Here is a 72,089-nt window from a genome sequence, read left to right as displayed (position 1 = left end):
TTATTTAAATAATAAAATATACACATTAGAGTAAAAAATACACATAGGAGTCTCGATGGTATTTTTAACAAACTAACGGGTATGCCTGATACCCGCGCGTATACCTAATACCCGATGGGTAATTACCTGACAGGTAACGAATCGAGTATGGGACAAAGAATTACAACCGATACAGTCTTGGGATTACCAATACCTAGCCCGAACCCTGCCCTTTACCATTCCTACATGTCATGCTCATAAATAAGATTAACAACAACCTATAATATACAAGTAGTTTTTTCCACCCACGCTTCACGGCGGGAGTATGATCGTTTCTTCCCCACGCAACACGACAGGACTTTAGTCATTACCGATTTGGTTTGTCGAAAACATAAAAGCAAACACTGATACGGTTTCCATTATGCTAAAATATCGACAACGGTGTTATTCACTCATAAGAAGTTGGCTTCGTCACGATACCACAATAATGACATCACTCAAAAATATTTGATTATGAATACAACCTTGATATAAAAAAATCTACACTAGAATGTTCAAAACAAACCTACAACAGCTAGCCATTCTCTTTTTTTAATTAACAAATGTAATTATTTGAAAATCAAACGGGTTAAAAAGTTGAAAATCTTTCTATACTAATAAACAAAAATCTTTTTTGAACACGTGTCACTTCCTCATGCTTTCTCAACTTATTTTTCTATTTATCTCTTATATTAAATAATAATAATAATAATAATAATTTTAAACAAAAATATTAGATAAGAATAAATATTTATATAAGGATAAACATTTGTTTTTATTATTATCATATTAAATAATAATAATAATAATAATAATAATAATAATAATTTTAAACAAAAAATTAGATAAGAATATAAACGATTATTTTTATTATCATATTAAATAATAATAATAATAATTTTAAGCAAAAAATTAGTTAAGAATACGAGTAAACTGCCATTTTGGTCCCTGAGGTTTGGGCAGTTTTGCCACTTTAGTCCAAATCTCAAAGTTTTTGCATTTGGGTCCCTGTGGTTTTATTTTTGTTGCCATTTTGGTCCAAAAAAGAAATCAGGCCAGATTTCTCAAAAAAAAACCCTGGTTTTTTTTTTCCTTTTCCTCAGGGGCAAAATGGTCATTTTAAATACCCCTCTATCTCTCTCTATAAATACCCCTCTGTCTCTCTCTCTTCTCTCTCTCTCTCTCTCTCTCTCTTGAGCAACACCACCGCCACCTTCTCTCTCTTCAATCAACACCACCACCACCTTCGTATCCCAGCCAACCTCCACCACCACCACATCCTCCCGTAGCGGCGATGGGTGGTGGTTTCTATCCGGATGGTGATGATGACGACAGAACCAGATCCACCGCCGGCCATGGGTGGTGGTTTCTAAAAAATTGGAGGTCGTAGATCCAGAACCCGACCAGATCCCCGCCGGCCACTGTTGGAACTACGACGAACGCTCCCTCCCTCTCTCTTCAATCAACGCCAGAATGATGTTAATGTTTGCTGATTTGGAGGACGATGTTTGAAGAAACACTGAACTAATTATGAGACTAATCAGTTTGGTTTATGTTTCTATCATAGTGGTTAATCTTCTTATGATTTATCTGAGCTCCGGCCTTGATGTTTAATCCTGCAAAACAGAACACCGTTACTCGTTAAGAGGGGAATGTGGGGGTTTCCCTCTTAACCAGGCTCCGACGTGAGAATAAGCGACTGCTTTGGGAGGATAATCAAGTATTAAGAGTGAGAGTAGAGGGAGTGGAATGTTTAACCTGTGGAGTGAGGTCTCTATTTATAGCCGGAGAGGTGTAAGAGGATATGGTCTGATGGGCCTTGGGCCGGTAATTGACAACATAATGGATATGCTCTTTGTCTCACTGGTGTCGACCGTTAGTGGCTTCTAGAAGCTCTCCGGCGCTGGCGCGCCTTGATTGGAGCCACGTGTCATTGTTGTCGGCCCTGTCGTCCTTCTGCCATCAGCAGACAAGTGGAGATCGTGGGACAGATGTCTCCGTCCTCTGATTGGTGCCACGTAGGCGTCCTTAAGTACTTCTCGTCAGACGATCGTGGCGCACGATTGAACAGAGCCTGCTGGATGTTCATTGGCTCCTTTTCTCTGCCACTTGTACCCTTTGTACCTTCATACTCTGGGCCCGCGCTGCAACCTTTGTGTGAGTTGCGCGAGTTTGCGGGTAGTGAAGGTTCTTATCAGATTGCTAAGTGTCGTAATTGCAGCTTTATTCTGCCTGGACCTCGCGCCTCTTCGTGGGATGTGCCAATACGCGCGCGAGGTTGCCTTAGCAAGAATATTGTTGAATAAGGAGTATGGCCTTTGCGCACCCTTAACGCAGGATTGCACAGCTTTTTGGGGCCATACCCCTTCAAGTCCCCCCAGTCCAGTGCTGCACCATGCGCAAGGCAAGTGGTTGGAGCTCTGGACTTAGAAAAAGTAAATTATAGAGGTTGCTTGTTTTGTGTTTATAGGAGCGCGCGTAAAGGAGCTGGCGATTATGACGGCGCGACTATGTATCTGTTAGCTGAGTGTTACTCATCAAATAAGCTATCGCGCGGGTATCTTGTGTACAAGGTAAATTGCGCGCTCTAGGTAACTTCTTTGTTAAGTGTTGGGAGATTTGGGCGGGAAATTCATCGAAATTTGAATTCTGACAGTTTGGTGAGATAAGTCTCTGGTTGTGACGTTTGAGTTGACTCCTGGCACGGATGTCATCATACCGTCTGTGACGGTTCCACTTTTCGTCAGGAGCGTGAGGCCCACGCGCGCGTGGTAACCGTCACCCATGCTTTTACGCGTGACGTGGCATCCTCTGGTTGGCCAGGAGAGCGGCGAGTGCGGCACGTTTACCCATCGCATTAAATGCGATGGGTATATATATTCGATAGAGGTGAGAGGAAACGGCTCATCTTGTGCTCTTTTCTACTCGTTTCTCTCTAATCTTCATATCTTCTTCAAATCTTCAAGCCTGTGTAGCAGTTCTTCAAGCTCTTCATACTTGAATTTCTTGAATACTCAACGGTTCTTCAACAACTCCAATGGCAGAAGAGCATGCTGAAGATAATCCCGGAGAAGAGGGGCCGGTCCCAGTTCTCCGGTGGGACTTAGGCTTGTTTGAGCAGATCGTTAGGAGTTTCCAGTTTCCACCGGAATGGGATGCACGATATCCGGTTTCCAGAATCAGACGGCCGCCGACGCACCGCCGGGTTATATTACATTATTCGAAGATTTCTTCCTTCAAGGCAACTTCCGGCTGCCAGCGACGAATTTCATGGGGAATATTCTGCACTTCTACAACTTTCATATTTCACAGATGAGCCCTCCCGGGATGGTTAGGGTTCGTCATTTCGAGTTCTTATGCCGAGCCCATGGCATTGAGCCTTCTGTTGAGAAGTTCCGGGCCTTTTATCAACTTCAACGGACTATGGGCTGTTTTTTCTTTCGCCAGCCGTGGTGCAGCAAGGAAGATTCTGTTAAACCCACCGAAGAGTTTCCACGATTGGAAACCTAAGTTTTTCTTTATTCGAGAGGAGGTGCCCCCGATCGCCATGCCTTTCCGGGATTGGAGTGACCCGGTGTTGAAAGAAGATCTTCCAATCCCCAAACATGAGAGGTGGTATCAGCAACTAACTCCAACCCCTAACCGTGTATTTGGGGAGAATGTATTAGTTGCGGCGCGCATGAGTGACCGATGGTCACCTGATAGCGAGGAAGTTCCAGTCTTAAAGATTGGTGATCAAGGTTAGTGATTTCCTTAATTTCCCTGATTCTATGCTTCATGCTTTATTTTACTTATACGTTTTGATGTGTAGAGGCGCACTTGTATCAAGCTGCTTTCGCTACTTTTGCAGGGTCTATGGGCGTGCGCCCACTCCGGGATGAGGAAGAGCGCTGGTATGAGCAGATCAGGGGCAATTTCATGTATCCCGTTGTCGATGCCTTTGCCGAGCCACCGACTGCAACTGAAGGTGCGCATATACCTAACCCTCGACCCTTGCGCTCTGTGACTTCTGCTGGAAAGAAGTTGTTTATCTTTCCAGCGAGGAGTCCGTTGGATCATCAAATGGAGAAATAAGTCCATGGTCTCAAATCTTTGCAGGTGTGCTGCGCGATTTGGGGATAGACCCGAAAGAGAAGAAGAAACCTCCGAAGAAGAAGAAGGTTATCAACCTAGACCCTGAGGTGACCAGCAACGGAGCTGGGAGTAGCCGCGCAACTGTTGCTACTACTGACAAAGGTATTTTCCGCCTTCGTCAAAGTAACCTTGAAGACTATGTTACTATCAGTGATTCACTCGAGGGTTTATCGCATATAGGAGAGAAGAGAACCGGAGCCGGAGGCTCTAAGAGTTCAGGGAGCGCGGGCTCCTGTAATCCAGATGCAGGGGCTACCCCATCGTCTGCCGCGTAGGAAGGGGGTGATGAAGAAGAGACGCCAGAAGAGCCTGCGGCGCAATTGATAAGAAAGAGGAGCCAGGAAGCTGTGCTTGGGGCCACTGCATTGCCGAAAATGGGCGAGGCTCCTTTGATTGGGAAGAAGAGCAACTTGCGCTCACTCTACAGATTCTCCCCTGGTTAGTATCTTGTTTACTTGTACTTGTAATATTTTCTTCTCTAATACTCTTATCTTTGCAGAGGCTGAAAAGAAGAAGCCTGAAAAGGGCGTTACCATCACAGATCCTTTGGAGCCGGCACAGAAAAAGTCTCGGCCTACCAAAGTCACCATCAAGCCGTATATTTCTTCTTAGTCTGATAAGGGGAAACAGAAGGGGGCTGAGAAGCCTGTTTGTGAAAAAGAGGTTGCGAGAGAGAGAGTTGTTGAGAAGATTGCTGAGAAGCCGCCTACTAGGCCGGGGGGGGGGGGGGGGTCTGAAGTTGCTGCCCCCATCACCACTGATGCGGCGCAGGGATCGGGGCCTACTCCTGTCAGCGAGCATGAGCAGCCCATTACTGAGAAACCTGTTGAGCCTTCGCCGACTGCTGCCCATATCCAAACTGGTCCAGAGGTTAGGGAACAGGCTACTGCTGCTGCTGGTGGGAGCGCTGGCTTTGTTGCTGGCCAGGCTGGCGCGGGGAGTCGTGGTGAATTGCTTCACTCTCCCATATGCCCGATGGACACTTTGGGAGATGTGTATTACAAGTCTTATACCGAAGAAAGTCGGGGTGAAGCGCTTCATCAACCTCCATGGAGCCTTAAGCAGAAGGATACTTTCCTTGAATTTGCCCCCTGCCGCGACTGGCTTCCGAATTCTATCCCTCCCGGTGAGGTAAATCGTCAAAGGGAGCGGACCCACAGCGCGCTTTATCATGCCTATGTTGTTGGTGAAGCCAACACTCGCGCTGCTAACCATCAGATTGTTCGCGAATGGCAAACTATGGTTAGGGAGAGGGAAGAATGGGAGAAGTACCGGGAGCGGTTGTTGAAGCAGGTGAAGGCTTTTGAGAGGTCGAAGGCCGCTTTTGATGAGGAGAGGGCGAAGTTTGAAGCGGATAGGAAAGGTGAAGAGTGGGGCCGTGAAGGCCTTAGAAACAAACTCCGTGCTGGTGAAGAGCCCCTCTCAAAGGAGCGTGCTGAGTGGAAGGCTATATGCGCCAAGGATAACGAGCGCATGTATGCGGCTCGGTCCAAGATCACCGAGCTTGAAGGCCAAGTTGCAGATCTGAAAAAGAAGGTTGAAAGTGCGCAAGCTGATCGAGAACAAGCCGAGGTATGTTAACTGTCTTGCGTTGCTTAACTTTTAGTTTGTTTAAAAGTCTTCTAAGTCTTGTTTTCTATAGACTGAGCTGAAGGCGCAGGTAGCTGGAAAGGATAGAGATTTACTTTCCAAGGACGTTGAGATCGTTGAGCTGAAACGTCGTCTGCGCGAACAGATCGAAAGGAGCGTGTCCTTGGAGATTGATCTCGAAGCTGAAAAATCCAAAGTTGCCACTGCCAAAGAGGCGAAACAGAAGGCTGAGGAAGCGCGAGCCATTAGCACCACTGCTCTTAATGTGGCACAGAATAACTATTCTGAGGCCCAAAATATTGTGGATGCTTTGGTTGCAGATGCTGAGTGGCTGCGCAGCCGAGGAATTGCACTGGTAAGATTTTTCTTGAGTTTGGCTTACTTTGTTAGGGCTTGTTGTCTTATGTGTTTTGATTATTGCAGATGGCCAACTTTGTCCTCAATGCCGGGGAGCTGGATACAGCCGTTGCTGCGCTGATAGATGCTTCCCATGCTGTTGGTCATCGAGGTGGTTACTTGGAGTGTGCGCAACATGTTGCCGAGGTGATTGGCCAAGAATTTGACACCAGTCACTGCTCGGTGACTGATCAAGCTGAGGCCGAACTGGCTCGCGCTGAAAATGGTTATGATAACTTATCGCTGCCAGTGATGGACTTGGTTACTGAAGCGCTGAAGCATGACGACTGGTGTCGTCGATTGAAGACCATCCTAGATCCACCACAAACAGTTGAACTATCAGATGAAGAGTTGACCGATGACGATAAAGGTGATGATGATGATGGCGGGCATGCTGATCAACCTGAATAGTGATTGAAGGCTTTGTGCCTTGTTTTGTTTAGCTCTTTGAACTAGAGTAGGTTTTAAAGGCTGATTGCCTTGTTTTAATGCTTTGAATGTATAGGGTTGCGCGGTCGCGCTTTTGTAGATCGAATGGGTGTTGAGTTTTATGTAACTCTTGCGCATCGCGCTTACTTGAATATGATATTTACGTTTACTTTTATTCTCTCGTTACAATTATTGCACTGTTATTTGAAACTTTTGTTAAGTTAGCGCGAATAAATGTAGGTGTACTTCAAGGGCTGGTGATTCACCGAAGTGTTTTCGTGTTAACCAAAAGTTTAACATGCATTTGTAACTTTTGAAGTACATGGAAGTAGGAAAACATAATTGTATGATTTCATTAACTTGGAAACAGGCGCTTAGGCCAACCATACATTGTAAGTAAATAACATGGCGTTTAGTCAATCATAGGAAAGTAAATAGATGCGTGACCCTCATCAGAGGGGTCATTCTTGAATCTAAAGTGATTACATATAGCACTTGCGCAATTGCTGCGCGTTCCATGTTCGTGGAATGATATGGCCATCCAACGTTCGTAACTTGTACACCCCTTTCCCTAGCACCTCGTGGACCAAGTATGGGCCCTCCCATTTGGGTGCGAGCTTTCCAGGACGTTCGGCGTTTGAAGCTTCGTTGTCACGGAAAACATATTCTCCTGGATTGAAGGTACAAATGCGGACTCGCGCATTGTAGTACCTTTCCAAGAGATCCAGGTCAAGGCGGCGCTCTGCTTCATTGTCGATTGTATTGACCGTTGCCAATCGTGGTGAGGGGAGACCAACTTCTGCCGGGATAACTGCCTCTGAGCCGTATACTAGGCTAAAAGGAGTTTCGTTGGTGCTCGTCTTCGGCATGGTTGGATGAGCCCACAGGATGCTTGGGAGCTCATCTACCCATCCTCTGCGCTTTTTGCCCAGTCGGGCTTTTATCCCCTCCACGATGCTTTTGTTCACGCTTTCCACTTGACCGTTGCCCTGGGGATGCGCAACGGATGAGAAGGTATGTTCAATCTTCATCTCCTTCATCCATTTTTTAAGGTCTTCCGAGGCAAAATTGGTACCATTATCTGTGACGATCTTTAGTGGAAGGTCGAATCTACAGATGATATGCTCCCAGATAAACTTGCGCACCATCATGGCAGTGGTTGATGCGAGGGCTTTTGCTTCCACCCACTTAGTGAAATAATCGACAGCCACGATGATAAACTTTACGGCTCCCGGAGCATCTAGGAAGGGTCCCACCATATCAATCCCCCACTGTTGGAAGGGCCAAGCAGTGGACACTGGGATAAGATCGTTTTTGGGGCGCAAGGTCTTTGGAGAGTGTCGCTAACAGGAATCGCACTTGCGCGGCTCCTTCAGGGCGTCGACATGCATCCCTGGCCAATAATACCCAGCGCTCATGATTTTCGCAACAACCATGCGTGGCCCCGCATGTATACCGCATATCCCTTCATGGATCTCTCGAATTAGGTAATTTGTGTCCTCGGGGTTCACGCAGCGCAACAAGGGACTTATGAAGGATCTCCGATACAGGATACCGTCATTCATTTCATAGTGTAAGGCCTTGTGTTGGATTTTCCTTGCCTCTGCTTTGCTCTCTGGGAGTATCCCTTCTTGCAGATAACGAATTATAGGGGTCATCCAAGATGGTTGCCCCATTTCGATCACGTTTACCTGGCGCAGCAGGACTGATGGATTCTTGAGCACTTCGATTCTTACTTCCTTTGCAAGGTGCTGAAAGGAAGTTGAAGCGAGCTTGCTTAAAGCGTCTGCTTGTTTGTTTTCAGAGAGATTTATGTGTACCACCCTGAATGTCTTGAATTTCTGAAGCAGTTCTTTCGCTTGGTCTAAATACAGGGCCATGACATCGCCCTTTGCATCGTAGAATCCGTTCACTTGACTGGCTATCAAGAGTGAATCAACGTGCGCCTGTAAATTCTTGGCTCCCATTTTAATAGCGAGGCGCAAGCCTGCTAGAAATGCCTCGTATTCTGCTTCGTTGTTGGTGTTTTTAAAATCCAACCTGATGGCGTATGTAAATTCGTGCTTTTCAGGGCTGACCAGGCGCAACCCGGCTCCTGAGCCATCCTCGTTTGAGGCACCATCTGTGTATAGGAACCACAACCCTTCTGATGTATCTTTTTTGGGAGCTTCAACGACTTCACATTCTTTGACTTTTTCCGCCGGGACTTCTGTGATAAAGTCTACAAGTACTTGACCTTTGATTGCTGGGCGTGGCCTATACAAGATGTTGTGGCCTCCCAGCTCGATCGCCCACTTCGCTAATCGTCCGGATGTCTCTGGTTTTTGAAATATTGTCCCAATGTGGAAATTGGTCAGTACGGTGATGACGTGGCCTATGAAGTATCGGCGCAGTCTTCTTGAGGCGTGTAGTAGTGCCAGTACTAGTTTCTCCATCGTGGAGTATCTTGTTTCTGGATCTGTTAGCATTCTACTGACATAATAGATTGGATTCTGAACCCCGTTTCTTTCTACAAGCAGCATCGAGCCCACTGCCTTGTCTGATGATGACAAGTATAAGATTAGTGGCTCTTTTTCGAACGCTGCAGTCAGCGTTGGGAGTTCGATCAAACACTCCTTCATTTGTTGAAATGCGCTTTCTGCTTTAGGCGTCCACCTAAATTCTTGCTTCTTTACACAGTTGCGCAACGTACTTATGAAAGGGTACGATTTTGCGGCGTGATTTGACAGAAAACAGTTTAGCGCGGCCAGGCGGCCGGCTAACCTTTGCATCTCTTTGATTGTTTTGGGGGAAGGCATGTGCTCTATTGCTTGGACCTTCTCTGGGTTCACCTTAAATCCGCCATTGGTGACTATGAAGCCCAAGAATTTTCCTTCTTCCATACCAAAGGAACATTTGGCTGGATTCAATTTCATATTCACGCTTCTCAACGAGTTAAAGGTCTTCTCTATGTCCTTCAACATTTGGTCCTCTTCAGTCGATGTAGACTTCGATGTGCTTCCCGATATCCCCCGCAAAGGTCTTGTCCATCAGGCGTTGATACGTCGTGCCAGCATTTTTCAGACCGAAAGGCATCTTTGTGTAACAAAAAATACCGAGATCAATTCTGAAAGCTGTCTTGTCTTCGTCTTCGAGCTTCATCTGAACCTGATGGTACCCCTTGTAACAATCCAAGAAGCATTTCCATCTATATGGCGCAAGGGAGTCTATTTTTTGTCGATCTCAGGCAAGGAATAGCAATCCTTGGGGCATGCCTTGTTGAGATCAGTATAATCCACGCACATTCACCATCCTCCATTCGACTTTTCCACCATTACCGGGTTCACAACCCAACTTTGGTAACGTACTTCTCGCAAGATTCCAGCTTTTAGCAGCTCGCATACTTGTTCATTCATTGCTTTTGTTTTGTCTACCCCTAAGCTGCGCCTTCTTTGGACCTTTGGCTCGACAGAGGGGTAGGTGTTTAAGCAATGTTCGGTTATGTTGCGCGGGACACCGCATGTCTGCCGGGGTCCAGGCAAAGATATCCATATTTCTGAACAGTAGTTGTTTTAAATGCGTTCTGATATCTGACGAAATGGCGTGGCCAGTTGTCACTGTTTGCTCTGGGAATTTACGGTTTAATACCCACTTTTCTGGCTCAGTTGTTGAGACTTTCGCCGCTTTTGTTGGGCGGAATTCTTCGGTTGACATCACTTCCTTCTTAGCATAGATGATTGCCACTCCCGTCTTGGTTGGGAACCCTATCGCTGAGTGGGGAGTGGAAGTCACCATGTTCAGCTCGCCTTGGGTTTCTCTCCCAATCAACACATTATGCCTCGATTTGACGGGCATCACCATGAAGTTTACGTTTGTTGTTCTTGAATGCTTCCCGTCAGAGAGCGTGACAGGGAAGCTGATCTGGCCAAGTGGGAAAACCATCTCGTTGCAAAATCCGGACAACGGATAATCAACTGGCTCGAGTCTCGCTTTGTCCTCTTCATCAAACTGGTTAAAACACTGCTCATAGATGATGTCAGCTGTACTTCCTGGGTCGATGAAGACATATTCCGTTTCATAATGGCCGATAATACCGGTAATGACGACGGGTCGAGTGGCGCGAGGGCCGCCGCGCACTACCGGGAAAATGACCTGTTGCTCCTGCCATGAAGGCTCATAGGGGCGCTTGCCTTTTTCTTTTGCACTGTATCTTAGTCCGTTGACCATATGGGTCTCTAGGCGCCGGACTTTCTTGTGATTTCCTTCATCTTGGCGTTGAAGCTGTCGAGTTTCTTTTCGCACGTTTTTCACCAAGTGACTTAGCTTTCCGCTTTTTAACGCTTTTTCGATCTCTTGACGCAGACTATAGCAGTCGTCGTCAAGTGTCCTGTGTCTTTATGAAAATCACAGCACAAGTTGGGGTCTTACCCCTTCTTGTTTGTCATAGGCCTAGGAGCCTTGAAATCGTGGTTCTCCGTCATCAACACCTCTTTTGGTGTTTTTATGAGTGGAGTCCAGTGCTTGTCTCAATTATCATCCTTGACTGCTTTTCAGTAACTGATTCTATCAATTGTTTCACGCGCGTCTTCTCTGTAGGGCGGCCTTTCATTATGACCACTTGATCTTCCGGACTTCCAATCATTATCTTTGTATTTGTTGCGCTTGTTGTGATCGCGTGTGTTCCCTCTGGCAAATCGATCTTCAGAGTAATAATTCTTGTTTCCAGCGAGCGATTCTTCCGTTTGCGCGACTATCTTCGCGGCTTCTATGAGTTTATCCCATTCTTTGGGCATTCCGTCTTTCCCAGTGATAGTCCTGATCAGAATATCACATCGAATGGCTTTCTTAAAATGACAGCGCATGAGCTGTTTGCTTACGCCGCCGATCTCCAAACATTCTTTGTTAAAGCGCGTGATGAAATCTTCCAAACCCTCGCCGTCTCTTCGCAAGATGTCTTCAACTTCAGCTGTGTCGCGCTGGTATCGTCGTTGTTGGCTGAAGTAACTCAAGAACTGAGTTTTGAAATCTACCCATGACTTAATCTTTCCCGGAGGAAGGCTGTCGAACCAGGCGCGCGCAGCCCCGGTAAGAGTTTGAATAAACAGGTGACACCACATAGGCATGTTCCAACCTCCCATGCAACCTACGCTTGTGAAAGTTCTGACGTGATCGTCAGGATCAGTCAATCCGTTGAACTTCCCAACTGTTGAAGGTAACTTCTCTCTTGAAAGCGGTGCAAGCGCGATTTTTGGGATAAACTTTGAATGTTCCGCGGCTTCCGCTGGCCGGTAGGCCAGGCGGAAGTCCCTTTCCGCTTCTTCAGTGTACCCGACATGCTGTCGTGGTTTGAAGTATTCATGGTTCCTCTGCAAGCGGTTGAAGACCGACGAGCCCTCGTCATCTTCCCAAGTTGGATCATTCGGGTCTGTCTCCTCCCATTCGTTGTTCATGTTGCACGGCGTAAGCCGGCTATGAACAGGACCTCTTTGAAGGTTTGACGGATAGTCGTAGTAACTTTCCGTTTCTCCCGTTGTGTCGCGCGTGTCATGTACGCTTAGACGCCTGGTAGGGGGAGGCTTGTTGATTCTGCCTTGGAGATTTGACGGTGGGGGCATCTGGCGTGCCCCCTGACTTCGAGGAGTGACCAAGGACGGTTCTGCCGTCAAGACTGCTTGCTGCTGATGTGTGTAAAATGCAACATATAAATTACATCAAATAAGGCATAAAACTAACCCCTTTTTAAGTACTAATGTTGGAAAAAGAGTGTTTTTGTCTTACTTTTGTATTTTCAGGATGAAATGAGCTCAAATTCACAAAAGAAGCAAAAAGACAGCTAAATCTAACATAAATACAAGAAAAGGAACAAAAGTGGATTGCCCGACCCCTCAACGGCATCCTCCCAAGCAAAATAGAGAAGTCAGAAGACTGAACACGCCCCGTGCTCAGCCAGCACGGGGTCGTGCCCAAGAAACAGCAGAAAAGACAAACCTATAGAAGCTTCTATTGCCCACCACGGGGCTGTGTCCAGTGAGCACGGGGGCGTGGCGAAAGTACAGCAGGCGCATTAATTGTAATTGCGAATTACAATTAATGAAGAGAGAGAGTGTCAGACGGGCACGGGGGCGTGTCCAGCGGACACGGGGCCGTGCCCAGCCTTCTGTTCAGCCTATAAATAGGAGTGCTTGGTTTCATTTCAACTCATCCCTTGGCACACCACCTCTCTCACACTTCATCCACCACCCACCACCATCACAACACCATCATCCACCACCATCATCCATTGTCCATCATAGAGTGTGTGAGTCGTCTCGGGATCCAAGATTGATCGTAAGAGTTCTTGACAATCAAGGCCATGTTTGCCTAAGTCTCTTACATCACTTGGTGAAGACAAGTGTTTAGTATAATACTTTTTATTTTTAATCTTTTGCACTTTTTATTTGGTTTTGTATTAATGACTTTAATAACTAGTTACTTATGTTGAAGGTGATCTTTCCTTATCATTTGTCCGTAGTGTCTTGGCATTATTTTACCGTCTATATAAAATAAAAGATTTTCACCATTCATATCTCCACTGTCTATATGGAGGTATGTTGGCTACCTGGTTGGGGGTTAAGGGAACGGTTTGGTAAGGGTCTTGCCCTTGTTCAGCGTTTAGAGGTCCTGCAAGGGACCTGGGTCAAATTTAGTAGGATCTCCTTCAATGCCCATAGGTATTGGATGGCGGGGATCCAAACTCTTTGACCCCCTCATAAGTTAACTACTATTAATACTATAACCCGACTATTTAGGACTGTATCCCTGCTGACTCAGACTACTTAGTCGAGGGTAACGTTACCACCAAAAGCGGGGCCTACCATAATTTGCATTAATAACTTAATTCATTATCTTCCAATAATCCAACCCTTTAGGATTGTATCCTTGCTGACTCAAACTACTGGGTTGAGGGTAACGTCGCCTTCAAAAGAGGGGCCTACTACAATAACTAAGATAATCTCTTAAACAAGTGCAAAAGTGCGAAAATAATCAAAGGTTGTACTAATACACGAGTTGGATCCAAGTGATTCATCTTGTCTATCTGTTTTTATTTTATTTTTATTTTTCAGCATTTAGTTAGTTTTTATTTTCTTAGTTTAAAAATCTTTTCTAACTTTTTGATTTGATTAGACGTTGAGGATAAACCGGTACTAAATGCTCTTGTGTCCTTGAACGACCTCGGTATCTTACCAACACTATACTACGTCCACGATGGGTGCACTTGCCCATATGTGTGTTTAGTGTTAGTAAATATCGTGTTTTATAAATTTAAAACTTGTCTAAAAGTGTAAAAAAGGGGCTTAAAATATACATCAAAAATATATTACACCTAACGCACATCACTGCGCAATCAGAGATTGGTATGCTGCGTTAATTGTGGCAATATTCTTGGCGTACCATGAGGCTGGAGTTTCGCCTTCTGGTAGCCCTAACAGTGCCGAAACGTTTTGAGGCGGTGTTGGGTTTGAAGGTCCTTCGCCGTTGTTTCCTGGGGTGACCGTTTGAGTGATGCGGGTGATGCTCCCGCGCGGGCCCCCAGTGTTGGTTACTTCGATTTCACCAATTTCTTCGATATGTTGGGCTTGAATGTTTTGGATTCCCTCGCGCAACGCCCCATTAGAGTTTGCTCCGAAACCAAACTCGGGAATGATTCCTTGACCAGCCATGATCGAAGGAAGAAAGATGTTGAAAACTCAGAAAAAGAAGATGAAAATGGTTGTAGAAAAACCGGTGGGCGACAATGAAGAAACACTGAACTAATTATGAGACTAATCAGTTTGGTTTATGTTTCTATCATAGTGGTTAATCTTCTTATGATTTATCTGAGCTTCGGCCTTGATGTTTAATCCTGCAAAACAGAACACCGTTACCCGTTAAGAGGAGAATGTGGGGGTTTCCCTCTTAACCGGGCTCCGGCGTGAGAATAAGCGACTGCTTTGGGAGGATAATCAAGTATTAAGAGTGAGAGTAGAGGGAGTGGAATATTTAACCTGTGGAGTGAGGTCTCTATTTATAGCCGGAGAGGTGTAAGAGGATATGGGCTGATGGGCCTTGGGCCGGTAATTGACAACATAATGGATATGCTCTTTGTCTCACTGGTGTCGACCGTTAGTGGCTTCTAGAAGCTCTCCGGCGCTGGCGCGCCTTGATTGGAGCCACGTGTCATTGTTGTCGGCCCTGTCGTCCTTCTGCCATCAGCAGACAAGTGGAGATCGTGGGACAGATGTATCCGTCCTCTGATTGGTGCCACGTAGGCGTCCTTAAGTACGTCTCGTCAGACGATCGTGGCGCACGATTGAACAGAGCCTGCTGGATGTTCATTGGCTCCTTTTCTCTGCCACTTGTACCCTTTGTACCTTCATACTCTGGGCCCGCACTGCAACCTTTGTTTGAGTTGCGCGGGTTTGCGGGTAGTGAAGGTTCTTATCAGATTGCTAAGTCTCGTAATTGCAGCTTTATTCTGCCTGGACCTCGCGCCTCTTCGTGAGATGTGCCAATACGCGCGCGAGGTTGCCTTTGCAAGAATATTGTTGAATAAGGAGTATGGCCTTTGCGCACCCTTAATGCAGGATTGCGCAGCTTTTTGGGGCCATACCCCTTCAATGTCCATCATCGTCGCCGCACATCATTCGTTGGAATGCTAGCCGTATACGTCACGTCATCAACGCCGCCGCACATTGATGTTGTTGCAGGTTCGATTCACGGTGATGTTTGCTGATTTGGGGTTCGATTCTACGTCACTCTTTTAAAGAGGTTGTTGCAGGTTAGATTCTCACACACACACATAAGGATGTTAATGTTTGCTGATTTTGGGGATAATGTTATATACCAATCTGTTACAGAAAGCTAGGGTTTAAAATGCAGGTGGAACTGAATGTGATCTGCGACGATTTCATGTCAATCTGTGATTTAGGAATTGAATGTGGTTTTGAGGGTTCGGATCAGGATGGTGGTTCGGAGATGTATGTGCAGAAGTGGTGGTTATGAGGCAGAGTACGGTGGTCGGAGTTGAATCTATGGTGACAGAAGCCTATTAACATCGCATGTGGTTGCTCAGCTTCTTCTGTTTCTTGAATCGGAGAATCCTTCGAAAGGGATTATTTGGAGAAGATGATGTTTTAGGGAAATGATAAGGGATTATTTATTTTAATTAATAATTTGTTATAATAACTCATAAAATGACCAATTTGCCCCCTGAGGAAAAGGACAAAAAACCAGTTTTTTTGAGAGATTTGAGCTGATTTTATTTTTGGACTAAAATGGCAACAAAACTGAAACAACAGGGACCCAATTGCAAAAATTTTGAGATTTGAAAATAAAACAAACAAAATAAAATGTTATAATAAGTAAATAGTACATCAATGTTCTTTTTTAAAAGATAAATCTTGATAACTGTTTGTATTAACATATGACATTATGTTTTATTCAATACATGCAATATACGAGTTTTTTTTAATGTATCTTTTTATTATATATTATATAAAATTATATTTATGCAACCCGTGTAATACACGGGGTTTTAACCTAGTAAATATTAAATAAAAAAAACTTAAAGCTCCACGTCACCTAGACCCATTGCATACAACTAATGGCATAGTGTTACTAATCCCTAGTTTTCCTTTAGTGGTTTCAAGATATATGGCTACACCTATGATACGGGTCGGGCCCAAAACAAGTTTTTTGAAACCAGTGTCAAAATTTGGTTTGCTTCCCAACCAGGTTTCTCGTTCACCTCTACGTTAGATATAATGTTGATCAAAACCGGATATCTGAAAATTCGGATATCCAAAATTTTCGGACACCAAATTTCACTATCCGAATCAGTATCCGAAATTTCGGATATCCGAAATTTTGGATACGGATTCGGATAGTGAATCGGATATCCGAAAATCTAACTTTTTTATTTAATTTTTAATTTTTTATATTTTTTTCATATTCGGAACCGGATATTTCGGATAGTTTCGGTATCCGAATATAAGTTTTCGGATATTCGGATATCCGAAAAAAATAAAAATTAAATTTTCGGATATTTTGGAAAATATCCGAAATATCCGAAATATCCGAAAAATTTAAAATCACTATCCGAATCCGAATTCAAAAAATTCGGATATCCGAATTTTCGGATTCAGATATCGGATAATTCAGATTGGATTTTCGGATAGGAATAGTTTTTAACACCCCTAATGTTACAAAAAACCCAACTGGGTAAACCTCATTTATTAATGTGCAACACTAACATAAATATAACTTCATATTTTTTATCTAACACCCATTAGCCATCGTTCTTCACACCAAGAAAACATATTTAAATGTTATTTTGTGAGAATGATGTCTTCATAGTGACTGCTTTGCAGTTTCTTTCATCATCATTGTCAACAATATTCCTTTGAATGATTTTAAAAAATCAGTTTGGGAATTTTGTTGTACTTTTATAAATAGAGTTAATTGCTCGGATGGTCCCTGTGGTTTCAAGTTTTTTCACGTTTAGTCCCCACCTTTTGAAAATAGCAGGTATGCTCCCTATGGTTTATCATTTTGTTACTCGGATAGTCCCTGAGTAAATGTCAGTTAGTTTGGAAATAGCATGTATGCTCCCTATGGTTTGTCATTTTGTTACTCGGATAGTCCCCAAAGTAAATGTTGGGGGACTATCCGAGTAACAAAATGACAAACCATAGGGAGCATACATGCTATTTTCAAAAGGTGGGGACTAAACATGAAAAAACGTGAAACCACAGGGACCATCCGAGCAATTAACTCTTTATAAATATTTGCATTTACTTTGATCAAATTTTGCATTTACTTCTCATATTCGAAAACCATCGCCCCATTCTTCACCCTCTGATTCGTCGCTAGGTACCACCCTCCCCTTCCCCTTCCCCGTCTCGTCTTCTCCACTCAATTCCAGCAATAAGTGGATTTTCATAAATATTCCAAAGGAATGGTTTTCATAAATATTCCAAGGGAACGAATTTCATAGATAATACAAGGAATGCCTTACAATGATTCTAAGGGAATGGGTTTCACAAATGTTCTAGGGGATACCTTACGAGAACTCCGAAATGATCAAACAATATACAATAGGTTTCTCAAACGATTTACAAGATTTTCATACAATGTTTTGCATGAAAATGGGTTACAATGACACAAAACAAACAAGTGAACTCACCAACATTATGTTGATGTGTTGATTATATCATAAAAAACATGGGTAAAACATAAACCCTAATGATGTAAATTCAATCATGAACAATAAAACAAGAGGTGTGTACCTGATTAGCCAGTAACCACACCAGAGAGGGAAGTAGACGTCATGTTCGTCAGATAGGTCTGATTCCCCTTTAGGATGTATTTTCTTCATGGTAGTACCGAGTTCTTTAGGGTTGAAGAACTCGTAGGAATTGAGAGAGAGGAGGGGCGATTTTAGATTGATGTTATGAATGTCTAACCCTAATCCCTCTCTAGTAATCTCCATATATACACCCAAGGGGAAACCCAATTAGTTAATTAGGGTAATCTGACCCATCAACAATTACCAACTAATTTATTATAGGTTTTAATATATTTTGATCCGTATTATATAAATGACAATGATGGCTACTAGATTAAATATAAATAAATAAATATTTAATCTTACATTCTCCCACTTAGCCGAATAATCATTTATCATGAGTATTAGATAAGTCTGATCAGAAGTTAATACTCATTTTAGCTTTAAATCAAGAACCGTAGTAGAGAAACACAACTTTTGAATCACTATTCGACTCAGGACCCACATTAATCATACTACAGCCTCAATTTAAAACCTAACAGTTATGATCAAAATAAGTAAGCCCTTTAACGTTTGATTTGTATTTACAGTTGTCTATATGTCATTTGATGTGTGTAAAATGCAACATATAAATTACATCAAATGAGGCATAAAACTAACCCTTTTTAAGTACTAATGTTGGAAAAAGTGTGTTTTTTGTCTTCCTTTTGTATTTTCAGGATTAAATGAGCTCAAATTAACAAAAGAAGGAAAAAGGCAGCTAAATCTAACATAAATACAAGAAAAGGAACAAAAGTGGATTGCCCGACCCCTCGACAACATCCTCCCAAGCAAAACGGAGAAGGCAGAAGACTGAATACGCCCCGTGCTCAGCGAGCACCGGGCAGTGCCGAAGAAGCAGCAGAAAAGACAAACCTGTAGAAGCTTCTATTGCTCACCACGGGGGCGTGCCCAGTGAACACGGGGGCGTGCCCAAAGTACTGCAGGCGCATTAATTGTAATTGCGGATTACAATTAATGAGGAGAGATAGTGTCAGACAGGCACGGGGCCGTGCCCAGCGGACACGGGGCCGTGCCCAGGCCTCTGTTCAGCCTATAAATAGGAGTGCTTGGCTTCATTGCAACTCATCCCTTGGCACACCACCTCTCTCACACTTCATCCACCACCCACCACCATCACAACACCATCATCCACCACCATCATCCATTGTCCATCATAGAGTGTGTGAGTCGTCTCGGGATCCAAGATTGATCGTAAGAGTTCTTGACAATCAAGGCCATGTTTGCCTAAGTCTCTTACATCACTTGGTGAAGACAAGTGTTTAGTATAATACTTTTTATTTCCAATCTTTTGCACTTTTTATTTGGTTTTGTTATAATGACTTTAATAACTAGTTGCTTATGTTGAAGGTGACTTTTCCTTATCGTTTATCCGTGGTGTCTTGACATTATTTTACTGTTTATATAAAATAAAAGATTTTCACCATTCATATCTCCACGGTCTATATGGAGGTATGTTGGCTACCTGGTCGGGGGTTAAGGGAACGGTTTGGTAAGGGTCTTGCCCTTGTTCAGCGTTTAGAGGTCCTGCAAGGGACCTGGGTCAAATTTAGTAGGATCTCCTTCAATACCCAAAGGTATTGGATGGCGGGGATCCAAACTCTTTGATCCCCCTCATAAGTTAACTACTATTAATACTATAACCCGGCTATTTAGGACTGTATCCCTGCTGACTCAGACTACTTAGTCGAGGGTAACGTCACCTCCAAAAGAGGGGCCTACCATAATTTGCATTAATAACTCAATTCATTATCTTTCAATAATCCGATCCTTTAGGATTGTATCCTTGCTGACTCAAACTACTGGGTTGAGGGTAACGCCGCCTTCAAAAGAGGGGCCTACTACAATAACTAAGATAATTTCTTAAACAAGTGCAAAAGTGCGAAAATAATCAAAGGTTATACTAATACACGAGTCGGATCCAAGTGATTCATCTTGTCTATCTGTTTTTTTATTATTTTATTTTTCAGCATTTAGTTAGTTTTATTTTCTTAGTTTAAAAATCTTTTCTAACATTTTGATTTGATTAGACGTTGAGGATAAACCGGTACTAAAAGCTCTTGTGTCCTTGGACGACCTCGGTATCTTACCAACACTATAGTACGTCCACGATGGGTGCACTTGCCCATATGTGTGTTTAGTGTTAGTAAATATCGTGTTTTATAAATTTAAAACTTGGCTAAAAAGTGTAAAAAGGGCTTAAAATATATACCAAAAATATATTACATTACACGCACATCAAGTTTTTGGCGCCGTTGCCGGGGACACAAGGATTTTAAGAAAGCTTAAAATCGACGGCCTAATCAGTTTTTCAAAACTTTTTTTTTAAAAATGCGCGCACATTTTTCTGCATTTTAGTTTAGTTTGCATTTACAGTAGCCTGAACACGGGGCCGTGTCCACTGAACACGCCCCCGTGCTGCATATTTTTAGTTAGATATCCAGATACAGAGTCTGAACACGGGGCCGTGCTCATTGAACACGCCCCCGTGCTCAACGAGACCAGTGACTTTAATTAAAACGTCCAGATACAGACCCTGAACACGGGGCCGTGTCCACTGAACACGGGGTCGTGTCCAGCCTTCTGTTTCCATCTTTGTTTTTTTTTTCTGGTCCCGAGACTTAGTTGTGGTCTGTTGAGTGATTCTTATGGATCAATACTTAGGAGGCTATAACTACACCTATGAGGAGGATGATTATATGAGAGACTATTGCACTAATTGTGGTAACCCGCACTCGGTACAATATTGTAACTTGTTTCAACCATCCACTTCTTACAACCATTATGAGGAGCCCAAGTACGAGCCATCAACTTCATACACATCCTATGAAGACCAAAGGTATGAACCTTCTCCCTCATACTCGTATTTTGTTGAACCAAGATATGAGCTTTCATACTCATACTTGAAGAGTCAAGATATGAGCCTCCACCTTCATACGCTTATTATGAGGAACCATGGCGTGAACAACCCACCTCATATGAGTACTATGAAGAACAAAATTACGACCCTTATCCATCATATACTTACAATGAAGAACAATGGTGTGAACCATCTACTTCATATGGGTACTATGAGGAGCCAAGGATCGAACAACCGGATTCGAGCTTTGAGGATCCCAATTCTTTCTCTATCACCGAAGTGACCGATAGGATATTAGAACACATTAAAACTATCGAACGTTGCATAAAAGAATCTCGCGCAAGGGAAGAGGAGTCCCGCGCAAGAGAAGAATTAAATTGTAATAATAATGTAGAGATAGTTGAAAATGTAAAAATGGAAGAACAAGAAAGTGAAAAACCAACACATGAGTTAGACAACGAAAAAGGTAAGGCTGATAACGTTAAAATTCAAAAAGAGTCTAATTTTGAAGAAATTAATCTCTTGTCGCCTTCTTTCGAAAATCATTGTTTAGTATCAATTCATGCTAAGTTTTTAAAAGAGTTGAACACTAACACAAAAGTCGAAGAAATGGTAAGTGTTAAGTTAGCTAACGATCAAACGTCACTAATAAAAGAAGACCCATTTGAAATTAACATTACACCGGTTCCATGTTTCTTTCAAAATTCCTTTATTAGTAATATCACAATCGATAAAGATCTTTGTGTTAACATAATGCCTAACTACATTTTCGAAAAGCTAAGTATTAGTGATTTTTCTCCACTTCAAATACCCATTTTTCTATCCAATCGGAAAGTAATAAAATCAATCGGTGTAGTTGAGGATGTCTTGGTCCAAACAAATCAAATGGTAATCCCAACAGACTTTGTCATTCTTGATGACGCTCCTCTAGTGTTGGGACGACCTTTTGTAAAAACACACGAAGCTTTGAAAAACCGGAAGTATAATAATCTATCTATTCAATTAGGGGCATTTAAAAAAAGTGTCGATCTTGAGCGATCAATGAAATATCCAATCGGCAATGACGACCCCCTAATTGAAGATGAGCCAGAACCACCCGATAAGGAGGGTCTAGCCAAGGACCCTTATAAACGTGGCGCACCACGGAGGCATTCCCTCTGTTGTCAAGGCTCACTCACGCGCACGCCTAGGCCCACTTTTCAGGCCCATCCCAGCGTTCTCGCTTCGCTTCAAAAGCCCCACTTTCAGACCCTCAGGCGCGTTTTCAGGCCAAATTCCAATGAAATTCCGATCAAAAATCATTTGAACATGTTTAAACATTATAATAATCCTAAACAAACCTGGAAAATAACTAAAACAACTTAAATTAGCCCCAAAGAAGCCTAAAACATGTTTAAAATCCTTAAAAAACTGTATTTTTATACTAAATGACTCGCCTAAAAAAGCCCTGGCTTTTTAAGCGCCTTGCGTTGAGGCCCTAGGCTCATCCTTTGCGCCTTGAGTACGCCTTGCGCCTTTGACAACTATGGGCATTCCGCGGAACTATCCGTAGTCTAGTTTAGATTAACCTTTATGTTTTCTAGTTTAGTTTTTAATTTTCAGGAATAAAACACACTCGGGATGGTGAAGGATGCTAAGGGAAGCTTGAACCAACACCCCATACATAAAAACAGAGCCTTCCGACGATTTTTTCTTCATTACAGCAAGTTCAACATGGGGTCGTGCTCAACCCAACACGCCCCCGTGCCCAAAAATCTGCAGAAATGCCCAGTTCAGGTACCTGGACACGGGGCCGTGCTCATTGAACACGCCCCCGTGCCCAGCCTTCTGTTTACTTTTGGTACTGGCAGTCTGGACATGGGGCCGTGCTCAGCCAACACCACTCCGTGTTCAGCTACCCAGTACCATAAAATCTTGTTTTTAACCCACTTTTACACATTTTAATCAACCGAAAAAACTTATTTTTGGGACACATTGAGGACAATGTGTAATTTAACTGTGGGGGGATGCTAAAACCTTGAATTTTGCAAGTCCTAATAACAAGCCTTACACAAAACTCTATTGGAACCGCTAATCACCCCAAATTTTTTCAAAAAAAAAAAAAATTTACTTGTCTAAAGTTTAAGTTGGGAATTCTAAGACTAACAAGGTTATATTTTTACAAGTTTACAACCGATAGCATCGTGATAAAAAGAACCAACATAAGAAAATTATGAAACGACATGACAAGCCTAGTTAAAATTCGATTATATATACTTGATCACATAAAAACCCATTCTCACAAAAGTGAGTTTTGAGCCTTTATTGAGCATACAAATATACATCTTTACGCTAAATGCTCATTTTTCGTTTCTTGTGTGAATAGCCGCTTGGTTCTTACGACTCTAGAACTTGCCACGACAATTCATTCCCGGATCTTACCAACTTAAACCCAAGTAAGTAAATGATGGAGGCATTAGGACTAACCCTTTTTCTTTCAAAACCATTATTTTTATTTTTCTTTTCACCTACCCAAAAAACTCCCCCTAGTTAGCCCCTTTGAGCCTAAACCTTTTCATTTCTTAACCCAAAACCCTTTTTACCCACCAAAAAACCCTTTTTATTTTTACCCTTTATTTTAGTAACAAGCTCGGTTTTCATGTGACTAAAAAAAAATATTTACAATGAAGTTAGAAATAAACAAACAAAGCTTCTCAAACAAAAGCTTGTTTGAAGAAATACTTCATTAAAAATAAAAAAATCACAAAAACAAAATGTTTTACGAAAACCGACGCTTTTTACGACTTTCACCTTTTTCTACTAACCACTAACCCAAATACCCACCTTTAGCCCAAGCCTAACCCTTCACCCGAAAAGTCCTCTTGATATTTACAAAGGTATAAAGTTAAAAATGAGGAGGATTGATTGCTTGGCAAGCTTATGGTAGGAATAAGTTCCACGCCGCTCTCGAGTGATTCACTAAAAATACACCTTCGGCCGAGTGTGAGTGATTTCTCCCATGAGGTATGTGTGTGACACCCCAGGAAAACCAGTAAATGATACAACTTAACTAGCTTCCTCAGTAACCGCATGCTAAATTTCGGGACGAAATTTCTTTCAAGTTGGGGATAATGTGACAACTCGAGTTTCCGAGATTCCACTTTCGCATTTATTGCACGTTCACTGTTTGTTTAGTTGCTTACTTACACAATTTGCTTGCGTTGTAATTTTATACGTTGTGACTTGATAAAGTGCATTGTGATTGTTGCAAGGTTATGTGTTAAGTTTATGAATGATTGACAAATACATGAACTTGGTGATGAAACTGTAAATTATATGTGGAGTGGGTATTTTGTGTAAAGGATGATACTTAGGGGTGTTTAGTGGTAGTAGTGAAAACAAAACAAAAACCCTTAACCCTAATCATTCTCACTAATTTTCATCATACGGCATTTCAATTCATCCTCTCTACAATCATTCCTCTCATCATTCTTGGCTATCAATCTTGGCTACACAAGTCCTCTTGCATCAATCTTGATCTTCCAATTCATCTAGAATAAATCTGAGGTAAACGTTTACTGATTGTTTGATGTTAATCTTTGATTATGTGATTCATGCAAAACCCTAGTTCTACATATAATAGTTCTGTGTTTATTGATTGATGCTGATTATTATGGAATGGTTATGATTAGTTGTGTAATCATTTGCCTGATGTTAAGATGCATGATATGTTAGAACTGTTGATTGTTAATTGGATTACAGCATTGCCAAAGTATGAAGATTAGGGTTTTGATCGTAGTCTAACGTAACTGTTCCATTGATTATGTGAAATGATTTTTGAAATTCACGCATGTTGAGAACTCTGATTTTACCCTAGTCCGACTTTTGAATGATATGTTTCATATGTCCGAATTTTATGCATGTTTGATGGTCCGAATTTTAAGACTCCATGCCTAGTCAGAATTTTATAAGTATTGCATGAAGTCCGAACTTTGTATGCTGAATTAAAGGTCCGACTTTTGTGTGTATTGTGAAGTCCGAACTTCATGAGGCCATGGGGTCCGAATTTCTTAAGTGTAATGGGTTGTCCGAATTTTGTAGTGATACCTTGTCCGACCTTTGTTATGTTACTTTGTCCGAACTTTGTAAAGATACCTTGTCCGAATTTGTTTATAAAAGGCATTGGTCCGAGTTTGTTGTTATTATTATGAGGTCCGAAAATTTACATGTGAAGTATATGGTCCGAGTTTCAATGGGTGATGTGTCCGAATTTCTATACTTGATGATGTTGTCTGAATTTTAGAAGTGGAATGAATTGGTCCGACTTTTGATGTGTAGTGTAGTCCGAATTTTTAGAATGAATATAAAGGGACCGAGTTTCATAAGGAAAACCCATGGTCCGACTTTGTGATATATTATAAAGGTCCGACTTTTCTAATGTTTGCCTAGTCCGAATTTTTGGGGGATGATCTCTTGTCCGGGTTTGGTTATAAGGATACAAGGTCCGACTCTTGTGAAGCTTACTTGGTCCGAGTCTTATGCATGAATATATGATCTGAGTTTTTGTTGTCTGTTAAGTGATTAACCCTGTTAAGTGTTAACTGTGTTGTATACGTCAGATATGTAAAGTATGTAACTGGGTTATACTAAACTTGTTAAGTATGTGGATCTTGTTTAGTCTGATAACCCTTAAAGTGTGTTTATTGAATAACTATGTTAGAATTGACCAAGAACTCTATCATATGATGCATGATTGGATGAACGTGAAATAACTGTTATGAGTTACATGACGATGATTGCTTAGACACACTTCGTGACATATATTGCATGCGAATCCATGCGAGCTTAACTGATTGTGTATACATGCATAACTATAGGACTTGACTAATTTCCTATGAGCACATAGTTTAGCATACCGAGCAAACCAAGGTGAGTTCACACTCTTTACCAAGGCATGGAATTCCCGGGGATTGGGAATGGGTTGAATGATGGAATTGAACGATTACTCGTACTTACACGGTTACTAGACTATCTACCATGGTCCTCAGGTTAAGCAGGACACTTACGTAAAACCTACGTAAACAAGTACATACCACTGTCTTCCGGAGTCAGGAAGGACACTTACGTAAAACCTACGTAAACTCACACATGCTACTGTCTTCCGGAGTCAGGAAGGACACTTACGTAAAACCTACGTAAACCCCACGCGTACCACTGTCCTCGGGTAAAGAAGGACACTTACGTAAAACCTACGTAAAGCTTGTACGTACTACTGTTCTCGGGTTAAGAAGAACACTTATGGTTACGAATAGTCTAGTGTATATGCAAACATGGGAAGCCCCCACCAGTAGAACATACTATCGGCCTAGTAGAGCCACACGTTACGAACAAACTTACTATTACGAACTTACTTATTGTGAACTCGCTCAACTAGTTGTTGACTCTCTGTTACATGCCTTGCAGGTCGTTAGGTATACTTGGAGCTTGCACTGGGAGGCGCGGTCGTTGTGGACAAGGATCGTGATTGCTTTGATTAAACATTATGATAATACGTACTTTATCTATGTTGGGCTTTTACTCATATGCTTCCGCTAAACGTTGAATTTATACTTATGTTTTGAACACCTTTCATATGGATTGGTTTGGTTAAATTACATTTACGTTTACTATTTACATTGTTCTATATGATTGGTGGCTTGATCCTGGTCAGTCACGCTCCCAAGCGGTAGTACTCCGCGTGTGGATTTTGGGGGTGTGACAATGTGAACTTGTATATAAATGGAATTTTAGAAAGGTATGTTATGCCTTAATAAATAATTTACCTTATGAAAAGTTTTTAATAAATCATGACGAATAGGATTGTAAATAAATAAAAATAAAACCCAATAAAGATCTTGGATTCCCGACACTCTATGATAAGCCAAAACCTTCTCTTCTACCCATTCCATTTGGGAGTGTAAGCTATATATTAAAGAGTTTTGCTTGAGGACAAGCAAAAGTTCAAGTGTGGGGATATTTGATGTGTGTAAAATGCAACATATAAATTACGTCAAATGAGGCATAAAACTAACCCTTTTTAAGTACTAATGTTGGAAAAAGTGTGTTTTTGTCTTTCTTTTGTATTTTTAGGATTAAATGAGCTCAAATTAACAAAAGAAGGAAAAAGGCAGCTAAATCTAACATAAATACAAGAAAAGGAACAAAAGTGGATTGCCCGACCCCTCGACAGCATCCTCCCAAGCAAAACAATCAAAGGTTATACTAATACACGAGTCGGATCCAAGTGATTCATCTTGTCTATCTGTTTTTTTATTATTTTATTTTTCAGCATTTAGTTAGTTTTATTTTCTTAGTTTAAAAATATTTTCTAACATTTTGATTTGATTAGACGTTGAGGATAAACCGGTACTAAAAGCTCTTGTGTCCTTGGACGACCTCGGTATCTTACCAACACTATACTACGTCCACATGGGTGCACTTGCCCATATGTGTGTTTAGTGTTAGTAAATATCGTGTTTTATAAATTTAAAACTTGGCTAAAAAGTGTAAAAAGGGCTTAAAATATATACCAAAAATATATTACACTACACGCATATCATCATTACACCGGCAGAACATATGTAAGAGACATACAAAATCAAACTGATGAGGAAAATTAATTAATAATTAGTCATTCACAGTACGATATGCAGTTGTACATGGTCATCAATTAAAACCCGTCTCTTTTATGAGCTCTCTTAATAAGACTTATGGGTAATAGACCTTCAGTTATAGGATCCTTAAGCATATCACGAATGTATTTGATACAAATATTTAGTTTTCTCAATTCGTTCATAAACGAATAATTAATTGTGTATCGAAATTTAATGCAGCACCTCTCGAACTGTTACTGTTCAAGGAGACATGGTAGCTGACTTTATCACAATAAGTCTTCAATATATTAATTATAATAAGTTAATAAACTTATGAGTCCACTGATAAATTTCCAACAACACTTAATGACTATATTATGCCGTTATAACTTAACTTGGGTGGGGTTCGGCTACAAAGTCCATTTTTCCTACAAAGTGTACAAAGTCATAAAACACCACAATTTCAGCCATAAAACACACTCAAAACCCACAAATAACAGAGTGAAGATAACTAAAACACAATATCCAAACCTTAACAGCCCATAAAAACTTCAAACACACCATCATAGAACTATTAATATAAAACACAACATGATAATCAACATAAAACACACTAATATTAGTCATTCAATAATCAAAGCCTTATCATCCAAAACACAACACAAAACCAACAAATATGATGTTTTAGTAATCTCCACTTTGTTATTTGTGGGGTTTGAGTGTGGTTTATGGCTGAAATTGTCGTGTTTTATGACTTTTTACACTTTGTAGGAAAAATGGACTTTCTAGCCAACTCCCACCCTAACTTAGGTTGTTATTATCAGTTTATTATGACTCTCCATGAGATAGGTTTGTCTGCTGACATAAGGATATACCCGAAATAACATTTTTTCATCTTTGAATATTACAAAGTTAAAGTAATCAACCGGTTTTAATTCTCACTTCTTCTTCAAATCATAGCCTCTCGTTTCTTCTAAAGATATTGTAATACTCTATTAAATGCTTCACGTTAATATAGACATATCTAGTGTATTGCAATGTGAGTAATATCTAAACGAGTATAGACTTGAACTTACATAAGGCTTCCAACTAATGAAGCGTAAGGAAATAATCTCATTTATCCTATTATCCTCTAAAGGAGAGCAGTATTGTTTGTCACATATGTAAGGACCCATTTAACGTTAAACTTATGGAACGAAACTAATGTCCCATTCGGTCTATCTCGGTATGTTATGATATCTATCACTTAAGAGATATCTCTGAGATCTATTATATCAAAGTTTGTGTTAACAATGATTTGACTTATGTAACATATACTTGTCAAAAGAATATCATCAATATAGACAAGTTTATCTTAGTTGCTCCCACTCATTTTGAGGTAGGTACATTAATCCACTTGGTTGTTGATGAAAATTATTACGTTAAGATTTCATCACATTTTGATGTTTGCATTAACTCGTACATGGATTTTATTGGCTTACAAACAAAGTGTTCTTTAACATTCAGTTTGGAACTTTCAGGTTGTTTTATGAACATGTAAATATGTCAGCCATTTGTTAGGGAAAATTGTTTTTAATGCTCATCTAATGCAGCTCAAAACTATTATAAGCTACTAGAACAATGATGATCCTTAAAGAAATCTTCTGTAAAATAGGTAAGAAAGACTCTTTGTAATTCATTTCTTCCTGAGACCCTTTGACAATCAATCATGATTCTTTGTGTCTTAACGTTTATATCAGGATTTGGCTTAGTTATGGACACTCTTAGGTAATTCAATCAAATCCCAAACGTTATACGAACACATAAAATCGGTTTTACTAGAAAACTGTTTTATTCCATTTAGAGGATTGATTGACACTAATTGCTTAATTTGGAGAGATAGGATCATTAAACATTTCCAAAATCCATTTCAACTTCATTAGGGAGGTTATGTAATCATCAAAGTTAGTAGGCTTTTAAATCTAGATGCCCTCCTAGTTGATTATTGGGTCTTAAAAGTTTCAGTTTATGGATTAGCTCTTGGTTAGGTTGCTATCCTTTTCAGGATTCTAAGTTTATAAGAGTTGGTGCAATATGGTGTACAAGAGGTGTAATTGGAGTTAAATTCGGGGTGAAATTTAATGACACTCTTCCCCCCGCCTCTTGTATTCCTTACAAATCATGATAAGGACTTTGACTGCTCCCACTGACCTTAGAAATCTTTAGGAACTCTGCATGCTTAGGGTCAATATTTAACGACCAACAAATTCTAATAGAGAAACAAGTTAATGACGTTAGTCGTTGTGATTTCTCTTGTTGAGGATTATGTTAGTTTATGTCATAAATCTAAGTGTGCCCACAATTAAGCAACAATGAAACTTTTGTAAGAGTAGCATTAGATTTTAATGAGATAAGTTTTGATAGAACAACGTCGAGATGGAGCAGTGTCTTGTACAAGAGGTGTAAATTAAGGTAATGTAAAATTTTCACTCCCCCCACCTCTTGCAACTATTGCAAGTTATTATTAAGACACTTAATGCTCCCACTGATCTTTAATATCTCTAGAATGCTACAAGAGAAGTTTCAATTAGGTACGTGACGTGGGAATCTATCATATATATGTTAGACTTTATTTGATTTCTTTAACGTCCAGATATCATGAGAAAACTCAGGGACATATCTAATAGAAATCTTATTAAGTACATATATGAATGGATTTCTTCTAAGACCGTGAGCCATACGCGACAAAATTTAGATACAAGTTGATAGTCTTTTAAATGATAAATGAATTATGTCTGAATATTCCATTTGGAATAAGTTCCACGAATGTCAATGACTTATGATGGACCCATACTTATTCCTTAAGCCAAGTAATATTTAGGGCTTTAACGTCATGATTTAAAATCACTTAGAATGAGATTAGTTGAATAATCATCCTCATTAACAATGCCACGATTTCTCATGAATTTCGGTTGTAATGGATAAAATTTATAGGTCTCATTTTCCTTTTGTCAAATTCTCGTTTGCATGATAACAAAAGTTGTGAAAATGTAAGGTATCATCTAGTTTCATCTTAGTAATGTTTCTATCCAGGTATTTAGAACAAATAAAATGAGAGTTTAAGGTAAGTGTGACTTTATGTTGACTATGCAAACCTAACAAGCTTCATAACATTGCTTAATTATGATACTATATTCTGATTAATATTCAGAATTTGTAAGGTATCGAATAGCTTTGTTAGAAGACTGCTTATTATGGTTCTTATAGCGTTAACATTTAATTTTGTCACTAACTCTCAAGTTAGTTATTTGTCGAATTCTGGTAAGGAAACGTATGGAACTAGAGTCAACTAATCATGTGTTAATTGGAATATTAAAATTAGCAGACTTAAATATCATTAGTAAGTGACTACCTAATTAACTTATCCAACCCTTCTTCTGAATAATGGATAGTCTCGTTGCTTATGCCTAGTCTAATGGAACAATTATGCAGTGAGATTTTCCCTTGAAAAACCTTAAAGTTGGAATTTTTACTTGTAATTTGTCTATGGACCTTAGAACAATCCTCTTCTAAAGTTTTAAGTGATTGTAAGGTGAGTAACAACTTATTTTCCAGCTTCAGACATTTATTTCTTTGTACAGATGTTGCTTATCAACACACTCATTATACTTTGGTACTTTTAAGTGTCATAGTTGATTAATCAAATTGCACAAGTGAAAATCTTAGTATGTCATGTACTGAAAAATTGTACTTATTTCCATACGTAAGCCCTTAACTTTATGGGTCATGGTATTGTACATTATTATGTATTCACATATACCACTTAGCTTTATAGTTTATAATTTTAAATGAAGGCATGCAACTTTGGAGTTCTTGCAATTATTCCACAGATAATATATTAGTCTTAGGAAAGACTTAATCTGAAATAACTTTAGTGATAGCATTTATGTTAGAGAGTTCTTGATTATCATAAGAGACATCATGTTTAATTTATCATATTCATCATGCTCTACTTTTCTTCTGTAGTGCTTTATCAGAAGAGAGCAATAGGATTATCGTGTCTTAAGAGATAATCAAGGATTTAATTTAAGAGCTAATTCTTAATGAAACTTTAAATAAAGCAAAACATTTTAGGTTTAGAAATTAGAGTGGGTGAGATATTGATTTATAGAAGAAAATTACAGTGAGTAAAATTATGGGTACTAAAAAATAAGGCAGACTAAATGATCATAAAAAATAATGAAGGATCATTAATATAAGGATCATTATATGAAGAGGTTATGATATGTCTATTACTAACATCAAAATAATAGACTTATTTAAAGTTCTACTTAAACGAAGACAAATCAGCTTTGGCCAGAAGTGTAATCATTTAAGCATGTGTGCAAAGTAATCATGACAAATCAGCTTTGGCCAGAAATGAGACAATCACTTTAGTTATGCACTTATTAAGAATGCTATACATGAATGAATTAAATCAGCTTTGGCCAGAAATTAAGACATTCACGTTTGTAATGCATACTCAACATGGCTTTTATAATACTTGAGCAATAAATAGATGTCTCAAATCAGCTTTGGCCAGAAGTGATACATCAGAAGCTCACCCAAGTTAAGCCATTTTGTTTTTGTGAAACTTTATTTGATTCTGATTAATTATCTAATTACAAAACCAATTATTTAATAGCAAAATCTTGGTTCACATTAAACAGCCTAAAATTATGAGGTTTCGAGTGAGATCTCGACTCAGTTACGAGTGAGATTTCGAGTCAAGTCTCGACTCATCTTGCAACATTATAAGGTCTCGATTCATTAAGGTCGAGTCGCAACCTCAATGTCTCGAGTCGTAATCATGGTTTCGACTGCTGTGTTTTATGAGATCTCGACTCCTTGATGAGGTCTCGAGTCGCAACCATGGTCTCGAGTTGTGAAGATTGAAGTCCTTAGTCGAAACCTTAGTGGTCTCAAGTCGAAACCTTATGGTCTCGAGTCGAAATCGTTGTCTCGAGTTATAAAGATTTGAGAACACTTATGATTTCGAGTCGTGACCTTGTGGTCTCGAGTCGAGATCTTGGTCTCGGCTCGTTAAAATTTATCTCGAAACTCCTGTTACAGCTGATTAGTGTGATAAGTTTGAATCAGCTAATTTTAAGGGATTTTGATTATGATTTCAAAATATCTCTATCTATCCAAGTTAAGTATTCGATTAAAAATAATATATTATTCGAAACTTGGAGATAAAGTTACACAATTTTAGGAAATATAATCAAAATCTAACTTATCCCTAAAGAAGGTAATTTGGCATATGAATGATAATAATAGAAACAATTATAAGATAACATGGAAAGTGAATATTTACATTCTTTTCCTTTAATTTATCCATGTTTTAAATATTAAAAAAATAAGAATAACAATTATCATCTATGATCACAAACTTTTACTGGGATTTACGAATTTATGTGAAAATTGATGTTTTGCAAAATCAATGGATTTTCAATATAAGCTAATTAATGGCTTCATGAATTCCAATGGTAATTAATTTATCCATGTGAAAATTGATGTGGGCCCATAATCCTAATCGCAAATTGGATTTTAGAAAATTAAAACAGAATTTCATATATCCCAATTAAAACAAATTTCGTGATCACATGATTGAATTATATAATCAACATTGCTCTGATATCACATGTTGATTATATCATAAAAACATGGGTAAAACATAAACCCTAATGACGTAAATTCAATCATGAACAATAAAATAAGAGGTGTGTACCTGATTAGCCAGTCACCACACCAGAGAGGGAAGTAGACGTCATGTTCGTCAGATTGGTCTGGTTTCCCTTTAGGATGTTTCTTCTTGATGGTAGTACCGAGTTCTTTAGGGTTGAAGAACTCATAGGAATGAAGAGAGAGAGGAGGGGCGATTTTAGTATTGATGTTATGAATGTCTAACCCTAATCCCTCTCTAGTAATCTCCTTATATACACCCAAGGGGAAACCCAATTAGTTAATTAGGGTAATCTGGCCCATCAACAATTACCAACTAATTTATTATAGGTTTTAATATATTTTGATCCGTATTATATAAATGATAATGATGGCTACTAGATTAAATATAAATAAATAAATATTTAATCTTACATGATGTTTTAAGCATGTTTTTCAAGTGTTAATCAGTCTACATTTTGAGTTTGCATGCGTATTAGGATACCAAGCTCTTGGAAGAGTCCCCCTTAGCCTATTAGTGTAGGCTTGTAACTAAATCCTAGTGTTTGGTAATGTAAAACGATTTGTAAAACTTTCAATATCAATGTCATGTAAGTGTTTGCTTAATCATATGCTCTAGGAACCTTTTTGCTTACACCCTCGTGTTTCTGCCTTGGCGGGTGTGACACGATGTTATACTACTGGAATCAAACGCATGAAGACACAATGGATCACTAGCCTCTAACTTGCTTACCAAAGTCTCACTCGGACCATCACAAGACATGGTAACACTTTACACACCAATCTCAAACAACATGAACAAACAACAAATCCAAAGACTCAAACACACACGGTGAAGCCACGTTAGGGGCCAGAAGGTTGGTTCGTCACTCAAAGGTGTCAATGTAAGACTTAACGTAGGAACTACCTAAATCTAGATTCACCAAGCAACAAGAAACAAATGAAATGCACAACCAACTGGAAATATATCCTTGAAACAACAACGATACCCCGGGGCATATATACCTACAACGGAAACAAATTAACAAAATACAACAAGATAAGAGAGGAAAGATCTCAGTGAGGGAGCACCCTTATTAGGGTAACTCATATAGCTTCCAAGATATGTAACCTTCACTTACGTTAACAAAAACAAGGATAAGAATCCAATAGTGAACAACTCGATAACAACTAAAGCAACTCCCATGTACATACCCTAAGTCAGGGTTTCTCTAGTACCAATCCAGAACTAATACTCATACTATATCGTCCAATCGTTCCCAAAATCAATAGATCCAACTTACTACCTAGATTTTCAAGAACAGACGATCACAGCGAAATCGAAGAACACAAAACCCTCAAACCATATCTAATCCCAAGAGCTTAATCAAACTCTGATGCCATGTCAAAATTATGGTATCAACATAGATCTATCACATAAAACATGAACAAATACCCAAATCAGATTGTATAACCCAAATCTAAAGATAATCACATCGTGAATACAACATCTATCATTCTAAACACCAACAAGAGATTATCAACACAATAATCTCTAAATGAACAAGAATCTAAATTGGATTACAAGACTTAGATAATTGCTTAGATTCAAGATGAACATGTCAAATATCTAGAAACCCTAATCACCTCATATGAGAGAGAAGTGTATGTGTGTGAAAAGAAAATATTTGAATAAATGTTCCAGACGCCTTGACTTTGACTAAATATTTAGCTGCCTTTAACCCTCAAGCCTTTCACTCGGCCTTCAGCTTTTAAACCCAGATGCCACTTAAAGCCTATTACTCTTCCTCAACCCAGTCTTGAAGCCTAGACCATTAAATTTGCTCCACGAGCACAAATATCACACAAAATACAAAATAAAACAAATAATTAAAAACCAACAATAATATTTGAAAAATAAAATAAAAATAATGAATATTAAATTGTACTTTTAACAATTCGGTACCGGTACCGGTTTCAAGAATTGGCATCATTTGCTCATCCCTAGTTACAGTGGTAACCCCGTCCAGAATTCCCACCATCTTTACCACGGACATTTGATTCTATATCGTTCCTAGTCATATGAACACTCTTCGCCATCTACAGCAACATTGTGTTTTTTTTTTAATCAAGGGCAAGGATCGAGACACGTTTTAATGGTAGAATTCAAAGCGCAGATATCGAAGATTTTAGCTCAACAAATATCGAAATATAATTCAAGCTTATATCTTTCACATACCATCATCTCAAACTAGACATTTCTACTAAAACGAAGTCTTTATTCAACATAAAACAAAAAGAACTACATAATAAGCTTGGTTTCAGGAGACAAACAATATATGAATATAGAAACACCTTAATAAGCTAAATGTTACAAACAGACAAAACACAAACAGTCATCTGCAGATGCCAACAATGGTGGATTGCTTGCTTTACTTGGTGTAAAGAACATCTTCCCATGGGTGACGGTATAGCGGTTGCTTCAGTCTCTTCTGGTCGAACGTATGCCTGCAAATTTCAAAACCGTCAACATGATGATTCATGGGTTGTCCTAGGAGTGTAAACAAACCGAGTCGCTCATGAGCTACTCACAATGAGCCTGACAAGGTTCGCAAGCCTCAACGGCCTATTATTTATATGATATAATAATTTCCATTTTATATAGCAAATATTATCAAATATAAAAATATGATAAAAATTAACTAGATAATATATATTTAGTTGTATTGACTTTATATTAAATACTAGTTCCACCAACCTTTTTAAACTCAAATAACTTTTCTATTGTTCACTATATTTTTAAACAAATTATACCATAAGATTGAACATATTTTCTCTTTAATATATGTATAATATTGATATATTTTTTCTATAAAAAAATGATTCATTTTTTTTAAAGAAGCGCAACACACTACAAGTATAATTGTCCTGTTATGGTGTTGTTATGTGCTCGGATGCATTTACGAACACATGTCATAACAGCACCATGTAAAATTGGATAAAAGGACACTAGTTGTCGTAAGACCTGGTAACATAATAGCACTGTGTAAATGGTATATAACAACACAGTTACTCAAACAATGTGTTACACTTGGAAAAAAAAAAAAAAAAAAAAAAAAAAAAAAAAAAAAAAAACTCAATCTAAAAAAAATATATATGAATATTATTCACATATTAAAGAGAATAAAATACTGATTTTATGGTTTAAATTTAAAAGTATAGTGAATTATATAAAATTATTGAGTTTAAAAAATTGATGGAACTAGTAAATGGAAATAATACCCTTGTCCATTAAAACCTCACTCATACATGTATCGCCTCCTCATTGTTTCCTACGCTTTTTAGGTTAATCGTATTTCTTACAAGAACCAGACACTTTTGTTATATATTAAAAAAACTATAAATATACACCAGCCATAACAACATACACACACATATATACACATACATACATACATACATATACATAAACTTAATTACACATACATACATATATATATAAATAAACTTAATTACACACATAGACACACATATATATACATATATACATATAATTAGATATTAAAACATACTACACGAGCCAAGAATAGACTGGGCTCGAACAAGCTCGGGCTCGGCTTGGCTCCTTTACAGCCCTAGTTGTCCTCACTTGAACCCTTTTATTTAATCTACAAAGTATGATGAGCATATTCGAATTTGAAATGAAAACATTAACCGGACTTACCCGATTAGACCGATGGAACGGGCCAAAACAAAGAGCCCGTTAAGGTAACCGATGGAAATAATCTCATCAATTTCTTGTTTGGTGAACATCCCGCTACCGGCAAGAAGATCCAAGAAAAGGGAACCAATGGCACCATCAACATTCATCACTAAGTTGTTTGCCTTTGAGAGAGTGTAAGTTTCTACTTCAACCGCGTATTCCATGTATTTTGTTGATGGGAAATTGGTGCGCGCAAATAGTTGTAATAGTTCCACTCTCTTATCTTTGTTATCCCCTCTTTTTATCCTTGTTCACAAAAAACAAATTTAAAGATTAGTTATATCGCGCGATCAAAGAAACCCAAATCCAAATACCCAAAACAATAAGGATATTTGGTACTTAACTACTTACACGTACCTGTGACCTATTCCGGGCACACGAATACCCTTCTTTTTCATACTTTCAACGAACTCATATGGTGAAAGTTTCTGCGAATTAAACAAAAAAGAGTAAATGCCAAAATCGTCCCTGAGGTTTGGTCATGTTTGCTTGTTCCATCCAAAATGACCTTTTTGTGCATTTGAATCCTTCAGGTTTGCTTTTTATTGTAATTTCCATCTAAGGGGCTTTTGTTTACCTCTTAATGAGGCTTTTAATGGTTCAGACCTCTTACTGGTTCAACACTTAATGGTTCAGACTGTTTGTTTCACGAGCAGATGTCTGAATGGTTCAGACATTTGCCTCTGAATGGTTAAGATTTATACAGAGTCTGAATGGTTAAGACCTCTAATCTGAATTGGTCAGACATTTGCCTCTGAACGGTTAAACATTATACATGCTCTTAATGGTTCAGACCTCTTACTAATTAAGCACTTAATGGTTCAGACCTCTTACTGGTTCAGCACTTAACCATTCAGATGTTGCCAAACAGCCCCTAAATCACTAACATAGTTTATTTTTTCTGTTAAGGTGACGGGCATTTTTGTCCTTTTGGATGGAACAAGCAAATATGACCAAACCTTAAGGACGATTTTGGCAAAAAAAGAGTAAAATGCCAAAATCGTCCCTGGGGTTTGGTCATATTTGCTTGTTCCATCCAAAAGGACAAAAATGTCCGTCACCTTAACAGAATAAATAAACGACGTTAGTGATTTGGATGGAAATGACAATAAAAAGCAAACCTGAAGGACTCAAACGCACAAAAAAGTCATTTAGATTCAAGATCATAAACGATTGAATTGGGATATTGTCACATGAACAACTCACCCTATCGTAAGCGTCTTTGAAGTACCGAGCAGCATCATCAATGGCACCACCGAAACGTGGACCAATCGTTAGCAAACCTGTTATTTAGAAAGAAAAAGAAAGTGACACGGGTGTGGTATAACGAGCGTATGATTAGATTGAAAAAGACTGCAAGTTAAGTACCAGAAACAAGGCTCGAGACGAGATCTTTTCCTGCCCTTGCGGTCACGATTGTGTTGTGAGCACCGGATACACATGGCCCGTGATCAGCACATAACATGATGCAAATCTGGTAAATAAGTAGTGATGTTTATATAGACTACAGAGATATAGAAATTTCGTTGAAAAACATATGTGTGTGTATTAATTAGGGTGTCAATTGTGTCGGGTTAGTGGATTGAATCGGTGAACCTGAACACAACGCATGTATTTATTCATGTCGCAGACATCAACCCTAAGCCCGACACACTTAAAATCATGTAGCCGGAACACGACCGTTCAGTGGCGAAGCTTGACCCGAATAACGCCGGGGGGGGGGGGGGGGTTGAAAACGTATATACCAAAAAATTTCTATAGAACCGGGGGGTCAAAAACGTATATACCAAAAAATTTCTATACGAAAACTACATATATAACACTACCGAGTACTGAGCGAAAAGTTCGGGGGGTCGGGCGCCCCTCCCCGCCCCTTCTATACTTCGCCACTGCGACCGTTTGACGCATCTATCTAAACAAGACAAAAGGGTTGATGGGCTGTGAACGTGTCATAAACGGGTTGATGAGCTGTAAACGTGTCATAAACGGGTTGATGAGCTGTAAACGTGTCATAAACAGTTTGTCAGGTAAACTTGTTTAATTAAATGGGTTGACGGGTCGACATGTTTTATTATACGGGTTAAACTAAGGTAAACTCGAACACAACCTGTTTATTAAACGGGTTAGATATAACAACTCAAACACAACCTATTAATAAGTTTTGATAACAAACCTCGATGAATTGTGTGCAGTATCGAGGGAGACTGCGTTTAAACCATAAAAGTGAAATAACATCACCGACACCCATTCCTTTTTCAATAATGGTAGACATCGGTACACCAGCATAGCACGGCTCTTCCCCTAAAATTTGAGTTTAAGAGAGTCATTAACCGTTCATAAACGCCTAACGCGTTGACTTTTGTTATAAATCAATGGTGTTTTACCTCTGTCATCAGAAATAGTTGAAATAATATGAGTTGGTGCTCGCACTTTCCCACTCTTAATCGCGCTGTTAAGATCCTCAGGGATTTGTGGAGGCGTGAACTCCTTAATCGGGCTAATCTTGCCCTCCTCAGCCTGACAAGTGCAACCATTTCACCCGTTAGAGAAATAGTATTAACCCGAATTGACCCGTTTAGTGTTTTTTTTTTTTTTTTGAAAATAACCCGTTTAGTATAAATGGGTCGAAAAGTATAAATGGGTTGAAAAGTGTGAAGACATACCAACTTCTGGAACGTTTCCTTGATTGAAGTTTCAAATGCTTCATATGATGTCGGGACAATGGCCCCAGCGTCCCCAAGTGCTTGGTTTTTAGCTTGTGCAGACTCCATTTCACCTCCACTCTTGGCCCCCTAAATAATAAATAAAATAATATGTTAATAGAACATCATATTAAGGAAATTACGGTTTTACCCTTCCAGACAAATTTAAGGAAAAACAAGTTAATCAATTACCGCGTGCCCGAATTGGACTTCGGACTTGAAGAGGCGGGCACAAGTTCCACTGACCCAAGCGCATACGGGCTTATTAATTTTTCCGGCTTTAAGGGCTTCAACTAAGGAGTACTCATCTCGACCGCCAAGTTCACCAAGCACAACAATCATTTTCACCTAAATTAGACCAAAATACCCGTTATTTAAATGTAATGTTTACTATTAAAAAGGGTATAATAGTAATCCGCAACGTCCCCAGTTGACTCACAAGGTACCTGAGGAATGTTGTTGAACCGCAAAACATGATCAGAAAGAGTAGAACCGGGAAAAACGTCTCCTCCAATAGCAATACCTACAAAATCCGTACTTAGCATCGAAATATATATAATATATCGATACACACAATATATAAATCGCATGAAAAATGCAACTGAAGGCATATTGCATATATCGATGACCAGAAGCAGTTATATTAAAAAAAAAAAAAAAAAAAAAAAACGAAAACTATCATTGCAAAAACATAGTTTTAAGTAATTATATTTAACGCTTTTTTATAGATACTTTTTTTAGGGGACAAGATAGTTTTCTATCCCAACCCACTCAGTTTTAAGTAATCATATTAATGCTACCTTCATAAATTCCATCCGTCACACGGGCAATTGTATTGTACAACTCATTTGACATGCCACCCTGCAGTGTAACCAAAGATAATGAGTCGTTTTCGGTTTTGCATGATCGCTTTTAATAGATGAACATGAACATTTTCAAGTAATGTAATTTGGGTTCAAGGAGAATAAGGAAGCTCATGAAAGTGTACATACAGATTTGGAGACAAATCCAACGGATCCAGGCCTGTAAAGTTTGCATTGTATGATGTTATCGATTGTCCCGGCAGTGTCGCCGATTTTGAAAGCTCCGGCTTGGATACCGCCGACAGTCGCAGGGCCAATGACAACCTGCGTATTCACCGGTTCTAATCTAAGATACAATGTTATAGTGCATGTTCCAAGTGAGTTAAACTTCATCGGTCAGACAAGATGTGACCATTGCAACGCGTCTATATGAAAATAGGGTCCGGGTTGTACTGAATAGTAACCGATCAAGCTATAAAGTATATAAAAACTAGGTTGAATCCCTTGTACTACAATGGCGCAAAATATCAAATACATAAAATTCTTAAATCTGTACGTACACCTTATAGGTGAAAAAATCATCATTATAGGTGAAAAAATGTATTACACATACTAACAATTTTTTTTTAAAAAAATATATAATAAAAATTAATATATAATTGGGTTTGAAAATACATTAATTACTTTTTAATGTAATTTGACTCTCATTTACTATTTGATAGAAACAAAAGTTATATAATTAGATTTCAAAGTTTCTTAAAATAAGATATAAATTAAAATAAATGTGTTTTATTACTACAATTAGTATTTCTGTAAGAATATATCATTAGTAAAAAAGAGCAAGGTATATTTAATAAGAAAGATGGGCGGGAAAAGATGGTGAGAAGAGATATGGAAGCGACACGTGGCATGAGAGATTTTACTTTATTATTATATTATATAGTATAGATATAGATACAAATGATGATGAAATGGATAAAACGGATCAAACAGTAATGAGTCTAATTAATTGAATGAATTAAATGTGCCAAAAGCTGCTTAACATGGATTCAAAATGGTACAAGAATAGGTACATTACTTGCACCAATATCGCTTTTGTAACCATATTTAAAAATGAGTTAATTACTGTTTTCGTCCCTGTGGTTTGTCAAAAATCACTATTTCAGTTGATTAGTTTAAAAATTGCGATTTCAGTCCCTGTGGTTTTACTTTCGTAACTATTTCAGTCCCTGTGGTTTCACTTTCGTAACCATTTCAATCCATTTATTGTACAGGGACTAAAATGGTTACGAGGTGGACAAAAATGGTTACGAAAGTGAAACCACAGGGACTGAAATCGCAATTTTTAAACAAATGGACTGAAATAGTGATTTTTGACAAACCACGGGGACGAAAACAGTAATTAACTCTTTAAAAATTTACTAACAAAATTCAAAAAAAAAAGGACAAAAGATTGTTGGTGGGTCCTCTAAACCAGTCCGGCCTACTTTTACCCGCGTGTTAAATTCACCCACTTTAACCCAAACATATTTATACTTGTCACCCAACATGCCTAACATGCCCATTTTACCACCCGTGGGTCCCATTTACTTGACACTAAGGGAAACTGGGATCGGATCGTACCCACAATCACATATAAAAATTTTAAAGGGTCAAAACTATATTTGATGTGGAGGCAACACTAATACACAACATGTAGAATTAATGTTAATGGTGTAAATGAGATAGGATCCAAAGTTTCGCACCTTGTTGTTTGCTCTTGCATATGCGATCAATTCCTTGGTGTCCGCTTCAGGAACACCCTCAGCAATAATAGCCACTACTCGGATTGTCGGTTGTTTAAGAGCAAGATTGGACGAAGCAGCAGCACTGTAAAAGTTCCACATTTTTTATTAAATAGCAAAATAAAATAAAATAAAATAATACTCTAATAGCCTAACAAGACACATAGTTTTTGTAAAAGTATTCTCTCTTTTCAAAATGTCAAAACTGCCCTTATATAAAGACAAAATAAAGAACCCGTGATAACACGAACCAATGTCGTTAATTCTTTTCTGTATAACTGACCTTCTGTATGATGCAAAATTTATAAAAACATCGGCAGTAGGATGTGCTGCACAAGCTGCTTCGATACTACAAGGCCAAATTCGGATCACATAACAGCATGAATTAGTTGTTGACCATCAAAAGTCAAAACTAGTATACACATCTTAAAACATGTTCTAGGAATGATTTTCATCTTAAGAACAGAGATGTATAGAGAACTATATATAATACATACGTAGAATGAACGGGAATGGCAATCTCTTCTTGCCCAAAAAATAGTTTCTGAAATCCCTCGGCACCCGGGTTAATGATCCCAGCAACTGAAGGTGTTTCCCTCCCTAATAAATATAAATAATGCATAAAAATAATATTAATATATATATATATATTTTTTTTGAATTATGTACAAGGGTAATTTTACTTACCGCAAAGGAAGTCAAAATCAAGCATCCTCTGAATCGGTAGTTGCTTATAGTTATAGAACAACGCTTGTGTCGTACGGGAAAAAAGTTGCCCTGTCGCCATGGTGCTCGCTCAAAAAACCTGTAAATTATCCCCCCGAAAAAATTAAATTCTTCGTGTACGAAACTGTTGATAAAGTAATATGAAAGACAACATCCAAACATTTGTTTATATTTATAATACACTTCAATATTGACAAATTAAGGGTATCTTACTGTCTTGTGGCCTCAAAACAAAATCATAAACCTTAGGTAATGATGACAAGATAGAAAATAGGTAACGGTAAGCTGAAAACGGCCAAAAAAAAGAATAATATGAAGTTTCATATGACATCTACCATGAAAAGAGTTTCTATTCTCGTATCTTAACCTGTCCCAATCAAGGTTTAAAAGTACGGAATCGTGCCTCGAGGCGGAATTAAAAAATAAATATAAAAATTATATATCTTATAAAAAATATGAAACTAACTAATTTCATCGTCAGATTCATCAAAAACACACATAAAAAGGACATGAAATGTTTAAAATTGACAAAAAAAAAAAATTAAAAACATCAAAACCCCCTGAGGCGCGCATCAGCCCTATGAGCAGCCCCAGACTCGTTTTTTGGCGCCTCGCCTCGAGGAGTAGGAATGGCAATGGGCCGGGCTTGGGCCGGGTATTTGTAATCCCAGGCCCGTACCCGGTTGTAATTCTTTGGCCCATACCCGGCCCATTACCCGTCGGGTATTTGTCGGGTAATTACCCGTCGGGTATCGGGCATACCCGTGGGTATCGGGTATACCCGTTAATTTCATAAAAATACCCGTTGGGACAAATGTTCAATTTTTACTTTAATGTTTATATAATTTACTATTTTAATGACTATAACAAATGAAAATATGATTAATAACTTACATATCATATTCAGACCACATATACCAAATTAAACGAAAACGATTACTTAATTAAGTAATTGTATCATGACCACCAAATTGCATAAACAACTACATAATAAAGGGTGATAGCTTTCACATCCAATATACATGTTCAAAAATAAGTTATTTGTTCGCTAAGCACCTACCAAATACATATCCACATATGACTATAAGGAAGGTAATAAGTACATGTACTAAGTTTATATATATAGAAATATATAACATGATACATTCGGGTATTATTCGGGTAAATGGGCCGGGTATCGGGCGGGTATCACTAAATCCCATACCCGTACCCGTACCCGATTTTTTTCTTTTTTTAAGCCCGTACCCGGCCCATACCCATTGGGCTTCGGGTATACCCGGCCCGTATGTTTCGGGTTTCGGGTATACCTGTCGGGCTTGGGCTTTTTTGCCATCCCTATCGAGGAGCACACCGCAGCCATTATTTTAAACCATGGTCCCAATATCAACAATTACCTTAACTTCAGAAAGTTATACCTAGAATCGTTTATTAACTTGACCTAACAAAAAAGTCGAATTCGGACTCTTACCGTAACCAGAACTTACAAAGTGACATGTTTATGAACCAAATAAAAAGAATTTGTACTGCAGTTTTATCCATCAAAAATAACTTATGCTAATACTACTGCACACCATGATCTAAAATCTTGGATCCACCGCAACAAATACCGACAACTTCTTCAACACGAAACAACTAAAGATCAACGAATGGTTGCGCAATATTAAACTCGACCATACGAAAATTCGCAAACAGTAACATAAACCTATGAATTAGGATACAGAATAACAGAAAACCACATATACAACAGACACACACATGTTTAACATGAGCATTCAAAATGTACAAGCTGTAAAGCAGAAGGTACATTAAAAGAGGGCCCCACTAGCTTCACTAACATATCAACATTCTCCTGATTCACCCAATTAGCAAGATTCCTTAAAGATCCAAACTTTTACACATAACCAAATCAGATCATGATAAACCCTAAACTGTAATTCAATTTCACATCATTAAACTAAATGACCCTGATCCAAATCTACACCAAAAACCCAGATCCAAAAATCAAAATCAAGTTTAAAAAAACCCCTAAAATCCTCAAATTGAACTCTACAAGTAACAAATCAAGCGTACATTGGACTGAATCTTGTGTAATTTTAGACAATTTGAATCTATTTGATGCAAAATGCAATAAAAATCATATCTTTGATCAAGTTTTGAACTTGAATCATGGAACAGGGGAGGAGAGAGAATTGGGATGTGGGTTTACCTTGGAATGTAAGAATTTGTTGAAAAATGTCAAATGTGTGATGGGTTTATGAGACGAGCAATGGGATGTGAAGAGAAACTAATGGGTGGCTATATATAGGGGGGTTGAAGATATGGAGGATTTAGATACATGTTTGTGTATGTATAGGTTTAATATTAAGAGAAAGAGACTGGTGGGTGGTTGTTGGTTTGGTGGGTTTGAGGGTCCAAAATGACCGGTGAAGAAATTTAGGTCTAGATAGAGTTTTCAAATTTAATTTCTAAAAAGAAATTTTGAGACGTCTTAACGGCTGCGATAGTGTCTCTACCGTCTTGGATAGTAAAAGGTTTGTGGTTACACAGCGACAACTAACCCTACCAATAGTTTTACCACGTGGAAGATTTTACAGAACATGAGTTAAGTTCTACTGTGTGGACGATTTTACTGAGCATGTTTATTTATTTGTTATAATGTTTTCACAAATTATTTTTGATTTGGTAAAGCAGTCACGGGGATATTGTGCGACTCGAGGTTCCCAACTAAATTAAAGGGGAAATTCTATCGGGTTGCAGTAAGACCTGCAATGCTATATGGGACAGACTGTTGGGCTATTAAGAAATCACAAGCACACAAAATGGAGGTAGCAGAGATAAGGATGTTGAGGTGTATGAAGATATAATGACTTGAACTTTATTGATATGATATGCACCCTATGTCACACGCCGACCACGTAAAACATCAAATCGTGGCGGAAATGTCGGGGAGTGTTGTAACAGAATTATTGTTCCACAACCAAGGTAATTTAAATAATATTTTATTCATCACCCAGGGGTGGAATACATTGTTTCAAACGAGAACCCACAAGTTACATTCTCTTAAAATAAAAAGAAACAAAGTACATAACATAATTAATACTAAGTCTAGCTCTGTTTTATGTCACTAAGGCCCAAGTCCACCCTAGCGTGTCACGATCGTCCTATGCATTAGCTCCTGAAACACATGTGAAAATAGGTACGTCAGCATAAAAATGCCTGTGAGATACATAGGTTTTGTGAAAATAGGATTCATGATTTAGGTTTAAGAAAATGTTTAATGAAAACTTTGTCATGAATCCAGTTTAAGTGTTTGCTTATAAAATGTTTGAAAAGCGATAACAATCAGTTAATATGTATGTATAAAAGAATGTTGTATGGTTAAAAGAATAACCAAGTAAAAGTAAGTTGTATGAAATAAATCGTTTTGTAAAACAAAGTCTTGTGAAAAAGATATTATTTGTGTAAAATGTATAAATCCAAAATTGAATGATTTAAATAACGGTATGTCATGTAATATAATACAAGCACTTATATATAGGAAGTACCAGCGGCGTATCCACCATGCTTGTAGCATACTACACACATATCGTTACTTAAGTCACTTAAACAAACCACCAAAGCATATAGTTCATGTTCAAACCAATCATCAAATGTTCTTGTCTAAACCATTCTCAATGTTTAAAAGCCAAAATGTAGTCATGTAGTTAAGTATGTGTAAACAAAAGTTATGTATAGTAAGTAACAAAATGAGAATACTTAACCATAAGTAAAAAGGAACAAAACAAAGTATTTTGAATAAATCAAAAAGTTATGTTTTGCCAAGTAAAAGCTTGTTTTATTGATACAAACATTTATGTGGTAAGTTAACGCATTACATTCAAGCCTTGAGACAGCAGGATAACCTTAGAGTAAAGGTTATCAAAGTAAAATGTTCACGGATTCAGTCATTCCTTTCATCCAAACCAACCCAGGATGTCAGGAACGGGATTTGTCAAGTCCTATGGTACCATTACTTACTACCAAGCGGCGTAGCTAATGTTAATGAATGTAGTAAAGAACCGTTTATGCAAACCAAATGTCATACCAAATGTAAACAAGTTATGTGAAAACAATGTACTAAGTATGCTAAGTAAACATACAAAGCAGAAAAGTCATGTAAATCAATGTGCTAGTATGCTCAGTCAACATACATAGCAGAAAATGTAATGTAAAACAATGTGCTAATATGCCAAGTAAACATATGTAGCAAAGCAATGTAATGTAAATCAATGTGCTAGCATGCTAAGTAAACATACATAGCAAAACATAATGAAATCATGTACTAATAGTGTACTCAAGAACATAGCAAGCATATGATGTAAAAACAAGAAAGCACGAAAGTAACAAGTAGGCACATGTGTTTCACCCCAAAACGTTTGGAAAACAGTAAAAGAGGGGTCTATGTACTCACTTGAGATTGCTTAGAAGTCGTAGGATAACCACCAAGCAATGCTAGTAGATCACGGAATCAAACGGCACCTATATAGGTATCTACATTAATAAACGGACCTATCGGAGGATCGGGTAGTACGAGGGTTCGTAAACCAAATAAGTATGGGAACTTATGTAATATGGTTTGACAAAGCCTACATACTAAAACGAAACTTATCCTAAGTGCTTTTGACCCGTTACGACCCGTTTAGGTAGCTTATGCTACTTTAACGCGTCGTTTGCGTAAAACGCGTTCGGAAAGCCTAACTAGTCCTATGACAAGTAAGATATGCCTTAACATGCTTAATATTGTTGCTAAATCAGTTTAGATGTCAAAAATTATGTTACATAGGCTTAAAATGAATTTTGGCGCAAAAAGGGTATTTTGGTAATTTACCTAAGGCATAAGAACTACTTATCATACAACTACTTAAACGTCGTGACCATAAGGTATAACCTCGGAAGGTTATTCCCTACACAACTATGGTCACCTAAAATGTTTGGTCGGATCCTAAAGATCGACCAAATGGGTCGGGTTCGTAAGCATAAGCGATTGATTAGATCGCTTACCTTTACGACCCTAAACAAGCACAAATCTAAAAGCGACGAGCTAAACATGCTAGAACATGTTTAGTAAAGTTATAAAACAGGTTTGGTATTAAAACAAACGGTTTTAATACCCTAGAGTAGTTTGGTTACAAAATACGTGAGAAAACGCATTTTGGCCGAAACTACGACTCGTCACTGAGCCTAGATAACGTGGTAATCAGTAGGTATAGTCGCTAGGGACTATAACCATCGTGATTACGCTCACGTTATGAAGTTCAAACGAACTTCGCATTGACCATAAACCGGTCAATGCAGAAAGTCAAACGCAGTTTGACTTTAACGCTAAAACGAACGAAAAACGCGAAAGAATACTTACAGAAGGTCCCCGCAAGATTGATTTCCGAGTATTTCTCAGGTATGAAGTGTTTATAACTCCAACTTAGAGAAAATCTCATAATCAAGTGGGTTTGAATGAAGTTGGGGTTGGGTATTTATAGGTGAAGCACAACCGTTAGGATCGTTTCTTGGAAAACGAGCTTCGATCTGAGCCTTACACCTCGTACCCACTGATTTACAAAACCATTGGCACCTAAAACCAGCCCATAGTTTAGGAGAAACCATGTGCATAAGTGTGTAACAGCTGGAAATGGCTGGAAAGCATTTCTGCTGATCTGGGAGGAGCTTACGGACCGTAAGCAACCCCATACGGTCCGTAAGGGACCTGCAGACCAGCTATGTTTTCATTTTGACAGTTTTGGCCCCTGTACGCGCATGGTCGAGTTTTGGCACTTCAAACACCCGTCAAACCCATTTTAAGGCTCTAAAAGGATGTTAAAGTATAGGGAACATAAAACATGCTAAAAAATATGCCGGATGTCGGTTCGTTTGGCCGTACGATTGCGTTGTTCGGTTAATTACGACGGAAGTCGTAACGGACGCAAAAACGGTCCAAATTGCGCGACGAAAGGATTTTTGACAAGCTAATCACTAAACATAATATTTTAATGATTACATAAATTTTTGGATGTCCGGATGTATTCAGAACGTAAGTTATGCGCGAAAATGCAAACTTATGCATTTTTTGACGCTTTTAGTCCCTGAATGACCCAAAAGTTTATTTTAGCACACCGAACCCCTCAAAGCCTATTTCTAAGCTATGTAAAGGATATTTAAGGTGTGTTTAACTTATGATCATGTTCCGGAATGTTCGTTACAGTTCAAATCGGCATACTTTCGCAGTTTGTCAATTTTAGTCCCTGTAAGCGAATTAACTGGATTTTGCCATACCAAAGCCTTCAAAACTTATTTCTAAGTTATGTAAAGGTTATTTAAGGTATATTAAGCATAAATTGATGTTTCGGAGTATTTGTCGTGTTTAACTGATTACGCTTACACACCAGTTTGTGTATAATTCTCCAGAAAGCGATATAGAGTTTGAAATCGAATAAAAGTCAAAACATGAAAAACATCAAACATAAACAAACAAACATAGGGATCAAATAACTTTATTTCATTGATAACTGAACTGTTTACAATGATTACAAGCACAGATGTCACACCCTATATATACAAGAAGTTGTACAAAGATTAAGGAGAGAATTACTCCTTTGACAACAATAAGAGATCTACAATAAATGTAATTATGTGCAGAAATATTTTGAGGCAATGATTGATTGAGAGTTGCCTATTACCTCCCGTCAATGCGAGATGGAGGAGGTTCGAGACGAAGCATTGTTCTAAATTTCTCAAATAACGGCTTAGGAAGACTCTTTGTAAAGATATCTACAATTTGTTGATCCGTGGAGATGAACTTGGTGTGGAGACGTCCAGCCGCAACCAATTCCCGAACAAAGTGGTAGTCGATATCAATATGTTTTGCTCTCTTGTGCGAAATGGGATTTTGACTTAGGAAGAGAGCACTCTTGTTATCACAAAAAAAGAGTTGGCGGTCCCGGTGGTAAGGCATGCAACTCACGTAATAGATGAGTGATCCAAATGATCTCTGACGCCGTATTTTCCATAGCTCTATATTCCGACTCACAACTTGAGCACGCCACCATTGGTTGTTTCTTTGCACTCCAAGATACCAAATTTCCACCTAAATAAATGCAATAACCATAGGTGGATCTTCGTGTGTCAATGCAACGAGCCCAATCTGCATCAGAAAAACCTAATAAAACAGTGTTAGGTGGCCTATCAAATGTTAAGCCATGTGAAAGAGTACCCTTGACATAACGAAGAATTCGTTTAACAGTTGGAAATGAGTGGTGGTGGGATTTTGAAGGTATTGACTGGCTTGGTTAACGACATAGGATAGATCAGGACGGGTTATCGTTAGATATTGAAGGGCGCCTACGAGAGAACGATATAGAGTGGGATCATGAAATGGTTCACCGGTCGAGTTGAAGGTGTCTTTTGGTGTGAGAGGTGTAGCAACAGGTTTTGAATCTAGTAAGGAAAATTTTGTGGTTTTCCGCATTAGCGAGAAGGTCACGAAAGGAAGGTGCGGGGTGAATGGTACGTTGAGAGGTTGAGAAATTTTCAAAAGATGGGCCTAAGCCACAAAGAAACCAATGTCGTTTGTCCTCGTCACTAACTGGATGACCAATAGACGCAAGTTGATCGGAGAAGGTTTTAAATTTTCGACCATAATCGGACACGGATACGTTCCTTTTTGAAGGGTTCGAAGAGAATCCTTAAGGTTATGGGTACGCTCAATAGAGCGATGACTATAGGCATTGGCTAAAGCTTTCCAAACGGACAAAGAAGTGGTATGGCCGATGGTTTCGGCCATGGCCTCTTCGGTGAGAGTGGAGTTGATAAAAAGAAGGACTTTATGATCTTGAGATTTCCATGATGTGAAACTCGGATTTGGAGAAGTTTCTTTGTTGGTAGTGATGGTTTCAGGTGGGCACGGTGAAGTACCATCAACATGATCGATTAATTTGAGATAGGTAAGAACTGGAGTAACTTGTTTTTCCCATGATAGATAATTTGTGGAGTTAAGTTTGATGGTAACAAGATGGGTAAGAGAGTGAAGGGGAATAGCCGATTCAGTAGTGGATGAAGTCATGATTTCTAATGAACAGGAAAGAAAAGGAAAAAAAATTAAAGAAAGAAGAAAGATGAGGATCGAAGATAGAGGCAGAAGAGGAAAGAGGTTATGGATCTTTGGCTGATACCATATGAAGATATAATGACTTGAATTTTATTGATATGATATACACCCTATATATACAAGAAGTTGTACAAAGATTAAGGAGAGAATTACTCCTTTGACAACAATAAGAGATCTACAATAAATATGTGCAGGAATATTTTGAGGCAATGATTGATTGAGATTTGCCTATTAAAGTGGATGTGTGGTCAGACAAGGTTAGACTAAATAAGAAATGAGGTTGTTAGAGAAAGGTTATGGGTGTCCAGAATATCAGATAAGATTGAGGGGAGATTGAGATGGTTTGGACATGTGAAGAGGAGGCAAGCAACGACGCCAGTTAGAGTAGTGGAAACCATCACTGTAGATGGTAGGAGTGGTAGAGGTTGACCCAAATTGACTTGGGATGAGCGGATTAGACAGGATTTGATAGAAATGCACCTCTCTGAGGACATGGTCCAAGATAGGAGTTCGTGGAGACGTAGGATTAAAGTTAAGGAGTTTTAGGGGTTAGGTAAGATGTGGTTAGGTGTTGTCAAAGGGGGTATAGATTTTGCCTACACTTTAGATGGTCTTGGAGGGTGATTGTCTTACAATACGTATATGGATATGAGTATGTTTCTCTATGATGATATATTTACCTTCACTCTACTGTTTTTTGCTTTTACCACTGCTTTTGTCTCAGGTAGTTAGTACTCTTTTAGTGCTTGTTGTTATAGAGTTGGGGGTCTCTCTGGAAGCAGCCTCTTTATCCTCAACGACAGGGGTAAGGTTTGCCTACATCCCACCCTCCCCATACCCTACCATTAGCTTTGCTAATTACGGGATTTACTGGGTATGGTTATTGTTGTTGTTGTATTTTTGATTTGGTAAATAAAAGTAATCTATGGTTTGGTAAATAAAAGTAATAAAATGAGGCTTTTGTTATAGTGTTGTCATCCTCGAATTATATGGTGTATCTAAACTTCTACCCATTTCAAGTATATTGGACCCACTATATACCTTTATTTATCTTCAAACTATAATTTACTATGACATGGACCCACAAAATAAAATTATTAAATAGCATGTACAAATAAAGAATCCGGTTTTTCAATTTACCCAACACTAAATGCAAAAAACGTTGGAATTTATCATGTATCAAGAATCATTAATCATCAGTTTATGTGTTCAGAGAACACAAATACAAAATAAACACAAGGTGGGAATTGATCGAACACCTTATCTAAAAACTAATACCATTTCCATTTTCCAGAATTGAACATGAATTCATTGACAGTATCAAAATTAAAAGCCAAAATTTAAAATTTATGTGAAGCATAAAAAACAAAACAAATCTAATAAACAACATCACATTTGTTATGTAACAATAGATTCAATAAATCAAATACTTTAATAATTAAACAGAGGTCGGTTAACGTACAAAATCCCTTAACGTACGACGTGTACGCAATTTAGTATCAACATGCGAAATTTGGTTTATAACGTGCGACTTTCATTTCTATATATACATGCGACTTTCCTATCTATAATATGCAACTTCCATATATATATATATATATATATACATGCAATTCATGTATACATACATGTGATTTCATTAATATACATGCCACTTTCATATATATATAGGTACAGGATCAAGAGAAAACGCCCAAAAATGTGATAACGGTGAGAACGCATCCTAGCCGAACACGTGGCGCGCGATATAATTAGGGCGTATGTGCTTTTTTGTCATTTTATCTTCCGCTTTTCCAATTCCGCTTTTCACAATATTGATTTTATTTTGGGGTTTAAGATTTTTTGGCGTTAACCAAATTCAATAATTATATGGCGTTTTAATGGTTTCATTGTATTAATATTTTGGTGTTTATGGCGTTTTTCAAATCGTATGCCATTGGAACCCCAAGGGGTCAGAATATCTCTCTGAATGACGTTTTTCAAGACGTTTTGGATAAGATGGCCCATTGTTCTATTATTTTTATATACATTTTGACGTTTGTGGTATCTTGGCGTTTTACAATCGGAAAATTATATTACAACCACAGGGAAAAAAATAGAAGCGAAAAGAATAAATTAAAAATCTTAATCGGATCTCTCTTCACAATCTTCACTGTCATCAGTCTCTCTCTTCTTTAATACTACAAGAACTGTCACCAAATATATGGCGTTTTATGTAAAACTTAACAAACCCATCGATTTGATTATTTTGTCTGCTCGTCTGTTGAAGGGGCTTTTATGGATGTTTGGGGACATAGATCTATGACGTGTGGGTGGGTTTTTCGCTTTGTTCTTCAACTTGATCTTCATCTTTATAATCATCCCACTCTTCAGTGTCATTGATCTCTTCTCCTCATCCAAGCCTTCTTCAAGAACAAAGAACACAAAATGACATATGACTGTCATCAGTATCTTTTTCTTGAAGATTTGTCCATCTCATGCAGCAAAATCTTACTGAGTTACTCCTCTTACCTAACAATCCATTAAGTGAAACTTCACGAAGAACAATACTGAATATCCAAGAAAGCATATTAGCCATCTTTGATTTTTTTTTAATTTTTATGGCGTTTTACAGTGAGTGGTATTTAGTAGTATTGGCGTTTGTTTTTTTGGTTTGATCAAATGGAAGTTGCTGAGAGGTATCATCTTATAGGATGTCTTTTGGCGCGTAGGTTAGCCGGTGCATTATTATAATATAGTCTTCGTTGTTTCAGTTACTGTTTGTAATTACTGTTTTTTATAAGCTTTATCTCTGAAGTCTGTAACACGTCCCATCTTTCAAGTTTGGCGTTTTAGATTCTAATATAATAAATTTTCTGTCTCTTCAGTTTTACTGTTTTATAGTTACTGTTTCTAGTTATCTTTTCAAGTTTGGTTTTTATTTTTTTTATTTTGGGTTTTTTATAATACTTTTCCAAAGTAAATTTAGTATACTTTGGGATTTTTTGGGGCGTTTTATGGCATGATGACGTTTTAACAAGCATTTGGCTGTATGGCGTTTTTATTATATATGGCGTTGTTATTATATAACAATTAACTGAAAAAGAAAATTAAAAAATATAAACAATTGATCTTCCAAATCTTCACTGTCACCAGTCTCTTTCTTCTTTTTTGAATCATCTTAACTGGTTGTTTCGACTTTCGTATGATTCATTTTGTTTTTTTGTTTTTGAAGTAGTTTTTTGTCACCGTTTGGAAGAATAAAGTGTGACATGAGCCTCTTTTTCTTGAATATTTGTCCATCTCATGCAGCAAAATGTTATTGAGTTACACCCTTCAGCTAACAATCTTGAATTTCCAAGGAACAATGTTTGATTTTTTAACTTTTTGGCGTTTTACCGAGAAAAAGAACGCCACTAAATAAAAGTACCTTAAACCTCTAAATTTGATCATGCTAAAATCAATAATGTTTTGCTGTATGAGATGGACAACATTGTTAATCCTCAGTTAAGAAAGATGTATGACAATGTTGTCCACCCCATACAGCTAAACTTTATTAAGAACAAACCTCAATAATGTTTTTGTATGTTTTGGCGTTATAAACGGATGGAAGTTGAGGATAAAGTCAATAAGATTTTACTCAATGAAATGGACAATATCCTCACTAAGGATACGAGGACTCTGATTTCCTGTTTGTTGATTCGTTGTCGAGGATGAATTCATCCTCTCTTGCGTTTTCTTGTCATCTTCAAGCCTGATATATCTCGAAGCCCTGTTCTGAGCTTCATCCAAGTTCCTGCAAGTATTCATCACAAGATCCTGATAAAATTGGGAATCCTTTTGCAATCCCATCTTGAATGCCTGCACAGCTGTAGCAACGTCGAGGTGTGGGATTCTTGAGGACCCTGCGTTATCCCTGCTGAACTTGTTCGCGTAATCCCTTAAGGATTCTTGAGGACCCTGAGTTATCCTGCAGAGATCACTTATTAGTTTTCAAAGCTTCTACTGCAAGAAAACTGACAGTTAAACAAATTAACCAAATGAGCAAACGATTTAATTGAATGAGGTGGAACGTTTAAGAGCCACTTCAAGGCTGATCCTGTTAGAGTTGAGCCGAAGCCCTTGCAGAGGCATGCTTCCTTAAGTTCTGGTGGGATAGGGTTAATCTCCATCATCTCCCTATACTAAGTAATATGTTCCTCAGGATCCGTGGTGCCGTCATAAAGCTTCATATTGGGAGTTTGAAATCTTTTTGGGATTTCAGCATCACATATAGGATATGCAAACCGGGATATCCTGTGACTGTCCTAGGATACTTCTGGTATAGGCTGCACCACCCCAGGTACACTGGATATCATATCCTTCAGCTTTTGAAGCTCTCTGGAGAGTGCCGACGTCACACCTGTATCCTGCGAAGATCCAAGATTGTTAGTAGCAAAAGTATTAACATTATTAGATAAGTTACCAATTTGATGATTCTGGCCATATCCTGGAGCATATCCTGGGCCCCTCACAGTCGATATCCTGGCTGTTGAGGGTATCTCAGGAGCATGGCTCTGGGAATGGCTTGGTACAATATTGCCCTGATTATTCTTAGTATACACTGCTGAACTAAAGTTCAGCGCTCTGGGCTGTAAGGGAGTGGCAGTATCCTCAGCAGGTCTCTTGGAGTTGGACTTCAAGAGCTGTATTTCCCTCATTATTAGCTGGTTGGTTTCTTGCTGGTGCTTCATCTAATCCTGTATACTATCAAACAAAGTTAGAATTTCATCATTAGAGGCCATAATGGGAGTTCTCCCTAGGACACCAGATCTGTGGACATTTTGAGCAGGAATAGTGTCTCATAATATATGAGTTTCAAACCTCCTTGGTGGAGCTTGAGCTTATGATGGAGGTGGTGGAAGCACCGAACCGGTTGTAGCAGAGGTTGTAGCAGTCATGGAAGAAGAGCTCATGTTTGATTTCGAAGCCTATGAAAATAGTTGTGTAAAAAGTTTTGAAAACAAGAAGCCAAGTAGTGATTTTAACAAAGCTTTTAGTAGAAATAGCACCACTCGCCCCACGGTGGGCGCCAAATTGTTTTGGTCAAAAATTGCCGAAGCAATTAAGTGATCAAATTAGTTTGTGAGGTAGTGTGCTAGCAAAGCTTGTGAAAAATATGTTGGTTTGTTCGTTTATAAAAACAGTTTCAGGATAGAGCCTCAGGATATGAAACTATACCAACAATCAAACAATGAGCTGAAAAGTAAAAGTGGACACATGACGTACGAGGAAAGCCCTTGATCAATCTAGATCTCCGGCATAAAACCTCAGGAGCTGACCTGCCTTGTTCTTCTTATTGCTTGAATATTCAGGATACAGTGTAGGATATAGCTCAGATCGCCACTAAGTGTTACAAAGATTGCTAGTGTCGAGTGTTAGTGCGTAAATGTAAGAAAGAATTGTGCGAGTTCGAGAGCTGATAGTGTAGTGTGTGACCTAGAGATCTGGCTATCAATTTATATAGTTACAAATAACAAATAAACTGTCCTAAAAACTTAGGGTGCTCCGGAATATTTCTTTTGGAACGTTGGAGACCTAGTCTTCCGGCTTCAACATCCACTTCTCAACCAAATGGAGCGAGTCTTCAGGAGAATGAGTCCTCGTTAACGTTATGATCCTGCAGCCATAACCTGCAAGCGAATTGTTAGCAGACACCAGGATACTGCATCAGGATGTTACCAATATCCTAGTCCGGTATCCTGATCGTAAACAACTGTTATATATTCAAGATATAATTCAGGATATGGGATCATAATTCCACCCATAACACTAGTGATTTGTCATAAACTGATGTGATCCTCTGACACAAACTCAAACAAAAATATTGTTTGTAAATATTTTTTTACTGCTTTATATTTTAGAAAAGTACAAAAAGATTTTTTTTTCTACTTTATTTTCGACAACCGATGTCTGAGAGCTGAGTTTCAAAATCTGAGTATTGTTTGTAAATATTTTTTTACTGCTTCATTAATTTGAAACTTGAAGTTTTAAATGAAAATCAAAAACAATTTGTGAAATCTCCAAGGTCATTAATTTGGACTTGGATGATAATCTTGAGGTTTTGGATTCTTAAATGTCAAATATGGAGTTTTTTTATAGGGGGAGAAAGCCAGGTTATCTTTCTTGGGAAAACCTAAAACTATCAAATACATCTATGATAAAGAGCCAGGCAATCGTTCTTAGAAGTTATTAGAAAGTTTAAAATTGGTAAATGTGAGCTAGGTTCTCGATTCAAAAATACTTTGAGCCAGGTCACAGATTTCTGTGAACAAACGATGTCATGTGCTGTCACATATTTGAAATGCTCCAGCTTATTCTTGATAAATGTCAAATATCTTATAAATTTGTTTGAGATTTTGCAGATGATGTGCCAGTCTACGATTCCTATAGCTGAGCTTAAGGGGGAGTTTGAAGACAAGCTCGAAGAAAGGGGAAGCATGAATTCAAAGAGCCAGATAACGATTCTGAAGGAGCTTGTAGAGCCAGGTGTCGATCCTAGTAGCTGAAAGCACGGAAGCTTAAAGCAAGAGGGAGCCTGAGCAGAACGAAAGGGGGAGCAGATAGAGCTGTTAGAGAAAAGGAGAGAGTCTGTGTTACTGAAGTTGTCAACATTTCTGAAAGACTCAGAGAGAGACAGAAAGCTACGAGATTGACTGCAGCAATATCCAAGGGGGAGTCTGTGAGTGCATATATCTATCGCTTGCGTCAATCACGTATCGTAGCCGAATCAGATGTTACAAGACCAGTGCTGAAATGAGATAAAGACAAAGTTAGTGCATGTTGAAACCCATCCGAACGGATGGACATCAGGTCCATTCGGACGGATGGAGTATGTGTTCATCTGGAAGCTTTGTATTGTTAGTATAGTCCATCCGTTCGGATGGAGACCCATCCGTCCGGATGGAGTCCATCCGCTAGTATGTGCCATCCGGATAGGGGCTTGATATTCGCTAATTTACACATATTTTAGTCCCCCGTTTTACCCCTATTTTATGCGTTTTCGGCCGTAAAACCGTCATTCGGATACTTAATTATCTACATTTTTGTTTACAGGCCTAAAACAGCATACCAGACAAGATGATAGCGAAAACGAGGACTTTCCGGATAAAACGACGAAGCTGCGAAACTTCTGTTAGAAAACTGACCTGGGCGTGTGGAACGGTCGTGCGACCTGATGCACGACCGTGCGTCACCGATGATTCATGAAGACTCCGGCAGTGAACGAGCGTGCAACTCCGCATTGAAGGCCAACCCGGGAACGCACGGTCGTTCCATATCATGCACCCCGTGCATTTCCGATGATCAAGCCAACCTCGGAACTGAACGACCAGTGCGACCAGGCGTGCAACAACAACCCGGTGATGAACGACCGTGCCACATGGAGAACGGTCGTGCGATATCGAATCTGGTTAACGATCTGCTGATGTCATGCAGGATGGTGGACCACCACCAATAATTGCTTAAAGTGCACGGTCGTGCCACAGGGAGAAAGACCGTGCGACAGCGAAAAAGCATAAAAACAGAACAGAACCATTCTGTTAGTAACTCTGGAATTTTGGAGAGCTTTGCAGGCGATTTTGAGGCTCCGAAGGCTTCTGCTTTCACTCGGATTCAAGCCACATTGCCCGGTTTTGCTCATTTACTATCCGGATTCTTAATCTTGTGCTTGTTTATGGTTGGGTTTTCTAATCTTTCCATGTTTTTGTTAATCTTTCAAGCATTTAGGTTAATGTTTATGTATTATTGTAGCCTTTGGGCAAAAACACAACAATCCCTTGCTTGATTATAACCATTAGTATGTTAATCTATGTTTGTAATGAAATTTGGAAGTGTTTTCTATGATTATCTTTGATGATTAGTTTGCAACCTTGTTATTGATATTGATTTCTTGATTATAAGTAATTGTGTTGGATGATTGGTGCTTGGTTAGGTAAGATAGTTGAAAAATGAAGCTTATTTAATCATGTATTAGTAAACTTTTAATTTGGTTAACTAGCTTAACTTGGTTAAAATGTGGGCACCATGATACTGTAACGGGTTAGTGGTTTAATAAAATGTAATTATTGTTAATCAAGAAAGTTTGCCCTCACGGAAGGACTCTAACGGGTTAGATGGTGTTGTTATGAATTCTTGCCATGATTTGGTAGCTTAGTTAGTAGTTTCGGCCAAAATTGCTATCTTGGTGAATTTATGAGCAAGATTTGTAAAATGAACTCGGTTGTGATTTAATCTAGTTAATGCTTGTCTCGGTGGTTGCATTGTGTTTATCGGTGTTGCTTTCCTTGATTAAGTGAGGTTAGAAAACTCCTAACGGATGACTAACTTATTTTTAGGAGATTTTCATAGACATTTATCAATTGCACGTTAAAGAACAATTTTAGGTGGTTAAAGTGTGTTTATCGTTTTAACTTTCCGAATGATTGTCATGTTAGGATTCCCGAAAGGGATACTAATTGTCTCAAAATGGAAAATTGACCGAATGCTTCTAGTGCCAAAACTGACTTAGTTGACATGCTTTGGTTGTGTATTAAGCAAGGCTATTTATATATAATTTACTATGTTTTATAAGTATTTATTTATGCTTACTTTAGATTAATTAAAACCAAAACAACTTATGTTTTTACCGGTAATTTAGTGGAAAAGGTCTAGTATTATTTCTCCGCCCATTTCCGTGGATCGATACTTGGTTCTTACCGATACTTTACTACATATATGACGGGGTACACTTGCCTCTTTCGTGTGTGTTTTGATGTAAAAGTAATAATCACTTTTATAAATTTAAAACCAAATCATGTGTAATTTCATTGTAAAAATATGTACAGTCGCGCACGTACCAGGGCTGCCTATAAATAGGTGTCTAGGGTCTTGGCATTTGTAACTTTTCACGTGTCGGTACGCATTCAGCGGTCAAGGAATTCGATCCAGATCCTGAATTCACAACCAATGTAGAGGACAACGCTGTTGAAAATAGAAGTGAAGAAGGGGATGAATCTGATGACGATATTGTTGATCCTGGCAATATCATTGATGAGGGGGGAGTTCATATGGGGGATTTAGGGTCAATCTGTATGTTAATTGCGAAGACATTCCTGAAACATGACATAGAAAGATGCATGTAGAAGAAGCAGAGTATACATTAAACACTGACTCATTTGGTAGTACCTCATCAGGTGAAGAAATGGAGAAAACTAGGAAAAGAAAACTTAGGAGCATTAGAAAGAAAGCATTGGCTGAGAGTCTGTTGTTTTATGTTGGTCAAGAATTTGCATATCAGAACATAGTAAAATAGATGGTTAAGAGGGATGATCTGGAAACCAGGAGAGAGATATGCTTTTATAGAAATGATCAATATATGTTAAGGGTAGTTTGCAAAGGTATGATTCCACATTTTGAGGCAAAAATTGAATGGAAAGTTAAAAGAAAAAGTAAAAGAAATATTGAGAAAGGATCAAAGTGAAGGCCCAATTGAAGAGTCATTTAAACAGAGGGGGCAAAAAGACATTGGAGGATGAAAGGAAATGTCCATAGGTATTGTATGTATCTAAGTTAAAGGAGGAGACTAGCTGGGTTGTCAAAACTTATAATCCTCAACACAAATGCCTTAAAAGTAGATCTGTTAAGGCTTTCACATCTGAGTGGCTATCAAAACAACTGTTGTTTCAAATAGAGTCAATTCCAGCTATCCCACTCAAATCTATTCGAGAGCAGATGTAGAGAAAATATGAAATGGGTGTCTCAAAAATGAAGGCTTTCATGGCAAAATCATATGCTATAAAGCAAGTAATGGGTGACTACATCCATCAGTATGGTAGTTTTAGGGATTATATATTAGAACTGCAAAGAACAAATCCAAGTACAACTGTCAAACTTGAATTTGAACCTGAGTGCAATCCAACAGCTGAGAGTGTGATATTTAAGAGAATTTACATATGTCTTGGTGCACAAAAACAAGGGTTTAGAGCATGTAGAAGGGAAATAGCTGGTTTAGGTTTAGATGGTGCTTTTATGAAGGGCCCTTATCTAGGTCAACTACTAACTGCAGTTACAGCGGATCCAAACAATGGAATTTATCCAATAGCTTATGCTATTGTTGAGGAAGAAACTTTAGATTCATGGCAATGGTTTCTACAGTATCTTGGGGATGACCTAGGTTTATATGGGAATTCTAGTTTCACATTCATTTCAGACAGACAAACAAAAAGGATTAATTCATGCATTGCAAAATGTGTTTCCATCAGCTGAACATAGATACTGCCTTAGACACATACACCAAAACATGAAGTTGCAATGGAGAGGCAAGGCATATAAGGACATGTTATGGAGTATTGCAACAACTCCTACAATGCCTGAGTTCAATGACAAAATGGAATAGTTAAGGAAGTTAAATGTAGTTACCTACCAGTGGTCGCATCAAATTCCATTCATCCATTGGACTAGAAGTCATTTTATAGGTATACCCTTTTTTTTATCACGCTAAACAGATGTGCTTTATATTATCTTTGATGTGTATGCTTTTAACATGTTTAACAGGTAGAGCCAGGTCTAGTATGTTGTTGAACAATATATGTGGTCTTTAATTCAAGGTTAGTTGAAGGCAAGGACAAACCCATTATAACTACTTTAGAATTTGTTAGAGAGTACCTGATGAAAAGGATAGTAATTGTTCAACAAGTCATAGATAACACTGAGGGGTTTGTTAACACCAAAGATAACTGAGAAGTCTGAGGAAATCAAAAAGGATGCAACCCAATTAACAGTTCATTGGAATGGATGTCGGGAGTATCAAGTAACAGGCTACAGGGTAGAAGACAAGGTTATAGATCAGTGTGTGGTGGATGTAATTGCAAAAGTGTGTTCATGTAGGATGTGGGAGTTAACAAGGATTCCCTGCAAGCATGCTGTTGCCACTAATTGGAGCATTGCTATAAATGGACAAAAGGTAGACATTTATGTGCTATGCTTGCTTAATTTAATGCATATTATGTGTTATGGTTGCTTAATTTAATGCATTGTAATATCTCTGTGACAGGTTGAAATCCCTAAAACATGGGTGGATCCCTGTTACAGACTTGAAACATGGAAACAGGTGTATTCACACAAGGTTAGAGCACTTAATGGTAGGGGTTTGTGGCCAAGGTCAAACTGCCCAATAAAAATAAGAGAACCTTACTATCATAAACCTATTGGGAGGCCAAGAAAGCAGAGAAAGAAGAGTGCATTGGAGAAAGATGATGACATGGTGAGTGGAGGGAAATTAAGTAGGAAGGGTAAAACTATAACATATGGAAAATGTGGCAACAAGGGTCATAACAGGAAGACATGCAAAGGACAAGGTGGAGAGGCTACATTGATTGCAAAGGCAAAGAGTTCTATTGTGAAGGGTTCTACTCCTAAGGGTTCAAGTGAGAAGGCTTCAAAGTTCAAGGGGTAAGGTCCCAAAAACCTCGCTTCGAGTATTTGGACCATACCACAACCTCATCCTTCTAACCTTCTTTAGACCTTGCGCGGCAGCGCACTGGTCCAACAAAGAGAACTTAGAAGAAAAACAACAAGCAACACCTGCGCACCAAAAGGAAGCTAACGAATCCTTGCGCCTCTCTCCATAATAGATAAGGATAAAAATCCTGATAAACACTCCCGCATAAATAATACCTAGACATGGATATTATTTATTTCACTGATGCCATACAGTAAGGAGCCACACAGGATTACAGCTATAATCTTCTGGAAGACTCTATCGTGCATCCCTAGACGGTTATAACCGTCTGGCCACGTGTCATCATCCCAGTCTCCCTTGAAGTCACGATGATGGCACGGATTTGAAGAGATATCTTCACTTGCCCACTTTCCACATGGCAATACCCCAGTCGTTGATCAAAGATCGTGATCCGTGTGCTCTCACATTCGATTAAGTGATTAACGGAGGGGAAATAACCGCTTACGGAGTTAGCACTTTTCGTCAATATTTCAATAACAGGTTTTCCCGCCCAAACTTCGGCTATAAATAGAAGGATAATTCAGGTATAATCGGTAAGTTACATTCACTGCACTTACACTTCTTCTTCTTCTTCATAAACCTGTACTTATTCTCACGCTGGAGGGTGGTCACGGAGAGAACCCCCATTCTCCCCGTGGCGAGTCTAACAGTGGTTGTTTTGCAGTTACTATGAAGAGAAGGAGATCTGTCATCCACGAACCGAACAAGGAGAAACCAACCCTTTTATGCAAAACCGAACCCCCTGGTTTATTTGATTCCGGTCAATTAACCAGTGTTTCTTCATTGGCGCCCACCGATTTTTCAGTTTCATCCGTTTTTTCTCGTTTCAATTCACTTTTTCATTTCTATTTTTTAAATGGAAGAAACTTCGACCCACTGTGAAACCGGCCCTCGGCCAAATTTCGTTAACAATACCCAAGTTGAGTGGATTGTGGAAGAGGCTTTGGATGACAATGAAGTGCAGTACACTGATACTCATCCGAACAACCCTGTCACTCCAGGGATGCAGCCTGAAATCTCTATAAGCTCAATTCTACCTCTGGGAGAGACCCCTATCTCCTGGTATGTCAGATCTCAGGGAGCATTAAATGTTGTGTATGCACAACTCTGTGCACAAACTGCTCCTCCCACTCAATCACGAAGGCCTGTATCCCGTACTCGAGCACCATCAGTACCTCATGTTTTCCAGCATGATGGACCATCACGGGTTCAGGTAGAAGACACATAAGTGTACTCTAGATCTCCAGTGAGATATGAGTATACTCAGTCTGAAAATCGAAGAAGAGAATATCTCAATGAGTCCCACTCTCATCGAAGACAGTCAGTTCACTCTAGGTTGGGCCCTTCACAGGACACCCACACCAGGGAGTACGATAGAACATACCATGAAGGAGACAGTACAAGCGTGTTTAGCCGGTTACAACCGAACTATAAAAGTTGTAAACCTCACGCGATTTACAATCCTGAAGCTGAACATGATTATAATCTGATCTACCGCCCGCCGGAAGCTGCAAAAAATTCCAAGTTCATCAACGAAATTGCTCTGGCCCCTCTGGAAAAAGCAAAACTCCCATCCAAAGTAGGCAAGTTCAATGGTATGACAGACCCAGATGACCATCTTCGGGTCTTCATGAGTGCGGGGTTGGTGGGAGGGTGGACTCTACCGATGTGGTGTCACCTCTTTATTCAAACTCTCACAGGCGCCGCGAGACTCTGGTTCGACAATCTGCCTGTAGGGAAGATCACATCATGGGTAGACCTGCGAGAAAAGTTTTTAGTACACTTCAGTCAGCAGAGGAGGTCCATCCACGATACGGCGGACGTCATGAATATCTGGCGATGCGATGACGAAAGTTTAGAAGACTTTATTACGCGTTACAACAAAGAAGTGCTCGAAATAGGAGATGTTCATGAGCACCTGATCAGAGCCCAATTTAAGTATGTCGTCCGATGTGACGACATGATAAAGGTGTTATCCGGAACGGAGGGACTCCCAAAAAGCTGGGAGAAATTAATGGCGGCAGCTAAGGTCTATGCCCAGACTGAGAAAAATCTCATCACCAATAGACCGCCACCACCGCACAGTCGCCCAACAGACTTAGGCCCGAGCAGTGGGAAAAAAATTTAAAAAGAGTTGGCGTGACTCGAGTTCAGGAAATTATTCATCTGAATATGCACGAGCTACCATCAACAAGCTCGCTGCGCAAAGAGAGACAAAACAAGAAAACAGAGAGAGGCAGTGGACTCCTCTGACCAAGACCCCGGCAGAGGTGCTGAGTACGGAGGACTACCAGTTCAAGGCCCCTCCACCTATGAAGAACAAGCGCGACCAAGACCCAAGTCAATACTGTGACTATCACAAAGACAACAGTCATACTACCAACAACTGTATCTCCCTGCGCACTGAAATCGAAAAGGCGCTCAAAAGAGGTGAGCTCACTCATCTGTTGCAGAATGTGCGCAAGGAGATAAAACAAATTACTCGTGGCGAGGAGGGCTCGAGTAAGAAGGCGAAGAATTAAGCAGCAGTTCTATAGTCTCCTTACAGGTTGGTCAAGCTCTATAGTTTATCAATTCTCAGCAAGGACTATAGTATAAGTTAAGTCCCATATAATTATTCTAAAATAGACTTTGTACGACCTCTGCGCCTTATCCATGAATAAAAAACAAAGTTTCTATTATTTCTGTGTTTATTACAAAGTGCATGCAATTCCTTTTGGTAAGCACAAAAACATTATGGTAAATATAATACAAGTCTCATGAGCAGTCAGCTATTACACACATCGCACAAGACCTTACGTTCACACATGAGCTTTATACCACCTTTATTCGCCTTACCTAATCAAAGCAATTGTACTCATGCAAAATATCGTAAGCAAAACACATAATCATACTAGTACTGGCACACCACACGCCTTAAAAAATTACAAAATAACACGGCAGTGTACTAATCAAAGTTACTTGCGCGGCAGCGCATTAACAGAACAGGGATCCACATCCCGAAACAAGCCAAATGTTCATACAAACATAAAAGAAAACCTACGCTAGGTCTTCATGTTCATTTTCTCCATCTGGGAAGATTTCTTTCAATTGCGCCACATGGTCCTCAGATTGTAACGCAACATTGATCAGATCCATAACCAAGAGCTGTAAGTTATTAAACTCTGTCTTCGCAGCAGCAAGGGCAACATCTGTATTTACGCCATGGGTAGCGGACTTACTAGTATCCCAGTCAACCTTCAAAGCGTTGACCACATGGTGCGAGCATTCAGCATACCCTTGAGCATATCCATCATTTCGCGCAGCAACCAACAAGCGTGCGACCGTTTTGTCTAGCTCCTCGGAATTTAGAACTGATTCAGCAACCTATAATAAAAAAGAAGAAGTAAATAAGGAAAAGCACAAGACAACTCCAAAAACTTACAAAAGGAAGAAGAAACTTACACTCGCGATCCCGCATTCTTTCAGCCATGTTATATCACTTTTCAAAGGCTCAAGTTCACTCTCCGCCGTTGCCCGCGCCGTTTCAGAATTTTCTAGCTTTTCTTCGGTTTCAGCAAGACGGTGGGAAGTTTCAGTCTTCTTAGTATGCGCAAGCTCCAGATCTTTCTTGAGTTGTTCCTGCTTAGATAACAAAGCAATAAGTTCTTCTATCTCCTAATCTCTAAGAGCAAGAGTAGCGCAGGTATGTACCTCTCGTTGTTCGCTACTTTCCCTATGAGAACGCGCTTCATCCCGCGCAGCTTCAGTATCGGCTTTTTCATTCTTCAATTTCTCAATCTCCGCATCTTGTTTCTTCAACTTCTCAACCTCAGCCTTGAGATTATTGATAACACTGCGGAGACCCATCTTTTTGGCATTATCTTTCTCACAGATCTTTTTCCAGTTTTTGCGCTCCTCAGAAAGAAGGGCAGCTTCAACTTCCGCCTTTCTCTTCCAACCCGCAACAGACCATTCTTCAGTTTTTCGATCATTCTCAAATTTGGCCTGATCAGCTTCCAGTTTAGCCCTCAACTGGGCAACACGGTTTTCATCCTCGGCAGTTTTTTTCTTGGACGCCTTAAAAGCAGCCCACTCCTTATGCATGCTATGCCACTCACGCACTATGCGGTGCGTGGTGGATGTATAAGAAGCAGCCTCTTCAAGATAGGCGTGATAAGTCTGATCATGAAGGCGTCCTTCCTGAAATTTAATTTCCCAGGCGGAAAGGTCCCCTATAACCAGTCTCGGCATATGCGCCAGTCTGAAAAGGTATCCCTTTTCTTCAGATTCCAAACGGGGATATGAATTTCAGAAGCATTCTTCTCCGAATAAGTTCTATAATAATAATCCCCCAGAGTTTCATCTGGGCGGATTGGAGAATTTTTATCAGCATTAGAGAATGAACCTTGGTCCTAAGCAGTGACCTTCTCAATATTCTCGGGCATAAAACCAGAAGCCATGGAAGGAGAAGCTGTTACAAGGATCTTTTCAGCAGTTTTCCCTTTCTCTGAATCCTGAGCAACAAATTCAGGAGTTTGTGGATTACCAGCACCAACATCCACAACCCCTGGGCTAGTAACTTTTCCTGCAACGTTAGAAGGATTTTCAGCCCCAGAATCCTCTACCCCAGCAGTCTTCTCCGCCTCATTCTCAGGAATGTCAGTGTTCTCTAATTGCTCAGTAACAAAGGCGCGAGGAGGAGAGGGCAGAAGCTCCTCATTGACCACAGATGATGGCTCTGTGTGAACATGAGAGTTTGGTTTTTCTGCAAAAACACGTAAATCACAAAGCATTCAAGGCATATAAAAGGGAAATGAAGAGAAGCACCTACCAAAAACAGGTTTTGAAATGAAGGTATCAAGATTGCCCCTTCTAGTAATTTTCTTCCTTCGGACCTTCTTCTCTGACTGACCTTCAGCCTCAACGTCGGCTTGTTTCCTCTTCCCCGCCTTCTTCCTCAACAAGTGTCCAGGACTCGACTCTAAGTCGATAGGATCATCAGGGTTTGATGGAGGAATATCAGCAGTGTCTTTTGGTTCTGGCTTCGGTCTTCTTATAACTATAGGCGCAAGACCCTCTAATGAATCAGATACCACCACATAATCACACCAGGAGTCAGAGGAACGGCGCATACCTTTCTTCTCCATTCCCACATTTTTGCCCTTAGAAGGTTGAGCTTTCTCCGCATCACTCTTCTTTGGCGCAACAGTAGTAGTAGGCACACATCTTTTCTTCTCAGGGCGTATGCCCAAATTAGACAGCTCACCTACTATAAAACACAGAAATTGACTTATTCGAGTGCGCAAAAACAGCAAACAAACAACATTACGCTAAAAACTTACCAGCGCTAGCATCAGGTTGCGCAGCCAAGTCATCATCCCGCGGAAGAGCAAAGTTCCTCAGAATACGGTGATACCAAAGCTCCTCATCAAGCTTTTTGGCAATGGTAGCCATCTTCCCACCTTCTCTCTCAAACGCAACAACATACAAAGAGACAACTGCAAAGAAAGAGAAGCGAACCCATGTTCAAAAAAAAAAAAAAAAAGAAAGAGAGAAGGAGAGAAGAAACAGGGCAAACCCCAAAATCTTACCTTTATCGCCTTCCATATACACCGGCTTCTCTTCCCGATTCATCCGCCAGTTAGGCTCATGCTAGCACCAATAAGGGCTTTCTCCGACAAAGCAATAGACGGAACGTCTTTCAAATCCTGGTCCCAATTTTCATTAACGGGGGTCTGAATAGTCTTAGTGTGGACATCCTCTTTACCCCTAAACGTCATCCTCATCGGAATAACCCCTACTTTAATAAAGAGGAACTTTTGTTTCCAGTCATGAAACGACTTTGGGGGTTGCAGCAGGATCGTTTTTGCAGATGCCCTTTGCATAAAAGAATAGAATCCCTGAGGGCAGTGCATTTGATGGAAAACTCGAAATCGGGGAACCGTCGGTTCAATGTGCATTGTACGGCACACAAACTCGAAGTGACGAACCCTAACCATACCAATAGGGTGCATATGGGAGATGTGAAACGTATAATAATCTAGAATTTCGAGAAAGAAATTCGTTGCAGGCAATCGGAAGTTACCTGCAGAGAAAAAGTCCCAAAATAAAGTCATGTACCCGGTCGGAGCATCCGTCGCCGTTTGACCCTCGTCAGGGTATCGAGCACCCCAACTTTCCGGAAATTTGAAATTCCGAATCAAACCATCAAAAGTTGCCCTAGACCACTTCAACGGTGGAAGTTCGGCAGCCATTTTTTCAATAGAGTCTTCGTGATGATCTCCGGTTGACATAAGAAAGAGAAATTGCAAATTCTTTCTAATAACTGACAAAGAAGACGAAGAAGAAAGGGGTTTTCAAGAAAGTAAGGATTAACGAGAATAGTCAATTGAAAACACTTATATACTCACCGCCATAAATAGCCTAGATAACTGCAACAGCACCTTTTTTGGGATAGTACAGTTATCCAAGCGTCAGGGCGAGTGGGAAAGAACCACAAACGCGAGTTCACACGCGCGTGTGAAACACGGTCAGTAACGTACAACTGACAATGATAGCCTGTCACACGTCAGCAGTCGTTACTGCACCTTTTCACAGACCCAAGGTCAAGATTTTCAAAATCAGAGATAATGAGCAAGAGTATCTTCTCCCAGAAGATTCTCCACTTTCGCGCTAAAAACTCTACAGCAAAAAGCACCTCTCTCTCATAGTCTAGTGCTCCACTTATTTATATAAGAGCAACACTAGACTGGGGGGACTTGAAGGGGTAAGGTCCCAAAAACCTCGCTTCGAGTATTTGGACCATACCACAACCTCATCCTTCTAACCTTCTTTAGACCTTGCGCGGCCGCGCACTGGTCCAACAAAGAGAACTTAGAAGAAAAACAACAAGCAACACCTGCGCGCCAAAAGGAAGCTAACAAATCCTTGCGCCTCTCTCCATAACAGATAAGGATAAAAATCCTGAGAAACACTCCCGCATAAATAATACCCAGACTTGGATATTATTTATTTCACTGATGCCATATAAAAGGAGCCACAAAGGATTACAACTATAATCTTCTGGAAGACTCTATCGTGTATCACCAGACGGTTATAACCGTCTGGCTACGTGTCATCATCCCAGGCTCCCTTGAAGTCATGATGATGGCACGAATTTGAAGTGAGATCTTCACTTGCCCACTTTCCACGTGGCAATACCCCAGCCGTTGATCAAAGATCGCGATCCGTGTGCTCTCACATTCGATTAAGTGATTAACGTAGGAAAAAATAACCGCTTACGGAGTTAGCACTTTTCGTCAATATTTCAATAACAAGTTTTCCCGCCCAAACTTCGGCTATAAATAGAAGGATAATTCAGGTATAATCGGCAAGTTACATTCACTGCACTTACACTTCTTCTTCTTCATAAACCTGTACTTATTCTCACGCTGGAGGGTGGTCATGGTGAGAACCCCCATTCTCCCCGTGGCGAGTCTAACGGTGGTTGTTTTGCAGTTACTGTGAAGAGAAAGAGTTCTGTCATCCACGAACCGAACGAGGAGAAACCAACCCTTTTATGCAGAACCGAACCCCCTGGTTTATTTGATTCCGGTCAGTTAACCAGTGTTTCTTCAAAAGTCAACAGCAAAGGCCCAGGGAAAGTCAACTATAAAGTCAACAGAAAAGGCCCAGGGAAAGTCATCTGTAAAGTCAACTAGAAAGTCAACTCCAAAGTCAGCAGGGAAATGAAGATGTTGTTGGTTATGTTTTGTGAACAACTTGTTTTATGTTTTCAGTATTTACAGTTGTTTTGGATATCCTATTTTGGATATGCTTATGGCTATTTGTAGACATGGATCCTGTTTTGGATATGCTAATTGTTATTTGGTCAAATGCATAGTTGGCCATTGGTCTGCACATACCAGTTTTGATGACCTCTAACTACTGCCCTTCTACAACAACTGATGAACACCTAAAGACTGTTAGTGATAAAGCACTGATTCTTAATCTACTGATATGGGTCAAGTACTACTAAAGACACAAAGCACTACTAAAGCTATAACAGTGGAATGAGAAGCAGTAGTTTACTTTGTAGGCTGTATTATTTATAATCAGTAGTTTGGTAAGCAATGTTTGTATAGATCAGTGGTTATAGGTTGTTAGGAGGTTAGATGTCACTTTCATGGTGACGTCAGCAAAGATGCTTCAGTGGTTTGTTCTGTACTATAAATAGAACAATACCCTATACCGTTCTATGAGCTCTCTTCATCACCAAGTCATTTTGTACGAACAACCACTGTGAGCTCAGGCTGAGGGGGAGACTTTGTGCATGCATGCATTGTAATTGAAGATTGTAATAAATATAATCATTCGATTTCGTATTAAACATGTTTGTTTAAAATTGTTCTCTCTTTGATTGTGTTGAAAGTTTATTCATCTATTTCCATTGCAATTGTTTCTGTTTCATCTTCAGTTTAGTTAAACAAACACAATCATATCAAACTCAGATCCTAACAATCTGTATCAGAGCTTGGACAGTCAAACTTGATCTAACAATCATTTTGACGTAAAAGTTTAGCTCAAAATCGTTGATAATTTTAATTGTTCGTTTTTGTTGTAAAATAGAGTAAGGTATAATCACGTACAAAGTTGATTATTCAGTGCCTGAAAAACAACCAGAATGACGTCACAATCACTGGATGTCAATAATAACATTGGTTCACTCTTCAAACCACCTATGTTGAAGAGATCTGAATACAACATCTGGGAGCGAAGGATGGGTCACATCCTAGCTCAATAGAATACCGGATGTTGGAAGTCGGTTATCTTTGGACCACATGTTCCAATGGTGCCGAGTGCTGAGGATCTAAAGGTCATGGTTCCTAAGAAAATTGAGAACTATACTGAACAGGATTTTCAGAAAATTGAACCGGATACCAAGGCATTTAGCATTGTTGCATCTGCACTACCAAATGAGATCTATGCTGGGCTGTTACACTATAACAGTGCCCAAGGAATTTTGGGATGCACTTAAGGAACAGTTTGGGGGGACTGAAGAAGTAATTGAAAATAACAGGGAAATTTTGAATCAACAGTATGAAACCTTTTGTCACATTAAGGGTGAATCATTAACACAACAGTTTGAGCGATTTAGCTGTCTCATAAGTAAACTAAAACTTGTTAAGGTTGAATTTGCTAATGCAACACAAAATAGCAGGTTTCTTGGATCACTTCCTAATAAATGGAACACAATTGCTTTTGTAACTAGGAATTCTGTTGGGTTCAAAGATCTGACCCTAACCCAGCTTCATGGTAGACTCCTGACCTATGAAAGGGAGTTGAACCAGAAAAAGAAGTTACAAGAGTCTGGAAAAGTTGCAGATGGCTATTCATTTGGCAGCACAGCTCTTTTGGGTCAGGAAGAATCTGGTAGTAGTAAGGATCAGGGTTATGATCATTACATTGACATAACAGCTGTGGAGCTTTTAATAACTCTGATTCTTACTCATCCAATTATGCTTTTACAGCTAATGGAGAAAACCAGAATTCTGATAATCTGTGCTTTGAACTCAATAATCTCCAGCATTTTGATCCAACTGATTTAGAGGAAATGGACATATTACACCAA

At 39.2% G+C, this 72,089-nt stretch overlaps 1 protein-coding gene across 1 annotated transcript; it reads right to left on the bottom strand.

The window, feature by feature from the left end:
* Nucleotides 1–35,300: 35,300 nt before the first annotated feature.
* LOC110940979 (ATP-citrate synthase beta chain protein 2) lies at nucleotides 35,301–45,235 on the bottom strand. The gene is made up of 17 exons (XM_022182554.2): nucleotides 45,049–45,235; nucleotides 42,804–42,921; nucleotides 42,614–42,716; nucleotides 42,400–42,465; nucleotides 42,078–42,201; nucleotides 40,522–40,656; nucleotides 40,330–40,390; nucleotides 39,976–40,052; nucleotides 39,722–39,877; nucleotides 39,491–39,619; nucleotides 39,212–39,344; nucleotides 39,001–39,128; nucleotides 38,196–38,301; nucleotides 38,034–38,110; nucleotides 37,185–37,255; nucleotides 36,789–37,073; nucleotides 35,301–35,572 (listed from the first exon to the last, which is right to left on the bottom strand). Exons 2-17 carry the CDS (start codon nucleotides 42,901–42,903, stop codon nucleotides 35,497–35,499), a joined length of 1,827 nt encoding a protein of 608 aa, XP_022038246.1. The 5' UTR covers nucleotides 42,904–42,921; nucleotides 45,049–45,235; the 3' UTR covers nucleotides 35,301–35,496.
* Between the last annotated feature and the right edge of the window lie 26,854 nt (nucleotides 45,236–72,089).

This window comes from Helianthus annuus, chromosome 5, assembly GCF_002127325.2.
Source record: "Helianthus annuus cultivar XRQ/B chromosome 5, HanXRQr2.0-SUNRISE, whole genome shotgun sequence".
NCBI classification, from domain to species: domain Eukaryota; kingdom Viridiplantae; phylum Streptophyta; class Magnoliopsida; order Asterales; family Asteraceae; genus Helianthus; species Helianthus annuus.
This window is presented reverse-complemented; position numbering and strand designations above follow the sequence as displayed.

What these genes read in the sequence shown, in the direction of transcription:
- LOC110940979 (XM_022182554.2), bottom strand. Translation starts at nt 42,903, where the DNA reads ATGGCGACAGGGCAACTTTTTTCCCGTACGACACAAGCGTTGTTCTAT. An exon ending in AGGAAACGTTCCAGAAGTTG is followed by an intron (nt 39,345 to 39,490) that starts GTATGTCTTCAC and finishes TGCACTTGTCAG; the next exon opens with GCTGAGGAGGGCAAGATTAG. An exon ending in GTGCCCGGAATAGGTCACAG is followed by an intron (nt 37,074 to 37,184) that starts GTACGTGTAAGT and finishes TTTGTGAACAAG; the next exon opens with GATAAAAAGAGGGGATAACA.